This window comes from Homarus americanus, unplaced genomic scaffold (genome assembly GCF_018991925.1).
Source record: "Homarus americanus isolate GMGI-L3 unplaced genomic scaffold, GMGI_Hamer_2.0 scaffold25753, whole genome shotgun sequence".
Lineage (NCBI taxonomy): Eukaryota > Metazoa > Arthropoda > Malacostraca > Decapoda > Nephropidae > Homarus > Homarus americanus.
In genome coordinates, this window is record NW_024753693.1 from 42,864 (window position 1) to 114,952 (window position 72,089).

Below are 72,089 nucleotides of genomic sequence, written 5' to 3' on the forward strand. Positions count from 1 at the left end.
GGTAAATACTGTACAGTATTGTCGATATTATCACCTTGATCTATAATTTGGGTCCAAATATCCATTACCCTGAGTAATTGTGTCAAGTAGGAGCGTCCCGGCATAAAACCGTGTTGGCAATAATTTACGAGGTTGTTTTGTTGTAGATGTTCCATCATGGAATCTCTTATAATGCTCTCAAGTACTTTACACATTAAGCTTGTTTGGCTTACTGGTCTATAGTTAATCGTGGAGTGACGATTTCCCTTCTTGAAGATAGGACTCACATAAACCATTATCCAATCGCTAGGGACTTTTTGTTCATCCAGGCATTTGCTGAACAGGATCTTCAGGGGCTCGGCAAGCTTGTTACACAACTCCCTCAGCACTCTGGGATGCACCAAGTCCGGTCCGGGACTCTTTATGAACCTTTAGCTTCGACAGTCTATTTCTTATAATTTCTTCTGTGAACACAATGTGAGTCAGTGCTGTGTCGTACAGCCTATCCTCAAACACAGGAAGATTGTTCGCATCCTCTCTTGTGAACACCGAGGAAAAGAAACTGTTCAATGTCTCGGCTTTGTCCTGGTCAGACTTTGCGTACCTACCATCATCAAGTCTCAGATCCGATACTCCTACTTGTGTTTTTAATGTTGACTCTGCGTAGCGGTAAAATGCCTTAGGGTTTGTCCGGACCTCGCCATGGCGACATGGACTGGAAAAATGAAATCACGCCAAATGACCTAAATAACCCCGCTATAAGTTTGTATGAACTTTGAGATAATTTTATATTCCAACATGCTAAAGATCCGACTCACTACAGAGGCGGAACAATCACCCAAACCGCTGGACCTCATCATAGCTAACGAGGAGGGTATGGTGGCCAAGCTGGAGCACCTAGCCCCCGTTGGCACCAGTCACCACGTAACATTGTCCTTCAAATTTAACTGTAAATTGGTTCATGATAAAACCAGGCCAAGGTTCAAATACAACAAAAGTAATTACGACAGGATGAGGGAGGAGTTGAGGGCTATCCACTGGCCCGACGCTAAATATCATAGCCAATAAAGTGAAGTATTTGATTGATAAATATATTCCCAAGACCAAACCCAGTGGGTTAGGACAAACGCCGAGCAGGACAGGAGGATGTATGCCAGATACAGGAACCAAGCATAGTCAGAAGGCCTGAAAAAAAGAGTTCCAGAGTCGGATAGAAAGCGAGGTGAAGTCAAACTCATTACGCAAATTCGAAATTCAAAAAGCGAGTCGGACCTGAGGCTTGAAGATGGTAGCTATACAGATTCTGACCAGGACAAAGTGGGGGCATTGAACAGCTTCTTTTCCAGGTGTTCACGAGAGAGGGTGCAAACATTCTTCCTACGCATGAGGAAAGATGGTTTGATACAGCGCTGACCCACATTGTGTTCTCAGAAGAGGGTGTAAGAACCAAATTGTTAAAGCTAAAGGTTCAGAAGAGTCCCGGCTTTAACAGCCCAATGAGCGACTGTGGGATAATGAGACCCTTGCACATAGGACTCGAATGTTCTTTATTCGGTCAAAACCAGCAGAGTAAAAATTACATAAGTTACGTATGAGATAATTAATTCAATCGTATGTTCCATCACTATTAACGACTACATATAATATATCTGAGTCGAGTGTGGTGTTAAACCATATAAAACTTACGTGTTTCGGGTCTAATGTAGGACTTATTAACTCCCTGACTTGGTGGCTCACTGGACAGCTAGAGACTGATCGAGCTAGTCAGCCGGAGGCGAGGGGCCAACTTTTTCTCACTTAACACATCAGCAAAGCTCGTTCTCAACTCTCTCTCTCTCTCTCTCTTCTAGTTTATTCTACTGTGGAGGTAACACCGGCCCTGACATGTTACATCCCAGAGTGCTAAGAGAGTTGTGCATCGAGCTTGCTGAGCCCCTGAAGATCCTGTTCTGTAGATGCCTGGATGAGGAAAAGGTCCCCAGTGAATAAAAAATGGCTTGTCATTCTTATATTCAAGAAGGGCGATCGTAACTCCACGAATAATTATAGACCAATGAGCCTGACCAGCATTATAAGATATGCCATGATGAAACTTCTACTATAAAACAGCATTGTAAAGGACTGCTAACACGGTTTTATGCCGGGACGCTCCTGCTTGACAAAATTACTCAGGGTGCTGAATGTTTGGACTCACATTATAGAACAAGGCGGAAATATCGACAATATATACCTAGATTTTGCCAAGGCTTTCAACAGTGTGCCCCATGAAAGGCTGAGAATTAAATTGGAAGGGTACGGGATTCGGGGAAGTGGCCGAGCGTGGATCGGAGACTTATTGCATGATTGCAAGCTGTGGTGATTAATGATACTAAATCGCCATGTGTACCCGTGACAAGCGGGTTACCACAGGGCAGTGTATTGGGACCGGTGTTATTTGTTTGCTTCATAAATGACATGCCAGAAACTATACACTCCTCCTTACAAATGTTTGCGGACGATGCCGAGTTGTTTAGGGAAATCAAGAACCAAGCAGACTGTGAAGAGCTGCAGAAGGACCTCTGTGAGCTTCAAGAATGGTCGATAAAATGGCTGCTGAGATTCAATGTCACGAAGTGTAAGAGGATGCACCTGGGACGTACCAACAGTAAGGAGGTGTATCATATGTCCCAACAGAATGAAGAAGCTGCATTAACAGAGACGAATGTGAAAAGAACGTGCGTGTGTGTTTGTGTGCGTGTATTGCTAACCAACTGAATTTCTCGGGCTATTGTGAGAAGGTGAATAAAGCAACTAAACGTGTATGCCTTATAAGAAGGTCGTTCAGATATCTGGACGGTCCGTCCTTCGTAACGATCATCAAGAGTGAAGTGCTTCCCCGTCTGGAGTACTGTCACCCCGTCTGATCCCCGAGGTATGCTAGGGAATGTCAGTTAATTTAAAATTTCCAAGGGGGGGCAACCAGACTGGTGCCTGTGCTACTGCATCTCAGTTATCTAAAGAGATTAAAATGCCTGCAATTGCTTAGCTCATACCATAGGTAGGCAAGGGGTGACCAAATTGAAGTTTATAAACATCTCAGAGGGCACTATTCAGTCGAGTGTTCATACCTGGAGCTGGAGGACGCTCGCTCCACAAGGGGTCACAGCTCAAGGTTGAAGAAGCCACAAGTTCGGAAAACTGTAAGGGGTAACTTCTTAGGAGTGAGAGTTGTGAACTCCAGGAACAATCTACCAGAGAGTGTTGAGACGGCACCGAGTGTGAACTCTTTCAAGGCCAGACTTTACCAATACTGGAGCAGGTTCAGATATATTCAGGAGCCAGTGCATGCCAACAGTGCGTAACAGAGACGTGACCGATCGCCCAAGCGGCTAAGGAGCTGATCAGTGGTGAAGAGGATAAAGAAGAATAGAAAAAAGGCTACTTCAGGAGAGCTAGGGCTAGTTAGCATGCTAACCAGCCTCTTTTGATATATTTGTCAATAAATGTTTTGAATTTGAATTTGAATTTGAATTTGACATGGCAAGAGAAGACAAATTATCAAATAGTACACAGTAAAAACGGCTACTTGGTGAAAGAAGAGTGGTGAGAGTTCATAAATTGTCTTACATTTTATCCTGAGAAGCACTGGAGCACTGACGACTCTGGCCAGCGGGTTGGCGGCACCACAGCGGTACTGACCCGCCTGTTGCCGCCTCACACTCTGCAGCACCAGGGAGTCACCGCTCACCACCACACCCTCGCTCACGTTGTGCGTCTTCACACGACCCTGCCATCATATGTCACACGTTGTATATGAGACGAAAACTGTTACAAGAAGCAGACAGGAAAATAGAAACAAATTTAACTGCAATAAAGTACAACAGCTTAAATATTTCACTAGAACGGGAAGAGTTACTGGGAAGTCTTAGTTATGGAATCCTGGAGGAGACTTAGAAAACAGGAAGAACATAAGAATGGAGGAAACTGCAGCGGGCCTATTGGCCCATACTGGGCAGTCCCATTTACACCCAACCCCTATTGCTCATATATCCATGCAACCAATGTTTGAAGCTATCTAGCGTATTCGAGTTAAGGATGATGTTTGGTAACTTGTTCCATTCATCCACTACTCTATTTCTAAACCAATGTTTACCTATTTCGCACCTAAATCTAAATTTCTCGAATTTATAGCCATTGTTACGAGTTCGCTCCTGGTTGGATAGTTTGAGTACCTTTGTTATGTCACCTTTGTTTAGCCCTGACTTTCTTTATGAACCTCTATCATATCGCCCATCACTCTACGTCTCTCGAGGGAGTGCAAATTAAGATGCTTTAACCTGTCTGTGCACTCGAGGTTCCTAATGCCCGGAATTAGTCGTGTCATTATCCTTTGATTTCTTTCTAGGGGTTCTATATCCATTCTGTAATACGGTGACCAGAATTGAACTGCGTTATCCAAGTCAGGTCTCACAAGCGCAAGATATAGTTTTAGGATGACCTCTCTAGTCTTGTAACTAACACTCCTTTGTATGAACCCAAGTACTTTATTAGCCATGTTTTGAGCAAATACACATTGTTTAATTGGTTTAAGATTCCTACTTATCATTACTCCTAAACCTGTCTCACATTCGGATTTCTCTATAACATCGTTGTTCATCTGATATCTGGTCTCTCTGTTTACATCTCATTGATGAAATACTTTACATTTGTCGACATGGAATTTCATCTGCATTTTTTTCAGACCATTCGAAATATTTGTTTAGATCTTCCTGCAGTTTTGCGGAGTCTTCGTCAGATTTAATTACTCGCCCTATTTTAGTGTCATCAACAAATTTACTTATGTTACTGTCTACGCCGATATCTATGTCGTTTATGTATATTATAAATAATAATGGTCCAAGTGCTGAGCCTTGGACAACTCCACTAGTGACGTTACTCCAATCGAATTTAGTGCCGTTAATCCTCACTCGCTGTTCCCTGTCCTGTAACCACACACTAATCCATTTTAAAATATCTCCTCCAATGCCATGGGCTTCCACTCTTCTTATTAGTCTTTCCTGTGGGACTCTGTCGAAACCTTTACTAAAGTCAAGATATACCACATCATAGTCGTGCCCCTCGTCTACTAATTCGAAAACAAATGAAAAGAATGTTAATAGACGAGTTGGACATGAACGCCCGCTTGTGAAGCCATGTTGGAAATCATTGATCAACTTGTGCTTCTCCAGGTGATTTCGAATAGTTTTAAATTATTGCTTCCAGTAATTTGCCTGCAATTGATGTTAAGCTGATTGGACGGTAGTTAGAGGATAGTGATCTATCTCTCTTCTTGAAAATCGGTCTTACATTCGCTATCCTCTAGGATTCTGGTACTACACCCGTTTTTAAGGACATGTTAAACAATTTTTCTAAGGGCATACTAAGCTCTTCCTTACATTCCTTAAATACTCTGGCAAATATCTCATCGGTACCTGGCGACTTATTTGGCCTCAACTTGTCTATTTGCTCACTAACGTCGTTACTCGTCACTACTATCTCTCTTAATCTATTTACTTCATTTTCTCTGTATTTAGTCGGTGCCTCGTGTATCATCTTTAAATTTTCGGTGGTGAAAACTATTGAAAAATATTTATTCAGATTATTGCTCATTTCTCTGTCGTTATCAGTTAGCTCACCGGTAACTGACTGTATTGGTCCAATCTTTTCTCGTGTTTTAGTTTGATTCATTTGAAAGAATCCCTTGGGTTTTGACTTCGCCTCCCTTGCTACCTTCATTTCATTATTCCTCTTTCCTTTTCTTATCTCGATCTTAACCCTACTGGCCAATACCTTATAATAATCTCGGAGGTAAACTACACCACGATTAATTCTCCTACCTATAGCCTTCTTTTGTCTAATAATATTCTTTAAATTATTATTTATCCATTTAGGGTCATTATTGTCTGATCTGCGTTTTCTGTATGGTATGTTCTGCCTTAAGTAACTCATTATTTAAATAGTTGTGGAACTCGTCAACCTTAGATCTCGCGATCAGGTTATCTTCAACCGTCATATTTTGTGAGGCTATCGTTGTCAGGTAAAGTGAGGCCGCCCTCTATGGCTACATTGTGTGAGGTCATGTACTAATGAGGTTTTCTCTGTTTGACAGAACTAAATCGAGTATATTATTACGCCAGGTAGGTTCGGTTATATGTTGACTTAGGAAACAGTCCTGGATTGTTTCAAGAAAATACTCTGATTCTGAGTTACCTGTAAGATCGATCCAATCTATTTGGCTAAAGTTAAAGTCACCTACAATACAGACTTTGCTATCTCTGGAAGCCCTCCGCATTTCATACCAAATTAGTCGCTCATTAACTTTATCAAGATGAGGAGGTCTATATATTACCCCTGCGATTAATTTTTCTCCACCATCGATTAATTTTATCTAAATTGTTTCTGTATTCAGTTCAGTTTTTTATTTCCTTATTTATTTTACACTTCAGATTATCCCTGAATTAGATTGCTACTCCGCCTCCTTTCCTAATCCGCCTATCGGTATGGAATAATTTGTAACCTGCAATTTGGTATTCGACAGGTAACTCACGTGAGTAAGTTTATCCACGTTTCAGTGAATGCTATCATATCGATTTTTTCGGTACATACCAACGCCCTGATTTCATCCATTTTGTTTCTCATACTTCTACTGTTTGCGGAGTAGACATTTAAGTTAGTCGTGTTCCGAGTCCTCTCTTTGACGCTTTAGGTTTTAACTCCCTGCCTAATTTAGTTTGTCATCATTCCTCGCCCTATTTCCCTGTAACCTTTCACTTTGTTTGCCCGCTCCCACTGCAGTCTCCTCCTCCTCCGTGCCCATATGTTCCCCTCGCAGTTTCAAGACTTCGACATCTTTTGAACTGCCCTCTCGAGAGAGCTAGCCAGGGTTGCCACCCCATCCCCTGACAGATGAACCCCATCCCTCGCATATAGGTCCCTTCTGCCGTAAAATTTGTCCCAGTTGTCAATGAATGGGACTGATATTGACTTGCAATATCTGTCAAGACGGCCGATGACACCAACTACCCTTGACAACCATTTATTGCCATCTCTCCTTCTAGGCAGGACACCACTAATACGTTTTATAGCTCTCTTGAACTTTCAAGAAGATCCTTACTCCTTCACCGGCCAATATCATTGCCTCCTGCACAAAGGCAGATAATGGGATTGTTCCCATTACCAGACTAGATATTGTCTATCCAGACAAGATATTGTCCATGCAGACAAGATATTGTCCATCCAGACAAAATATTGTTCACCAGACAAGATATTGTCCATCTAGACAAGATATTGTCCATTAGATTTAAGAGAACAAGGAAAGATTCAAGAAAAATATAGAGAAAGAAAAGAGAAGACATTAAAGAACGAGTAGTTGATGAGAGAACATAGAAAACGGGACAAAGACTGGGAGGCTAAGAAGAGCATTGGAAGGTCTTAGGCCTTGACGTGTTGATGATGACCGGAAGTTATGATACAGAGCTGAAGTTAAGCTAATTTGAGGACTAAAGTTATGGTGAGTGTAGTCAGACACATGCTGACTCTAGCTCAGCTGTTTTATTGTTGTTATTGTCGTACAACGTGCCTAACACATTCTTGATTACACAGGCCTAAACACATTCTCACTTTGGTAAGAAGTAGCATAATATATAATGTATATATAATAAAAAAGGCAGCATATAAACGTACACATATATAACACTATTTCTTTCTTTAAAAAAGAAAGCATGGCTGCTACAAGTCCTAAATAAACAAAACTTACAGAATTACATATGGCAGGGAAGAAGAGAATATAACACAAGAAATATAACTTCCTAACTACACAGTTTTGAAAGGCCTGTTCACAATTCAGATAATCAGAGGTCTAATTTCATTACAGGTCTCCTAACTCTGTTAGATCTTCTAGGACTATTCCCTCCATCAAGTTTTACAGGAGTTTTACTTGCACTCTGTGCATTATCAGTGACAGACGTATCATCACTACAGTCAGTTGACACAGTGAGTGGATGCTGGGAAACATCATCTTTGACCTCATCACCATGATGATCATCTGTAACTGTGTCGAGTTTATCATCATGTCCTGGTGCTACATTCATCTCGTCATGTGCCTGAATGATGTGATCCACATGAACATATCTCAAAGAGTTACCACATTTCACTAAATATGTCCTAGATCCACATACCTTGTCAATGACACCAGTTATCCACTTTGCATGTACAGTACCATAACCTTTAGCCATGTTCCTAACTCTCACCCTATCATTTACCTTGAACACTCTTTCACTGGAACACTTATCATGATACATCTTTTGTTGAGCTTGTTTCCTCTCTACAACTTCAAACAGACTTGGCTTAACTAAACTTAATCTTGTTCTCAACTGTCTCTTCACCATTAACTCTGCAGGAGTACATCCTGTCACACTATGTGGCGTGGCTCTGTATCTGAGTAAGAAATTTGCTAGTCTGTGTTTCATTGATTTTCCTACAGTTCCTTGAATTACCTGCTTGGAAAGTGCTTCCTTTACAATTCTAACTGATCTCTCAGCTGCACCATTAGAGGCAGGATGATAGGGTGGGGTCAGTACATGCTTTACACCGTTGAGTCTCATGAAGTTTTTAAACTGTAATGATTGGAATGGAGGACCATTGTCAGGTACTACCTCTTCTGGGATTCCATGTTCAGCAAATATTAATCTTAATTCATCAATGGTGCTACCAGCATTAGTACTGTACATGTGCTTAACATCAATCCACTTTGAATGACTGTCAATTAATACAAGAAATTTGTCTGTTCCCTTATCACAGGAGTCAATGTGTACTCTTTGGAAGGGACGGGTAGGCCATTTCCAGGTTTTCAAGGGTGTGCTGGGTGGCATACTCCTAACATTCTGACAAATAGAGCACTCACGTACCATCATTTCTATTTCACCATCCATTTTAGGCCACCATACAAAACTTCTGGCCAATGCCTTCATGGCACATATACCTGGATGTTCAAAATGCAGTTCATTCAAAAATTTTCCTCTAAAACATTGTGGAATTAACACTCTCATACCCCACAACACACATCCCTGTTCTAATGATAATTGATATCTCCTTAAATGATACGGTTGAAAGTCTAAGGATTGACAAATCGCTGGCCAACTATTTAGTGCATATTCCAGGACTCTTCCTAATACAACATCTTTCCTAGTTTCATGAGCAATCATTCCGGAGGTGACTGGAAAATCTGCTATCATGGTTACAGCATAAACCTTAGGCTCTATTCCATCATTTGATCCACTACATGGCAACCTGGATAAAGCATCTGCATTGGAATGATCCTCTGAACGTCTGTACTGTATCTCATAGTCATATGCAGACAATATCACAGCCCATCTCTGCATTCTTGCTGCAGCAAGTGTAGTAACAGGTGATTTAGGACCCAAAATTGCCAAGAGAGGCTTGTGATCAGTTATTAAAACAAAATTCTTCCCATATAGATACTGGTGAAATTTCTTTACTCCAAATATGATAGACAAAGCCTCTTTCTCTATTTGTGCATAATTTTTCTCGCTTTGGGTAAGAGTTCTCGAGGCATATGCAATGGGTCTGTCTTCACCTTTATCCATTATGTGACTTATGACAGCACCTAATCCATAGCCCGATGCATCACAAATAAGCTTTAGTGTTCTACTGGTATCATAGTGGACCAAAACATCAGTACTAGTCAGAGCAGCTTTACAATCTTCAAATGACTTCTGAGTTACACTGTTCTATTTCTATGGAATCCCTTTCTTTAACAATTCATGCAGAGGGGCTAAAACTGATGAAAGTCCACTCAAGAACTTTGAATAATACTGTATCATACCCAGGAAAGCTTTCAATTCACTGACATTTTTTCGAGCAGGTAAATTTACTATGGTTCTTACTTTATCTTCGACAGGTCTCAGCCCTTCTGCATTCACTTTGTAGCCAAGATAAGTTACTTCTTTAGCTAGGAATGAACATTTGCTCTTGTTGAGCCTGACATTGTGTGCCAACAATCTTTCGAATACTGTGGCTAGGGTTTTGACATGATTTTGGATGTCACTGTCAACAATAAGGACATCATCCTGAAAACATAACACATTGGGAAGACCTACAAGAATTTTGTCCATAATGCACTGAAAAAACTTTGGTGCACTTTTAACTCCACAAGGCAACCTTTTGAACTTATACAATCCTTTATGAGTGTTGATGGTAAGGTACTGTTAACTTTCAGCATCAACAAAGACCTGAGCATATGCTTGGGACAAGTCTAACTTGGTGAAAATGGTTCCACCTGTTAGTGCACCAAACACATCTTGAGACGTGGGTAAGGGATATTGCTCGTCCTCAACAGCTTGATTAGTGGTAACTATATAATCACCACATAGTCTAACAGATTTATCAGCTTTAGGTACAATTACTATAAGAACAGCCCAATTGCTCTTGGCGGTTTTCACAATAATTCCCTCACTCACAAGCCTGTCTAATTCCTTCTCAACCTCAACTTTGTCAATGGTGATATGAGCTTCATAACCCTTTATACCATCCTGTCCCTTTACAAATAAAATCTTGTATTTTTCAAGCAATTTCTCAAGATCTGGAACACTGTTACACATTCTAACACTAAATATCTCCTTCCAGTCCATCTCAAGTTCACACAACCAGTTCTTACCTAACAAAGTTGGCCTATTCACATAGCTAGCTATAGTTAATGGCAACTTTGAATTCTGATTTTTGTATTCTACCTCACACTCTAATTTACCTTCTGTGCTCAAAATCTCTCCAGTATAGGTTCTCAACTTGACACCTGAGTCTTCTAAAGGCACATGTGCAAATAGCTTCTCATACATATCTCTACTCATTATAGAGAAATCAGATACAGTATCCACTTCCATGGTTACAGTTGTGTTATTAATGCACAAGTCCACATTATACCTATGTTTAACTTTCTCTTCACGACTGGTGTAAATAGTAAACACATGGGCACTCTCATCATTATCAGGATCAAAATTACTAACACTCTCATGAATACTGTTTTTCATTTCCTTCTCATCACCTTCAACGACATATACTCTACCTTTATCACTTCTGGCAGGGGCTGTAATTTCTTTCTCACAGGCAGGAGCAATATGTCCAATACGTTCACAATTGTAACATCTTGAACTTTTGAACTTATAGTGAAAGCTTTCATGTTTCCCTAGGCATCGCTTACATTTTAAATCAACATGTGTTCCTTGTTTTGTGGCATAATTCTTCCTTTTAGCTGTTTCACTACCGGCATTGAGAACAAATTCTCTGGTGTTTTTCTCTGCTAATTCCTTGCTTGTAGCTATCTGACATGCTTTTTCAAAAGTTGAGTTAGTGGTGTTCATTAACTTATTCTGTATTTTTTCATAATTCAGACCTATCACAAACCTGTCCCTTAGAGCTCGGTTCAAGAACTGTCCAAAGTTACAGTGAATGGATAACTTCTTCAATGCTACTATATAATCACTTACTGATTCATCTTTCCTTCTATCTCTTGTGCCAAATTTGTAACTTTCAGCAATCTCAAGTGGAGCAGAATCAAAATGTTGCTTCATAATCTTGGTAATCTGAATCAGTGAGGAGTCTTTGGGTTTGTCTGGAGCAAGCAGATTGACCAGAGTAGAATAAACATTAGCTCCTACCTCTGTCAAAAAGATTGCTTTCCTTTTCTCTTCAAGGGCCTTCTTCTTCTGAGCATCACCACTGTCGTCCAGTAATTCATTTGCCAGGAAGAAGAAGTCCATTCTCTCACAATGTGATGTGAAGTTCTCCTTGTCTGCTTCATACTCCCCCACTCGTCCGATGTATCCACTGACTCCAGCCATGGTTGCTCTCTTCACTCAAATTCTCCAGGTTCAGAGTAGCCTTCCCTTCAGTGGTCACTATCCTCTCTTCAAGGACTTCACCAACACTTTGTGAATCCCATCCTCGTCGCCATGATTTAATGGGAGAAGGAGAAGCCACATGCTGACTCTAGCTCAGCTGGTTTATTGTTGTTATTGTCGTACAACGAGCCTAACGCATTCGTGATTACACAGGCCTAAACACATTCTAACTTTGGTAAGAAGTAACAAAATATATAATGTCTATATAATCAATAAAGGCAGCATATAAACATACACATATATAACAGTGAGAACCTGAAGTTATGATGTAGATCTAAAGTTAAATACAATATATGGATCTTGTAATTATTAAAGCACACGCATAGGGTTCACAGGGACAAATAGATAGGTGGTACCAAAATAAATACAAGGTCAGGGAAACCTACTTGATGGAACCAAGTGATGGCAGAGGCGGGCGGGCTGGCGGAGACTGTGCAGGTAAAATACACGTCATCCCCTTCCTTCAGTGACTCCGGCTGCAGGGAGCGACCCAGCGAGATTGACACCGAAGGCGGATCTGACACACACACACACACACACACACACGCACACAGGAATACACATATAAGTCTTACAACAAAGCAAAGTTGATCTTACTGTACAGAGATCGATGAAAACATATGATTACAAAGTACAAAGGTGTAAACTATCACCAAGAAATGAAGTACAATTGTACCATTAGAGAACTCTGAATGATTTTTTTGTCTGTTTAATAAGAACTTAGAGTGAACTATTATAAGTTCAGATGAAAAGTGAAATCTTTAAGCAAAAACAACTGTAATAGTGAACAGGAAGACTGCATAGAGCATCACTTGAGATAATATGTGAGTGAGGAGGAGATGTTAGCATGAAGACTTACAGTAAACGATGAGACTGGTGGTGTTGGCGAGGTGGTGGCCGTGGAGGGCGGGGTTGGTGGCGGTGCAGGTGACATTCACGCCGTTGTGGGAACGAGTGACGTTCACCACCAGCCTGGACCACGCCACAGTTCCCTCCACCGTACTCTGAAGCACGGAAAGAGGTGGTGTAGTTATAACCCAGTGGACAGCAGGACTACACACAAACTGCAAGCTTCATAATATAGTACGTTATATGGTTGTAATACTTTATCATTGCTTCTGTACCTAACGAGCGGGTTTAGGAACTTTTTGTATAAAGGAAAAGTTAATCATTACCTCGAAAATGACCAGGAATTTAAATATTTTGTCAATGTATTTATCTATTTATCTACTGCGGACCTACACTTCTTTTGAAACAGTCAAACTATCCAGTCAAATCAAATCAGACCAACATATTAGTCTTATTAAACTAAAAATTGCTCTAAGATCGCCATATTAGGTTAGGTAACTTAGGCTAGTTTGGTTCATATCTCTCACAAATAGCTTAATACTACATAGTCTCATAACCGCCATTGTAGTCAGGCAATCGATGCCGCTCTTCGTGTGGAAACCAATACTAGAAACTAAGTACAGCGCTGTACAGGTGTATGGATGTAAGTCGGGCTGTGCAGATTAGCAGTGCCCGGACTAGTGATTTTTCATGCCCATGTGCCCGGCACTGGCCCGGCTGACAAGCTAAAGTTTTGAGAAAAAATACAATACCTAGACAGAATTTGGCAGGTGCTGAGTGATCCCACACCACCGCACATTTTTTAACCAGGGAGGTCCGGCACCGGGCCTCTTGTCGGCAGTGTACCAGGGTTAGTGACATATTTTAGGTGCAGGTAATTTATCTCAACATTTAGTAGCCAACAAGTCAATCTGTGTCAATTTGTCAACATTTCAAAGGAACCACCAAACCAGAGGCTGTAGACGTGATGTGACAGGAGTTATGACCTCACATGACAAAGGTTACCGCTACTGACACCATTTAGTAATCTGTGAATTGATACACACAATAAATTTGAAAGTTTTTTTTTTTTAGATATTTAATTAACTTTTCCCATAAAAAATCAGGGACAGTAAAAAAGACATCCAGGCAAGTGAATATCGGAAGTCTTTTGCCCGAGACATGTATATGTTCTACATAATCTGCACAGCCTTTAGGTACGTATACTTATATTATATGTATAGGTACCTAAAGGCTGTGTATCACCTCATACTGTACTTATATTAAGTACAGCATGAGTGCATACAAAAACTCGGGATCGTGTTCTCAAAGTTTCATACCGTTATCTTTTCCCCTGACAGCGGTGAGGGCCAGGACGTGTGTGGGAGGTGCACAGGGTGATAGTGGGTCCCATAGGCTTGACGACCCATAAGAACCAGTGCTGTAAAGGTAGGTATTGCTGGCTAGCCTGGTGTGTCTTGGGAGTGAATCATAAACTATTAATAAATGACGTGGATGTAGGAGTGGAGAGAGGAGTGTAGGAGAGAGATAAGAACATAAGACTGGAGGAAACTACAGCAGGCCTATTGGCCCATACTGGGCAGTCCCATTTACACCCAACCCTTATCGCTCATAAGAACATAAGGAGTCTGCAATAGGCCGGTTGGCCTGTGCGTGGCAGTTCCTGTCGAGAGTTACTACCACTCTCTATCACCCATGAATCTATTTAGCCTCCTTTTAAAACTTTCCAGCGTTCCAGCACTTACTACAAAGTTGCTAAGCTTGTTCCACTCGTCCACCACCCTATTTATGAACCAGTTAATTCCTATCTCTCTCCTAAACCTAAACTTATCCAACTTAAATCCGTTGCTACGAGTCCTATCCTCATATATCCATCCAACCTATGTTTGAAGCTATTTAGCGTATTCGAGTTAATGATGGCGTTTGGTAACTTGTTCCATTCATTCCACTACTCTTTCCAAACCAATGTTTATCTATCTCGCGCCTAAATCTAAATTTGTCTAATTTAAAGCCATTGTTACGAGTTCGCTCCTGGTTGGATAGTTTGAGTACCTTTGTGATATCACCTTTGTTTAGCTCTGACTTCCATTGATAAACCTCTATAATATCGCGCCTCACTCTCTCTCGAGAGTGCAAATTAAGATGCTTTAACGGTTTAACCTGTCTCTGTACTCAAAGTTCCTAATGCCCGGGATTAGTCTTGTCATTCTCCTCTGAATTTTTTCTAGGGATTCTATATCTATTCTGTAATACGGTGACCAGAATTAAACTGCGTAATCCAAGTGAGGTCCCACAAGCTCAAGATATAGTTTTAGAATGACCTCTCTAGTCTTATAACTAACACTCCTTTGTATGAACCCAATACTTTATTAGCCTTGTTTCGAGCAAATACACATTGATTACTTGGCTTAAGATTCCAATTTATCATTACTCCTAAATCTTTGTCACATTCGGATTTCTCTCTAACATCGATGTTCATCTGATGTCTGGTTTCTTTGTTTACATCTCCTAGACTAAGCACTTTACCCTTTGTCCACATTGAATTTCATCTGCCATTTCTCAGACCATTCGAATTTTTTTTTTAGATCTTCTTGTAGTTTTGCGGAATCCTCGTCAGATTTAATTATACGCCCTATTTTAGTGTCATCAGAAAATTTACTAATGTTGCTGTCTACGCCGATATCTATGTCGTTTATGTATATAATAAATAATAATGGTCCAATTTACCCCCACCCGTCCGAGCAAAGACTACGCTCCCTTCCTTTAAATCATCTCTTAAAAATTATCTTTTGACTAAGTATTAATATTTCTTGTAACAACTACTATATTTACAGTACCTGCTTTTATTGTACCATCAAAACCGTTTTATCGGAAATTATCATGTAAATAGGTAAGAAATTACCATTAAAAAAAATATATTTGCCAACTAGACATAATCCTGACAGCTCTGTCCTCTTGTTCAACCTTATTACTGTACAACCCATGTTGTACTGCTTCCCCATTATATTTATGTTTTCAATTCCACTGTAATTTATGTATATACTTATAATAATAATAAAAACAATAATAATAAATAAATAAAATAAATAAATATTGAAGTGATAACCGTGGTAACATTATGAGATGTTCATATTACCTCCATGCTATTGTACTATTCCAGATGATACTAAATGCTACATAATACTTCCTTGAGATAAATGTATAGTATATATCAGGTGCCTACAGGAGAGCTCAGGCTCTCAACTGGCTTAGCCATGTTAATATTGTTATTATTATCCACTCTGCATCTGTGTTTTTCTGGCTAAATAAACTGTTTCAATTCAATTCAATTCAATTCAATTCAATTCAATTCAATTCAAAGTACCGAGCCTTGGGGTACCCCACTAGTGACGTTACTCCAATCGGATTTAGTACCGTTAATGCTCACTCGCTGTTTTCTGTCCTGTAACCACTCACTAATCCATTTTAGAATATCTCCTCCAATGCCATGGGCCTCCACTCTTCTTATTAGTCTTTCTTGTGGGACTCTGTCGAAGGCTTTACTAAAGTCAAGATATAACAAATCAAAGTCGTGCCCCTCGTCCACTGATTCGAAAGCAGCTGAAAAGAATGTTAATAGATTAGTTGGACATGAACGCCCGCTTGTGAAGCCACGTTGGGAATCAGTGGGAAGAGGGATGTAGGAGTGGGGAGATAGATGTGGGAGTGGGGACAGAGGTGTGAGAGTGGGGAGAGAGGTGTAGGAGTGAAAAGAGGAATGTAGGAGTAGGATGTGGGAGTGGGGAGAGAGACGTTGGAGTGGGGAGAGAGATGTGGGAGTGGGGAGAGCAGTGTGGGAGAGGAGAGAGGAGTGAAGGAGAGAATGAGGAGAGGGAAAAGGAGTAAGGTTAACACGCGCACACACACACACACACACTGCTAGGAGAATATATGAGCACAGGGGTGGAGGAGACTGCAGTGGGGGCGGGTAAGCAAAGTGAAGGTTACAGGGTAATAGTGCTAGGAATGATGACAAAACTAAATTAGGAAGGGAGTTAAAACCTAAACGCGACAAAGAGAGGACTCAGAAAACGATTAACTTAAATATCTACTACGCAAACAGTAGAAGTATGAGAAACAAAATGAATGAAATTAGGGAGTTGGTACGTACCGAAAAAATCAATATAATAGCATTCACCGAAACATGGATAAACCTAGACTCACGTGAGTTACCTGTCGAATACCAAATTGCAGGTTACAAATTATTCCATACCGGTAGGCAGATTAGGAAAGGAGGCGGAGTAGCAATCTATGCCAGGGATAATCTGAAGTGTGAAATAAATAAGGAAATAAAAACTGAACAGAATACAGAAACAAATTGGTTAGAATTAATTGATGGTAGGGAAAAACTAATCACAGGGGTAATATATAGACCTCCTAATCTTGATAGAGTTAATGAGCGACTTATTTGGGATAAATGCACAGGGCTTCCCTATATATCGAAGTCTGTATAGTAGCGACTTTAACTTTTGCCAAATAGATTGGATTGACCTTATGGGTAACTCAGAATCAGAGGATTTTCTTGAAACAATCAGGACTGTTTCCTAAGCCAACATATATCTGAACCCACCTGGGGTAATAATATACTCGATTTAGTTCTGTCAAACAGAGAAAACCTCATTAGTAATGTCGAGGTAGGGAACATAAGAACATAAGAACATAAGAATGGAGGAAACTGCAGCGGGCCTATTGGCCCATACTGGGCAGCCCCGTTTACACCCAACCCCTATTGCTCATATAAGCATCCAACCTGTGTTTGAAGCTATTCAGCATATTCGAGTTAATGATGATATTTGGTAACTTGTTCCATTCATCCACTACTCTGTTTCCAAACCAGTGTTTACCTATTTCCCGCCTAAATCTAAATTTGTCCAATTTAAAACCATTGTTACGAGTTCGCTCCTGGTTGGATAGTTTGAGTACCTTTGTAATGTCCTCGGTTTAGCCCGCCTTCCACTTATACACTTATCAGTAATACCGTTTTACGTCTCTTTTGAGGAGTGCAAATTAAGATGCTTTTAACCTGTCTCTATACTCATATTCCTAATACCCGATTAGTCTTTGCTATTCTCCTCTGAATTCTTTCCAAGGATTCTATATCTATTCTTGTAATACGGTGATCAGAACTGAACTGCGTAATCCAGGTGGTCTCACAAGAGCAAGATACAGTTTTAGGATAATCTCGCTAGTATATGAACCCAAGTACTTTATTAGCCTTGTTACGAGCAAAAACACATTGTTTACTTGGCTTAAGGTTCCTACTTATCATTACTCCTAAATCTCTCTCGCAGTCGGATTTCTCTATGGCATCGTTCTTCATCTGGTATCTGGTTTCCTGTTTACATCTCCTATACTGAGTACTTTACATTTGTCGACGTTGAATTTCATCTGCCATTTTTCAGACCATTCGAAAAATTTGTTTAGATCTTCCTGTAGTTTTGCCGAGTCCTCGTCACATTTAATAACACGTCCTATTTTAGTATCATCAGCAAATTTGCTTATGTTGCTGTCTATGCTGATATCTATGTCGTTTATGTATATAATAAATAATAATGGTCCTAGTACCGAGCCTTGGGGAACTCCACTTGTGACGTTGCTCCAATGGGACTTAGTGCCATTAATGCTCGCTCTCTGTTTCCTGTCCTGTAACCACGCCCTTATCCATTTAAGGATGTCACCTTTGATGCCATGCGCTTCTACCTTTCTAATTAGTCTTTCGTGGAGGACTCTGTCGAAGGCTTTGCTAAAGTCGAGATATACCACATCATAATTGTGCCCCTCGTCCACCTATTCGAAAACTGATGAAAAGAATGTTAATAGCTTAGTTAGACATGAACGTCCGCTTGTGAAGCCATGTTGGGAATCATTGATCAACTTGTGCTTCTCCAGGTGGTTTCGAATAGAGTTTGAAATAATTGATTCTAGTAATTTACCTACTATTGATGTTAGACTGATTGGGCAGTAGTTAGAGGATAGTGATCTATCCCCCTTCTTGAAAATCGGTATTACATTCGCTATCCTCCAGGATTCTGGTACTACACCTGTTTTTAAGGACATGTTAAATAACTTTGCTAAGGGCATACTAAGCTTTTCCTTACATTCCTTTAATACTCTGGCAAATATCTCATCGGGACCAGGTGACTTATTAGGCTTTAGTTTGTCTATTTGCTTACTAACATCGTTACTAGTCACTACTATCTCACTTAATTTGTTTTCTTCACTATCTCTGAATAGAGTCGGTGCCTCGGGTATCATGTTTAAATTTTCGGTGGTGAAAACTGTTGAAAAATATTTATTCAAATTATTGCTCATTTCTCTGTCGTTATCAGTGAGCTCGCCGGTGTCTGACCGTATTGGTCCAATCTTTTCTCGTGTTTTAGTTTGGTACGTTTGGTAGAATCCTTTGGAGTTTGTCTTCGCCTCCCCTCCTATCCTTACCTCATTATTCCTCTTTGCTTTCCTTATCTCGGTTTTAACCCTACTCGCCAATACCCTATAATAGTCCCGGAGGTGAATTTCGCCACGATTTATCCTTCTACCTATAGCCTTCCTTTGGCCAATGATGTTCTTTAAATAGTTATTTATCCATTTAGGGTCATTGTTGTCTGATCTTAGTTTTTTGTATGGTATGTTCTGCCTTTGTGCATTAAGTAACTCACTATTTAAATTGTCGTGGAGGCAGATATTACTATTGGCCGAGGGTACGAATCCGGAATTGCCAGTGACTGAAATATCGCTAAATGTTCATTGGTTTTCTCTAAGTGTTTTTTTATCGTCTCAACTAGTCCGCAACTGTCAACAACTGTGAAAATTTGTTGAAAAAGACAAGCTTAGATATGAAGCTTGTTTTCAAGTATTGTCCTATATTATATTTCAGACAGTCACTGCCAATTCCTGATTCGTACACTCGGCCAATAGTGATATCGGCCTTCACATCCAGACCGCCAGTTGTTGGCAACTTGTAATAGCCACAGTTATCAAATGCCACCCGAGCATCATATTAACATGAGCACGTTTTTCAAACCTCAATAATTGAATAGTCCCAAACAGTATTAAGTCTGAAGCAGCAGTTTTTTGTAGACTGTTAATTCGTAATCGCCCTTATAGTTGTGTATATTGGTATTTCGTTTGATACATATACAGTACACAGTGTATAAAGTACATTCTTTCCCCGTTTGGAGTTCCTACCCTGACTGAAATTCCTCCCCTGGCTAAAATTCCTCCCCTTGGATTTGAAATTCCTCCCCTGGGAGCCAAGTGCCTCCCGTTTGAGAATCACTGGCTGCCGAACATCAATTGTAGGCAAATTACTGGAAGCAATCATTTCAAACTCCATTCGAAATCACCTGGAGAAGCACAAGTTGATCAATGATTTCCAACATGGCTTCACAAGCGGGCGTTCATGTCTAACTAATCTATTAACATTCTTTTCATCTGTTTTCGAATCAGTGAACGAGGGACACAATTATGATGTGGCATATCTCGACTTTAGCAAAGCCTTCGACAGACTCCCCCATGAAAGACTCATAAGAAAAGTGGAGGCTCATGGAATTAAAGGAGATATTCTAAAATGGATTAGGGCATGGTTACAGGACAGGAAACAGGGAGTGAGCATTAACGGCACTAGATCCGATTAGAGCAACGTCAACGACATAGATATCGGCGTAGACAGCAACGTAAGTAAATTTGCTGATGGCACTAAAATATAGCGTGTAATTAAATCTGACGAGGACTCCGCAAAATTACAGGAAGATCTAAACAAATTTTTCGAATGGTCTGAAAAATGGCAGATGAAATTCAATGTGGACAAATGTAAAGTACTCAGTATAGAAGATGCAAAGAGGGAAACCAGATACCAGATGAACACCGATGTTATTAAGAAATCCGACTGCGAGAAAGATTTACGAGTAATGATAAGTAGGAATCTTAAGCCAAGTAAACAATGTCTATTTGCTCGAAACAAGGCTAATAAAGTACTTGGGTTCATACAAAGGAGTGTTAGATACAAGACTAGCGAGGTCACCCTAAAACCATATCTTGCGCTTGTGAGACCTCACTTGGATTATGCAGTTCAATTCTATTCACAGTATTACAGAATGGATATAGAATCCTTGGAAAGAAGTCAGAGGAGAACGACAAGACTAATCCTAGGCATTAGGAACCTTGAGTACAGAGACTGGTTAAAGCATCTTACAACAGGTACCTATTTTACTTCTAGGTGAACAGGGACTATTGAGGGGCTAGGAAGTATGTCCAAACAACTTCCAACGGCCCGGGAATCGGCAAGAGCGATACCGCTTCTACCACCGGTCCCCGTTTCCCCCATTCTTATGTTCTAATGCCTTTAGTATTTATAGGGTGAGGACGTCGGCGCTGCCCGCTGACGCGACCATGGTCTCTTGACCCTGCAGAGAGCTGCCAGTCTGGTTTGTTGGGCTTTCCCTTTCCCCATCTTTTCTTCCACATCTGGATTTATCAACATTCTCCCACCAACAGTACAGTGCAAAGATTGACAATCAACCCACAACTGATATACGAAAGTGACAATTTCAATTCGAAATATAGAAACTACTGTTACAGCGACAATCGTAATTTGCGGTCAATGTTGACCTGACCGGACCAGACACACCCTGTCCGCGGTACACTCGCCACCACCAACGCTGGATGAAAAGCCAAGAAAGACTCCAAACTACATCAGGAGAGAAATGAGGACTCCCTACTCCACCCTGGTGAGGAATTTTGTATTCCTAACTTCATCACATGAGGAACAAGAACCATCTCCAACACCCTGTGTGAGCTAAAGGACCTCCCCGGACCACATGGTGCATCTGCAGCTATAGTGAGGTAGCGGATTAGCAACCAGGTATGACGCAACGGCCATCAAGACAGTGGGCGCCAACATCAGGTCACAAGAATGCTTACAAGTCCAGCTGAAACAAAACCAGATCTATAGTTAATCTATATGTTGACTCTTTGTTTTATATTTTCGTTTTGAAAACTTGTGTCATTCAAGTGACCCACTCCCCACTTCCATCATATGCAACCTATCATCTCTGTTCATTGTATATTTTCAGCCTTCGGGCCGCCTGGTTATCTTAATAAACCGCTAATTATTATTATTATTTTTACACACACACACACACACACACACACACGCGGGGAGGTCATAGATCGGCTTCAGTCAATTACATAGTCAATAATTCAGTGAGTGATATGCGAGAGGCACTGTCGCGCCTCCCCCACCCCTCACCTGTTGGAGATGGTTTCTGATCTTGTGGTTAGTGCAGTTAACCCTCCCCCCGGCCCAAGACAGCCCTGGCAGTCGGTGGTGGGCGGTGTGACTCACTTGATGGGCGGTGTTATTCAATTGATGGGCGGCGTGACTCAATTGACGGGCGGCGTGACTCACTTGACGGGCGGCGTGGTACCTGGTGGGCGGAGTTTCTTACCTGGCGGGCGGGGGATGCTGTGCCATTGATGCTCCAAGAGAGTGTTGGGGCGGGCTGTGCTCCGGAGGCCTGGCAGCGCAGTTCAGCCTGGCGACCCTCCACCACTGGTCCCGGGTTCTCCACCTTCACGCTGGACGGCATCACTGTCATCACACATAATCATCATCTCAAGCATCATTCTGGTGACTCAGCAGATAGGAATAACAGCAGATATATAGTCACTCAATAAAACCATCTCTATTTGGAGGGGTCGATGAATTTCAGAATGAACACAGCGACTCCTGTTTCAGTAGGGTTGTCAAAATCCTTCATCCGCTGTATCATATTTTTTAGCACAATGTTGCATAGTTAGTTTTGTGAGTGACTACAACCAGGGTTCACAGGTTCTGCTGATAAAGGTGTTGCATCAGTCTGTATAAACATCACTACCTTTAATTAAACTTATCGAATTAAGAGTATTTATTAAAAACTACGGTGTACTTGCGAGGTTATGTATAGCCAACTGTACTGTTAAGAGCAGAAGGTCGACCCAAAACAAGCTGCATGATATGAGGCAGGTGATCTGGTAACACTGTATGGTGAAGAGTGGCTAGTTACCTAAGATTTATTATCGGAGGTTACCTAATGTGTCATTAAGCATGAAAACACTAGTTGGCATCAATAGTACAAATAATCAGATACGTCTGGATCTACAGTTATGAATGCAGCAATGTCATATTCTCAAGAACATTATTTTACGGCATTTTACAGAGTGATAACAAGAAACTGATATACAAGAAACACATTCTTTAGCAATCTCTGGTCATAAACCTTAAACAACTCTTCCCTGTACAGTGTTACCAGATCACCTGCCTGGTTTCGCCAGTAGAGAGAGGTCGGGGAAAGTGGGAGTCAAAAAACAAGCAGGTCCTGGGAAGTAAAATTAGTTGCTCAGGACAAGGGGTAAAACAGGACCAGGGAAGGGTAGATTTAAATGTATACTATGCAAACAGTAGGAGCGTTAGAAATAAAATAGACTTGCTGAGAGCGGTTGTATGTACCGAGAATGTAGACGTCATAGCAATCACCGAAACTTGGATGAGTCTAGCGAGCAAAATTTTTTTATCAGAGTACCACATAGAAGGGTACAACCTTTTTCACAAGGACAGGGATGGTAGGAAGGGGGGAGGGGTCGCACTCTTCGTCAAGGATTCATTAAAATGTTGTATTAATAATTCAATAAGGGGTGAAATAGGAACCGAGTCTGTGTGGGTAGAAATCACGGAAGGAAGAGAAAAACTAATTATGGGAGTGATTTACAGGCCCCCAAGTCTTGGCAAAGAAGCAGCTCAGCCCATATGGCAGGAAATGAGTAGGGCAGGCAAAATATAACAATCTATGCATTATGGGGGATTTCAACTTCAGAACTATTGACTGGGACAACATTGTAGGCGACTATGAATCTGAAGACTTCCTAGACGCAGTACAGGACAATTTTTTGAAACAACTAATTACAGAACCTACTAGAGGTGACAATATATTAGACCTAGTATTAACAAATAAAGAAAATATTATCAGAGATATCACAGTAGGGGAAGAACTAGGTAACAGTGATCACAGAGAAATCAGGTTCACCCTAAATTGGGAAACGAAAAACAATGACAATATGGTCAGAGTCCCAAACTTTCGGTTGGCGGATTATCAGGGTTAAGAAGGTACCTAGGTGAGGTCACCTGGGAACAGTAACGTCAGTTCCCAGTAGGAAGGGGTGAGGTCATAGATGACACAACAATTGATCATGACTATAATATATTCACTAGTATACTACATAAAGCACAAGAACAAATATACCATACAGAAAAATTAGGTCAAATAAGAATGAGCCAAGGTGGATGACCAGAAAACTTAAACATGACATAGGAATAAAGAAAGGAATATATAAGAAATTAAAGGGAGGGGAGGAGCAGCTCAGAAACAGGTATAATGAACTATCTAGGAATGTTAAGAAAAATGTAAGGAAAGCAAAGAGAGACTATGAAATCAAAATAGCAAGAGAATCCAAGGCGAATCCCAAGGGATTTTTCCAGGTATATAGGACAAAGGTCAAGGACAAAGTTGGGCCTTTAAAGTCAGGGAGGGGAGAAGTGATAAATGGCAGTGCAGAAATAAGCAAAGCATTGAACAGCTACTTCTTATCAGTTTTCACAGAAGAAATTTGCGATGAAATTCCAGAGGTGGAACTGATATTTAAGGGAAAGGAAGAAGAGAAATTAAAGAATATCACTATCAGAAAAGAGGATGTTCTTAAGAAGATAAATAAACTAAAGAAAACAAAATCCCCAGGGCCGGATGAAATTTTCCCTCGAGTCTTGAAAGAGTGTAGGGAACAGATTAGCGGACCCCTCGTAAACTTATTTACAAAATCATTAGACACTGGAGTTGTGCCAGACTTGTGGAAACAGGCAAATGTAGTACCCATATTCAAAAAGGGAGACAGAGCATCAGCGTCAAATTACCGGCCGATCAGTTTGACGTCAGTAGTGGGGAAATTTCTTGAATCAATTATAGCAGATAGCATCCGATCGCATCTAGAGAAAAGCAAATTAATCTACGACTCTCAACATGCGTTTACAAAGGGAAAATCTTGTCTAACAAATCTGCTAACGTTTTTTAGAAAAGTCTTCGAGGTAGTAGATAATGACGAAAATTACGATGTTATTTACTTAGACTTTAGCAAAGCATTTGACAGAGTACCGCATCAGAGGCTTCTGAGTAAAATTAAGGCTCATGGTATCGAGGGGAAAGTCTTAAATTGGATAAAATCATGGCTCACCGATAGAACGCAGAGGGTCAGCGTAGATGGTGTTAAATCTGAATGGGGCCGTGTAACCAGTGGGGTTCCCCAGGGGTCAGTACTAGGCCCTCTTGTTCATAATCTACATAAACGATCTAGATACTGGGATCAGCAGTGACATAAGCAAGTTTGCGGATGACACCAAAATAAGGCGGCAAATTAATTCAGGGCAGGATGCAAATGCATTACAGGAGGATCAAGTAAACTGCAGGGGTGGTCTGAAAAATGGCAAATGAAATTCAACACCAGCAAGTGCAGCGTACTTAATATTGGAAGAACACATACTTATATTGTATACAGCCTTAACAACATCAACCTAGAGAAGTCGACTTGTGAAAGAGACCTAGGGGTACTTGTAAGCCCGGACCTACGCCTAGAAAACAGTGCGTTAATGTTCGAAATAAGGCTAACAAAGTATTGGGTTTTATATCTTGAAGTGTAAGTAACACGAGTGCAGAGGTCTTATTGCAACTATATCTTGCGCTAGTCAGGCCGCACCTCGATTATGCGGTTCAGTTCTGGTGCCTCTATTATAGAATGGATATAAATTCACTAGAGTCGGTGCAGCGAAGAATGACAAAAATGATTCCGGGACTTAGAAACCTTCCATATCAGGATAGGTTAAAGAAACTTAACTTGCATTCCCTAGAAAGACGAAGAGTGCGGGGAGATATGATAGAAGTATTTAAGTGGGTGAAAGGAATCAATAAAAGGGATATAGATAAAGTTCTTATATTATCCGAGCAGGATAGGACTCGGAGCAACGGATTCAAGTTGGATAAGTTTAGGTTTAGGAGGGAGATAGGAAGGAACTGGTTCACAAATAGGGTGGTGGACGAGTGGAACAAGCATAGCAACTTTGTAGTAAGTGCGGGAACTCTGGAAAGTTTCAAAAGGAGGCTAGATAGATTCATGGATGATGGAGAGTGGTAGTAACTCTCGACAAGGAGCTGCCATGCACAGGCCAACCGGCCTATTGCAGACTCCTTATTTTCTTATGTTCTTATGTTCTTATATCATGCAGCTTGTTTTGGGTTGACCTTCTGCTGTTTGTTGATTGTACCTATTATAATGTAACACACACACACACACACACACACACACACACACACACACACACACACACACACACACATGTAACCAGTATAATTTTTTGTATAATTTGGGGTAAGTAATTAAAAACTTGCAACCATGGATGTATAATTATGAACATTCATTATTCAATGACTTGTAGAAGGCAGACGTTCATAGGTTATAGCGGGAATAAACATCCTGCGGATGTTTTGTCTAGTCCGAGTGTCACAGTATGATGTCACTCTCTCTCTCTCAGTAGTTGGTATTTCTTTAAACACTGAATAGATTGCTCATATGTGGTAATTGGATACCTTGCTTCACACTTGCAATGCGTCAAATATGTTAGATAGTTAGTTAAGTAATATATAGATAATGGCACCGCCAGTTAAGAGTGATTCATGGGTCAAAGGGATCATTTACCAGCCGGTTGTTTATACACGTAATGTAAACACCGCTGACTGTTGTTCTGCTTGACATTCCACGGAGGTGACTACTTCCTCCTTCGAGAACCTTCTTGAAGCTTGAATCATAGATCGCTCTGGTGGAGAGTGCAGGAATTACTCTCCACGGGCGTGGCTTAGCCAAGCCCATTAGTAGTCTTGAGCTGGACCCCTTAGAGTAGAGATCTACACCTGGACCACCTCATTATGAGCTCGCCTAACACTAGAGCCTGCCTTAGTACTAGCGCAACTCACGAGAACTTTTCTGTAATACAGAGAGTCCATAAATGATTACCCTAAAACAGTATGTTCTCATGTTTTAATCAGTTGAATGAATGAATGAATGAGGGTGCGCCAAGTCCGTAGACTTGCTATTGATAGAATCATTTATGGACACCCTGTAGATCACGGGGCCAGTCTACTGTAATTAACTGCACAGTATTTAGACTCATAAATATCACACTGTACATACACACCAGTTTTGTGTCTGATTAACCCCCCTTTTGTAGAAGACGTGGACATCCAATTGGACTACGATTATCGACAGTCTCAGGCATCCTACTGATATCAACGGGACTCTAAATAACCACAAGTAAATTACTTTTAAGTGGGACTGTATACTGACAAGTCCAACTCCTTACACAGGTCTTACAAGTAACACACACGTACACACAATGCGTGAATTTTTCAATTCCCCTAAAACAATGTATATCTCAACTATTCATGCTATTCATGACGCAGCCCCCCTCTGCTCATCCTACGGTAGCTCCCTAATTAAAGACGAAGAAGACATTTTTCAGCACTGGAATAGAGCATCATAGCTATTTCCTGTTCAACCGAAACACAGATGTGGATATCCTGACTACCCAGAACTACCTTTTACCACCTAGAGCTGACCTACCTCAGCTATCCTCCATCCAGTGATGAGGTAACTTCTGCCATCAAGCAGATGAAAAATAACAAAGCCACAAGGCCTGATGAAATCCCAGTCGAGGTGTATAAAGTAGGAGGACCTCTGCTTACCAACCGTAACCACTATCTCCTGGAGGTTAAATGGGAGAAGGAAGAAATCCCCAAAGATGTTAAAGATGCTTTCATCCTCAACATTTATAAGAACAAGGGAGACCGGTCAGACTGTGACAACTACTGCGGGATCTCACTTCTCTCCATTGTTGGCAAAGTTACCGGCCGAGTCCTCCTAAACAAACTTTCCTGAGGCGGAAAACTTCCTCCCAGAATCTCAATGTGGCTTAAAGCCAACACGTGGCACCACTGACATGATCTTTGCTGCCCGCCAGATACAGGAAAATTGCAGATAACAGCAGCGTGACTTGTACATGCCCTTCATCAACTTTACTAATGACTTTGACTCAGTCAACAGGGAAGCCCTATGGTTGCCCACTAAAATTAATTGCAATTGTGAGGCAACTCCACGATAGCATGAACGGCAGTGTCCTGCACAATGATACCCAGTCTGAGTTCTTCCCCATCCAAACAGGAGTAAAACAAGGATATGTAATGGCACTAACTCTCTTTTCCATTTTCTTGGCTGCCTTCCTTACTCGTGCCAGTGCCAACTTAGCCAGTGGTGTGAACATCCAGTACAGGAAGAAGGGATTTTTCAACATAAGACGACACCAAACAGGAACAAAGGTGTCGGCAGCTTCCATTACTGAACCTCTGTACACAAGTAGCCTCACCCTCGTTGCTCACACTGAACGCAACCTACAGGAGATCCTGAACACCTACGCAGATGCGTATGCAAACTTCGGCCTTGAGGTGAATGTACGCAAGGCTCAGATTCTCTTTCAGCCAGCCCCTGGTTCAGCCACACATCCACCATCCATCCAGGTTAACGTTACTACCCTCTTTAATGCTACCCACTTTCAGTATCTCGGCTCCCACCTGTCCACCACAGAGGACGTCGATGAAGAGATTCAACATCGGATCGGATGTGCATCTCAAGCAGACTCCGAACCAGTGTCTTCAGCTGAAGGAAGCCGAAATTATCTACAAAGCTGCACTAATATCGATCAGTGGTCCTTCTCACCCTGTTATATGGCAGCAAGATATAGGTCACATATAGGAGGCACTTCAAGGCACTTGAAAACTTTCATCAACGCTGGGAAAACAAATGCCAGTATTCTCGCTGATCATCAACTGTAAGATCATCAAAGCTACCATTATCCATGAATAATTACGTTTGACTGGCTATGTTACCCGCATGGACGACAGTAGACTGCCAATGCAGCTACTTTACAGTCACTTAACGAATGGTAAACGTAACGCTGGCGGGCAACGGAAAAGGAATAAGGTTAGTGTTAATACAAACCTGAAAAAGTGCCAAATCGACCCCTCACCAGGGAGACGATCACTCCACACCGCAACGCTTGGAGGGGCATCACACGAAAATGTGTGAATACTTTCGAGTTAGCCCGACTGCATACCGAGGCAGAGAAGTGCCAGTCCCATATTGGCCTCTCAAGTCACCTCACAGTTCTCCAACGAAGATGGCATCTTTAATAACTCATATCATTGTATCATAGATGGATGATCGTAATACTCGATTCCAAGTGATAGCAAAGTAGTAGTATTGTGTGTGTGTGTGTGTGTGTGTCATTAACTCACAGAACATTTGTACGAGGACGGAGGATTTAGCGGGTGCTGCCAGACGCGTGTTGCTAGCGGTGCAGGTGAGGGTGTTGTTGTTCCAGCTGCGCGAGATGTTCTCTATCACCAGGTCGTTCTGCACACGTCCAGGGGCTGTCACCTCTCGAGAGCTTTTGAGGATTTTGTCTCCCCGCCACCACGTCAACACTGGTGGCGGCCATCCTGGACAAGTAAACAGAGTTAATACCAGAGGAAAGCCTGAGGGATGCTGATGGTGGTCATCCTGGAATCGAAAAAAAGATAAATTAGGAAAGACGAGAGTGAGTGAGGGAATGGACCAGTAGACAGCAGCGGTGTGTGTGAATGAGTGGACAGAATGGCATCGAGGGGTTTAAAGGGTGGTCGTAAGGCTGGATTGTGGGAAGGAAGTGACAGAGATAAACCTGACAGTCTATCATGAGGAGACGATATGGTGATGAGTGACAAGAAATGAACATGGGGGAATTATGTTGGTTCTTGTTCCTGCCAGTACTGCAGTTTAGTGGGAAAGGCTTGTACGAGTACAAATATACATATTTTTAATTACTATATTATTATTATTATTATTATTATTATTATTATTATTATTAGCCTGAGTCCACCATATAAACTTTTCAGCCTTGAAAAACAAACTACTCATAATGCTTTATACACCAAGAATTTTAGGCATATCTTGTGCAAAAATATGGAATTTTGTAAAATAAACTGAATTTTTCAGGATAGGTTCTAATAGGCTCTATGACAATACACTAAAACTCCACAAAAATCCTCCTTGCGCTGAACTGTAAACTCAAAATGGCGTCCAAGATGGCTGCCGTAGAATATTTAGCACTAACCCGGGAACCAGTCGAGATAGAAGCATGGTCTTGGTACACTACCTGGGTGGGGCTTATCAACCATGATCTATTCAGTGATTAATTATAGACGCTGTACATTATCAATATTGTGTCTTGACTGACTGGCGGGACCCTCATCCTGCTGGAGAGGTATTATAAGACAACATACTCTTTCAGATAATATTTTTCTCCAAAAATCTATGGCTTAAGGGTTTCACCGGGTCGTATTTTGCCTGAACTTGGCTCGATTGGTAACATGAGGTATGTGGCAGGTCATCATGCCCACGCCCTCTGCTAAGGGCTCGTTTACACGATCAGTCTCGGAGCATGTTTTCGAAGCATGGTAACGAAGCCTTGCTCGGACAGTGATCGTGTAGACGGCAACACTGAACCACCAACCCTTCCCGGGCAGTTACGTGTCGGAGCCTAATAGTTGCGTTGCCACCTACGTGGCACACCACACACGCGAAAGTTAAAAGCAAGGATGGATGTTGTTCCGTCGCCTACACCTGCCACCAGTGACCCTCAGTGTCATGATCGTAATGACGGCTAGCCTGTTAAAACCTAATAATTCATATCAGGCTACACGCCCAAAAAACCTGAGTCTCCCATTGGAAACGTCCTCCGTTTCTCTTTATCTTTGACGACGTCATACAGATGCTGTATTTTGGGTTGACCGATTTGTAAACTCTTTTCCACCTACCGAGATCTTGTAGCTCTTATTCACCAATGAATATCAGAGACCCTGATACTCATAGTGAAATTGTTGTAAGGATGTTAACTAAGGAATTAGTTAATTTACCTGAAAAGAACCGTTAGACCAGCTTCTTTGTGAATGTAGTCGGACGCTACTTGCTTAGGCTCCGCCTACCGGGATTCCCATCCAGGACCTTTTGAAATCAATTATTTCTTGCCTTCAATAGCTCCGTCAGAGCATATGTTTGTAGAGAGAATATTAGGGAATGAAACTGAGTTCGTAGTCTCAGTTTCAAACGTGAAAGTATACAGTAACGTAATGTAGTGAAATAGTTGAGTAAGTGGAATGTGTGACTTAGAGTGGGTGGAAGAGGGCGCCGGGCATTTGAAAACCGTTAGTAAGCCCACGATCATCAACCCACAGGTTCCCGTAGGAGTCTAAGCCGTGTCTGTAGCTTGGGGACGCCTCCACTAGTTTGGGAGATGGATGAAGACCATTAGACTCGGGTAACTCCGTGAATTCCGAGCGTCAAGATCCCACTACCACCTATGGGCCCCATAGCTGGCCAGCCTTCACCGGACGCGTTCCCGCCCACTTGGTGGCACAGGAACATCAGGCCCAACAAACAACTGCCAGCCCCCATCATTGGTGGATGAGTCCATGACTCAGTAGGGCTATTTGGTGTTTGTTATTTCACCGGAATTATCGGAGTTCGTTGGAAGGTGCCACGTGGTGGGAACACTACCATGGCGGGTGCCGCTTGAGTATTACTCCTGGTGCTGTTGAGTATTGTGTCTGGTGCTGCTTGAGCAGTCAAGTGTGGTAACTGGCGTCATTGCCACGGATTTTAATGGTGCTAAGGTGCTGCGAGAGAGTTTATGTGTGTTATTGGGTATGTACAGTTGTGGTGTAAGTGGAAATTGTACCTAAAGGCCACAGTACAAAGTGAGTTCCTGTTTGTTCTTGAAGCCTAACGTCATTTAATAACCATTTTGTGTTTATAATAAACCATTGTATTTGTATGTTGGGTCTATTATTCACCTGCAGTTGTTCACAGTTATTCTTTCCTATTACTTGATACCATAATTACATGTACCCATGGGCCTAACCCTCGAGTCACGCTACCACAGGTCAGAGGTTGAAGTACTAAAGTTAAAGTAATGTAGATAAGAGTCCACGCTCTTATATCAGGAGTCAAGGCCACCATTTGAGTGGAAAAAGACGTTAACGTTACAACTTATTGAACTGTATAGGGACCGGCCATGTCTATGACAGGTTAGAAGTGATGGATACATAAATATAAACGAAAAATGTAAAGCCTATGGGGACTATAATTAAGTGAAAATGTAAATCGTACGTGCACAGTTGATATTGTCAAGAAAAAGATAAACACATTATGCAGTCAGTACAGAAAGGAGCTGAAAATGATAGCCGCATCGAAGAAGTCTGGGGCTAGTGCAGACGACGTATATGTACCCAAGTTATGGTGCTTTAACCAGCTCGGTTTCCTGCATGATGGAAAAACGCAGAGGGAGGCCACGATGTCATCCATGGATCCTCTGAACGTGGTGAGTATCCGTTTCCCTGTTTTTTCCATCATTCCTTAGCATTTAGTAAATGGCATACCAGGTTTCGGGAATAATATTTGTGAGAACTCTTGGAGATTCGCGACGTGAACTGCAGGCTTCCGTAGCTTGCTCTGGTTGCCAAATACCTGAGGGTCACCTCCAGTCGTGCTCCTGCACGTATAGAGTCCCTCATATTTGTATCCATCCTGGAAATATGTGGACGTACCTTATCCAAGAGTGTGTTGTACATTTCAGGGGTCATGCGAATGTATTGTTGTACGTCCTGTGTGTCCTCACGCTGCATTGCAGCAAAGATTTGGTTATAAGCACCACACGATTTGTTCCTTTATCAGTTTTTCACCCACACGGTCCGTTTTCTTGTTTTTTCTTCAGTATCATCCCAGCGGCCAGAACACACAAAAGTGCGGCCGTCCATCGCCGACTCGTCTGTCTAGGAGCCATGAACCTCTTGCCCAGCAGTCTACCACACACTGACCGGTAACTACGGTGTGGCAGTTCCGTGTCCACTAAACAGTGGTCAGTACCCTGCTCCGACCCCATGGCGGCCCATGCTTCGCCACTGATCCGAAGTGTGCTCGACCACCATACATGGTAATTGATTGTGTAAACGAGCCCTTACTGTTTTCGCCACCAACTCGGTCGTGTACACGGTGATAGGTATGGCATGTGGAATTTAGTAATGTGGTATATTCATAATTATTAATGCGAGTCGAAACTGGCAGTCTACCCCATGGCCTCCTGCCTAGTCTCTAAAGTAAGTACAGGTACAGTCTGTGACGTATGATGCTATATTTGTAGTGCTAAAAATATGTGGGTAATATCTCCGGTAAATTATCAGTTCTTAGGGCATACATACGCATATCTGTATCAGTACACCTAATGGCCACAGCAGCCTTGATGTATACTATGCTGAGGGCACCAGCTACTATGGATGGCGTGACACTAATTACTTGAATATGGCGCTCAGTTCTCTGCTGAAGTCAAGAGTCAATGTATTGTACATAATAGTGAAGGCCTTTAAAGCCTTCAATATAGCACCATTCAGTTCTTGTGTACTGTCCTTAATAATGGTATTGAAGCATTCATTCCTCTTGTTCACCTGCTTCCGTCTCTTCCCCCCGTGACTGGATGTTGATGCTGCTGTTGCTGGTGGTGGCACAGGTGATCCTGATGTTGAATCAGTTGATCCAAGTATTCCTGCTGGTGCAGACGCTGGCATAATTGGTAGTGGTGGCTGCCTTTTCCCTTGAAGACGAACTTTTATCTCCACAACTCCTGTTTCTGCTTCAATTTTGGAGCGCAGATCGAGCTGGTTTGTTTACATTTATCTTGGATAAGGTGTACCAACCCTCTCGAGTTGCGGCGTTCGTGTTACTAAATAGTAACCCGATATTTGAGATTGATATTCGAGTTTGACGAATCCATTTGACAGGTTACTAAACAGTAACCTGTAATAGTAACTATTATATATATTTAATTATTTTTGTATTATTTTTTCTTCATCATATTTTCGCCCCCCAGGCCCTGATGTGGGTCAGTGACCTATACCCGGATGGGCTAATCCCCGTAAATATGAAAAAGTCGTTCACAGACATAAATAGCATGACCTTCAGATACGGTCTACGCTTATCCCTTGTAGTACACTAGTCCGTATCAATTGGACCTTCCCAATCATCGTATAGACACTTTGCGTTCTCCTTAATACTGTAAGTACATAAACTTAATATTATATGACCGTACATTGGTACAATTCGTATAAAACAACATACAGCAGGCGAGTTATCCCTTATAAACGTTATTTCTAACGTTTTCTGTGACTACAAGCGCAGTGGATTAGAATGTTATGTAGCGTAATATGAATTAAAGATACATTAAGGATGACAATAATGTGCGCAGTACAGTGGGTCACTCACACTACCCATGGGGCGTTCTGCTGCCTCTGGCAGTCCAGAGCGCTCGTGGAGGATGTCTGGTTTCGCTGTGCCCTACTAGGGGCGATCAGGCTTGGAGTGTTGTAACGGCACCGAGTGTGAGCTCTTTCAAGACCAGACTTGACCAACACTGGAGCAGGTCCAGGTACATTCAGGAGCCGGTACATGCCTAGTACTTGCGAACAGAGCATAACAGAGACTTGACCGCTCTCCCAAGCGGTTAACGAGCCGATCAGTGGTGAAGAGGATAAAAGTAAAAAAGTAAAAGTTCTTGACTTGACTTGACGTCTGTAGATAAGGTAGAGGGCTTTTGCTTGTAATGCTGAGTGGGAGGGCAGGGATTAGGATTGGAAGTTCTTTGGTGGCGATTTGGGGAAGGGGGGGATTGGTTTAGGATCAAGGAAAAGAGGGAATTGAAGGAAAGTAAGAGATTGACAGTATCCAGCCTCAACCAGATATGCTGAGGTTATAGTAATTATATTTGAACTTACATCTTGCGTGATTAGGTTCTAGCTCTCAAGCCTTTTTCATTTAGTTAAAAATATGTATATTTTTGCAGTAGCCATTGTTCCAAGGAAGGGGTTGTTCGTGTTCTGGGTAATAAGTTCAATATACAGGAGCGAACACAAACACCTGTATAGATTTTGTAGGTTCGATTTACTGGATAAGAGATATGTACACAAGGGGAGTAGCGCTCTTCAACCTGTCCGCTGGTCAACTGCTCTATAGACGACGTATGGCAAGTGATACATTAGCAGCTTTCATACGTCGCCAGGCACATTAATTAAGCATGTGGGACATTGATAAATACATTGCCACACGCTACTAGCTAGGCTAAATAAATAATACATAAATGGAGCACATACATAATATACATAGCATAATATAAATACAGCATACAGAATATACATACACCTCCCTCCCCCCTATACGCTCATAGCAAAGTCTTGAGCGGACCTTTTCTTTTGGATCCGTTCTGAGCGTCGAGGGACTAGATCACTGGGAAGGGTATGGGACTCAACACTGGTGGCGGGGTCAGCAGAAGGCATTGTTATGGGGCGGAGAAAACGGCGGTTCCTCCACCACACACGACCACTGGGTAACCGCACCTGGTAGTCCCGTGACCTACCGAGACCCATGACTACGCCTACTTTGTCCCAACGTATGGAGGTCGGGTCCTGAACACGGACTTGGGTGCCGACACTCAACCTGGGGAGAGAACGGGCGTGGTCGTTGTAGCGGGCGACGACGTCCTGAACACGTTCGGCGGCTCGGCGATCACAATCCTCTGTCTTGGCCTGCCACTCCTTGGAGAAGGATTGAGGGTGAGCAGGGACACAAGAACGAAGGGGGCGTCCATACAAAACCTGGGCAGGGGAGCGTCCGGTGTAGTTAGGTGTGTTGCGGAGTTCAAGAAGACCCCGGTCGAAGGCCTCGCAGTCAATGTTCCCAGAAGGGGCCACCTTAAGGATGAGGTGCTTCAGGGATTTGACAGCAGCCTCAGCGTGGCCGTTGGACTGCGGGTAATGGGGCGATGACAACACATGCCGGACTCCCCATCGGTCAAGGAACACAGCAAAGTCCCGGCTTGTGAACTGAGGCCCTCCGTCGGTTCGCAGGCGTACAGGAACGCCCACGTCACGGAAGTAGTGGCGGAACTTGCTGATGGTGGCGGCAGACGTCGTGTCATTACCGCACTTGATGACAACCGGCCAACCAGAGAGACGGTCGATGATAACAAGGAAGGACTTTCCTGACACAGAGAAAAAGTCGGCTGACACAGACTCAAAGGGGCGGGTGGGGTTGTCGTCACTCATGAAGGGTTCCTGCTGCTGGCTGGGTTGTAATACTTGGCAGGGCTCACACGCACGGACAACATTGGAGATGTCGGAGTTGATGCCAGGCCGGAACACAGTCTGTCTTGCACGCCGTTTGGTGGCCTCGGCTCCACAGTGACTGTCGTGGAGGCGAGCCAAGGGATGGAGACTTGAAGCAGCAGGGATAACTACCGAAGGAGAGGTGTCACTGGCCAGAGGTAGGGGTAGGGCGGCAGCAGGGTAGTTGCTGCTCCCTTCGTGCACCCTGTTGGCGTATTTTACCTCCAGAATCGGTGTTGGGAAGTCCTGGGAGATGATGGCCAACTCTTGGCAATGTCTGTAGGACAGCAAAGGAGTCGGGACACCATTATGCACGTCAATCCAGGCCTGACACGACCTGTTGCCAAAGGTGACATGTGCATAGAGTGAACCTAGGCCTGGGGCCATCTGTGAACCATCTGCCGTGACGCAGAGGTCCTTGGGAGGCGGTCCTAGATCGCTTGGAGAGAGCCCCAAGCATTGCAAATGCTGGGGACCGATGACCGTAGCCTCAGCGCCGGTGTCGGGCAGCATCTCGAGACAGGATGACACATTGCCGTAGGTCACGATGACGCTGACGTGCTGGGGGACTTTGGTCATGGGACGTGAGGAGTACACCCTCCTAATATGGGTCGGGCTTTGTCCAGGGTCGTCGTGCCTCTGATTGGAAGACTGTGGGCGGCCCTTACTGGTAGAAGGGCGCTGAAGCTTCCGCCGACGCTGTCCCTTGGGTTTGTGGGTAGGGCAACACTTGTCATAGTGGCCCAGACGACCGCACACATTGCACTGTACGTACTTAGCTGGGCACCGCACTGTGAGCGACCAGTGGCCCTTACGGTCACAACTGTTGCAGGTAGACTGAGCAGCTGGACACACCTGTGTTCCGAGCTGCTTACCACAGTTGTTGCAAAATGAACCGGGCGTGGACGTGGTGGGCGAAGGGGTAGGAGCAGACTTCTTGTCCTTCTTGTGCCGGGACACAGTGCGTACAGCTGTAGGGGGAGCTCGGATGGCAGAGGTGGCACACCTGGCAGCCTCATAGGAGCGACATATCGTCAACATATCCTGAAGAGAAGAGGAAGAGTCGAGGGAGGTGAGGCGTTGGACAAGTTCCTCGTCCTTAACACCCATCAGGATCACCTGCTTCAACTGGGTCTCCTCGCACTGCTGGTGGTGGCCTAGACATATATCTACCTCTTCCGAGGCTCTCTTAAGTCGTACATAAAAGGCGTCAAAAGTCTCGCCCTCCATCTGTCTGCAGCTAAACAATTCCCTCCTGCGCAGAGCTTCATTCTGCTGTCCTTTGATGTGCCGTTGTAGAATGTCCAGTACATCCTCTACAGACAACGAAGAGGTCGGAGGTACCTGCAACGTATGTTCTAAGACACGCTGAATTTCCAAGGACAGGCACATACGCAGCTGGATGAGTTGTTTAGGCTGTGACAAACTCTGGAGATCCACCATTGTAGAATAATCAGTCCACCGTCGCCGCCATTCACGAAAAGTCTGGAAAGTCACATCAGGCTTCAAGATGGGCGGTGTTTGAGCAGCTGCTTTAGGTGGGGCTGGGGGGCGTGAAGGAAGCATTGATGAGGTATCTGAACCAGTCAGTACCGAGGCAGTGTTAGAGCCAGGGGCTTGGTTAACAGTGAGGCGAGATATCAAAGCTTCAAACCGTGCACTGTCTTCCAATCTCCGTTGGTGGTCTCTCTCTGCCTCTGCTTGCCTTCTGTGTTCATCCGCCACACGTCTGTTAGCTTCATCCTCGCGCCTTTCATCTCTCATAAACTTCATTAAAGCAATTATCTCTGGAGACAACGCTGAATATCGAGGTGAAGGGCTGCGCAATGTTGTGGGAGCTGGAGCGTCGTGGTCAGCCTGGTCATCCATCTCTGCGGGGCTATCATCCGACTGACTCATCCGGGCGCTGGGTCCACGGCTACGTAAGGCATGAGACATAACTACTTCATCTGTGTACTGTGTCTTAAATCAGTGTTGACCGGTCAGCCCGTCGTATCAACAAGATTTCAGACAGAAAATTTAATTAAATACACAGATAAGTAGATTATATATATAAAATATATATAAGGCAATCGCCGATGTCAGTGAGTGTGTGTGTGCCGGGCGGGCTAGAGCGTCTCTCCATGAGGGGCCTCGAGCTCTGAGGGAGGGTGGAGACGACTAGGAGCATCAGTTACCCTCAAGGAATGATGAGAGGAGGATGTGAAAAACGTTATTCCTTACAAATGCCCAGAACATGCCGTGTACCTTGGGAATCCTTTATAACAAGGTCACACATGTATGGCACGAAACACACAATGCACTAAACACTTCACAGAAAATCACTGTCACTGACACTGCTCAAAGTTGCTAAATTCTTCGAGGAGGGTTGGCGGGCGGCGGTTGACACAGGGCAAGGGGTCCATAAGCCGGCTTTCCACAAACTTTGCACTGTCACTCGTAATTATCCAGTAAAACCGGTTCACTGCGCCATGTTCGTGTTCTGGGTAATAAGTTCAATATACAGGAGCGAACACAAACACCTGTATAGATTTTGTAGGTTCGATTTACTGGATAAGAGATATGTACACAAGGGGAGTAGCGCTCTTCAACCTGTCCGCTGGTCAACTGCTCTATAGACGACGTATGGCAAGTGATACATTAGCAGCTTCCATACGTCGCCAGGCACATTAATTAAGCATGTGGGACATTGATAAATACATTGCCACACGCTACTAGCTAGGCTAAATAAATAATACATAAATGGAGCACATACATAATATACATAGCATAATATAAATACAGCATACAGAATATACATACAGGGGTGACAACCTCTAGCCAGGTTCTTGTGGAGCTGGCTGAGCAACGTATCTTTTGTTTTAATAAGAGTGGAAGGAAAGGGCAAGAAGACAAGTTCATGGATGGTATTGGGGGATTACTGGCCTCTTCGCCGTTAGGCTATTTCGGCCGAAGCTGATTGGTTGTACTTCTTCCTTTTCTTGTTTCTTCTTTTGCTTTTCAGTTTCCATTCTTCTTCGTGGTCTTCTTCTGGGATATTCTCATACACTTCTATAAACGATGTTAAAGATAGTGTAATGAAATCGGGTTTAATTGTTGTGATCTTGTTCTGGTCTTGCTTGTTCTTTTCTTGATTTTTCACTACAAGGAGGGCTTCCTTGTAGCTCAGTCTTTCGTTAGTCCGCAGCTTGGCCACCCTGCACTCCTCCCTCCACTTGGGACACTCCCGGTCGGAGGAGGAGTGAGGGCCACCACAAGCTGCGCACTTCTTGGCGGCCGCCAAGCAGTTGGCGTCCTGGTGCCCGGGTGTCCCGCAGCTTGAACACACCTCCCGAGCACGACACTTCCGCGCCAGATGGCCGTACTTCTGGCATTTGTAGCAACGAGTGGGTCTTCGCTGGTACGGTTTTACTGGGATCTTCTCCCATCCCAGCAAAACGGAGCTAGGAAGTTTCTTTGGGAAGCTAACCAGGGCAGCTGTACTGGTCAGCTTCCGAACTATTGAGAGCTGATCTCCGATCAGCTCGGCAAGTTCTTGTTTTTCGAGATGTTCGATTTCTGTGTGGGAGATGACTCCCAAAACCAAGTTGTCCTGTAGGCAGGCTTCAACTTGGATCTCGATTCCATTGATTTGTCTTATGTTTTCTAATTGCTGGGCCTCTCCCCATTCCGCGAAGGTGACGATAAGGTCACCGCTGTCACTGCGGACGACCCCTGTCACCCCCGTGATTCCCGAGGAGTCAAAAAACTTCCTCAGGACAAGGAGGTTGAGTTGCTTGCGCGAAGGGCGCTTGACTGGATACAGTCTAACGACCTTCGCCTGGTTGCAGGTGAACATGGTCACGCGGTACCTCGGGAGCAGAGAGAACCTACCTCGCCGAGGTTCAGTTCTCAAGTCAAGTTCATGGCGAGGCATGGGGTATTTATATCATTCTGCCGGATCAGGAATCGAAATGCAAAGATGAGAAATGCTACTGATTGGCCAAGATAAAGGCGGGAACTGACCAATCACCGCCCAGTTCGAACGTGAGGGATGATTTGTGGAACTCGCCGCTGGTTGGCTGGTAAGCGGACGGCAAGTGACCATTCAGCAGTTGCAGGGAATAGTATCCACTTTAAGATCTCGGCTCACCCCAGAACTGTGCTGGAGACGATATCCGACCTTATTGACGTTCATCCATCTCCAAATACTAGTGTGACGTCATCACGACCAGCTTGGCTTACAGGTACCTCTATCTCTGTACGGATGGAATTCGTGGCTTAGAGTGAGTAAGACGAATGTCGTAACATTACTAGGCTGAAGGCGCTTAAACACTACTTAAACACATCAAAACTATGTTAATTGATTACTGCATATTCAAACAACAAATAACCAAGTCAAAAACACTCGATATAACGAGATGGAACATGACTACTAGATGTTACCTGTGTACAGATGGAATTCGTGGCTTAGATTGAGGTCAGGTCAGGGGCCCTCTGACCGTCCTCACAGCCAGCGTTTCACAACCGAGAGCCAGTCATGGTGTGACCACATAAGGGGACAGACGTGCCCATAGGCGCTCTTGATTTCCCAATCGTCCCACAAAGGTCCCCTCAGCTGGCAAGTTTTTGCCAGCATGGGGGGTCGACATAAACGTCCCACAAGAGGCTCTCTCATGGACGCAGACATCTCTCATACGGATGCCATCGCCAACTCGCCTGGTCATACTGAATCCAACACCCTTCGAGAGTCAGACCCCAGTGATTATGACAGTGACGGTAATGTTTCTATGGGAAACTCTAGCCTGAGTGGAAACACTAATGCCACGGACCCTATCACCCTGCCCTCTGCCAACCATAAGCTTAATCTACACTTCCCCAAGGACTCTCTGAAAACTGTAGAGGGACGCTTTAATTGGATGAAGTACTGCAGACAGCACGGTCTCAACATTAAATTCAGGGTAAGCAATAACTTTATCAAGTGTCAGACTCCTGAGGTCTATAAAACACTTAGCACTGTTGGCTTTGACGGGTTGTCCTCCCAGTAGACGCTGATGAATGTTGCCACATCCTAGTGAAACGTTTCCCCCTATACTCTGATATCGAAGATGAGCGTGACTTTAATTCTAGTATACTCAGTATACGTCGACATTATCAGGGGAAAGTTCCACAAGCTGCTGTCATTGTCAAGTGGAAGGGAAGGGAGTGCCCAACGACTGTAGATGCCCACTCAGTCCTCCCCCCACTGTATGCAGAAGCTTATCATCCTGGGCTTGCATTTTGTGTTTTCTGTTCTCATTGGGGTCACACCTTCACTGCCTGCTGCCGACGTGATCGTCCCAGATGTCCCTCCTGTTCACGAAACCATAACTCCGCCGCCTGTGCCCAGAAAATCAAAGACCACCTTAATAGGGGTGGTGTGGGCTATGTAGTTGATCCCAGTTGTTGTAACTGTGGCGGCTGGCACAATGCTGACTCACGGCAATGCCCCAATCGCCCGTCTGTCCCAGGGGAAAAGCCTCACCGAAGGCCGCGTCTACCACAACCCCCAGAGTTCAGGCCACATCCTCTGCGTGCCCTCTGTCTCCAGCAACGCCTTCTTCAACAACAACTGCCCTGCCTGGCCTCACCTGGCTGGAAATACAGCAGTCCCAGCTGTCTCCCTAACTCCAACTACCTAGGCCTCCTCCCCGTCCTGTACTCTGAAGCTGTCAGGCCTTGTGCTCCCACCGGTGCCCCCCACAGCCCACCTCCATTGACATAACACAGATCATATCCCTCTTCCAAGAATTTACCAACTGTATTGAAAAACTCTTCGCTACACTCTGTACCACCATCTCCCACCTACTCTTGCCCTCTGTTGCCACCCAGTCACTCCTCTCTTCTGGTTTGACACTAGCTGGTAGTCCCCCTGTGAGCCCCCCCTGCTCACGGCCTACTCCACAGCCGGCGGCCTTCAGTACTGGTGTAGTGCCTACCGGGCTTGCCCTGTTGTCTTCTGCTGCCCCCGAGCGAAGTCCTGCCTCATCTTAACGACACGTGGTGCCTCAACTTGTCCTCCACCCACCGCAAGCCGCGCCCGCTACTGTGTCTGTGCTGTCTCCACCAGGGCTACCTATTGGACCCGAGGACACCACCCCCGGCTACCCGTACCCCACCGGCATGTCGACTCACACACCATCCCACTAAAAGGTATGTCCCTCAATATTGTCAATGCCTATGTGCCTCCCTCCACCCCTACTGTACCTGTCCCACCACACCATAGCACCTCTACCCCCACTGTACTTCGCCACGCCTAGTACATTGGGAACCCTGAGCCTGGCCGCACTGTTTGTAAACTTTGTGGTCAACCGACTCTCACACCCTCTCTCACTACATCCTCACTTGCCCTATGACTTCCTCCTACAGGTCTCCAGCCATTACCAACACCTCTTCCCTCCATGACCAGATATCCCTCCTCCTAGTGACAGGCCTGGCACTTGACATTATTAGGGATCTGCCACGCTTTGCCAAAACATAAATTGTACCGGGAATTTTCCCCCCACACACTCATCATTCTGTCACTTTATGTAACTTGCTGACAAAACCCACGACCCTTCAGGCTTTTACGCCCTTAATGCATGAGTCATAAAGGCAAGCATGAACTCCGCATGCTTCCCCGAAGGGTACTGTAAACGCGTCTGCGCGTCACCTTACACAGGATGTAAGGGGGTGCTCAATAAACTAGCCCCCTCGTGGGCAATCCAAAAAAATCTAAAATCTAACAACCGAGAATTGCCAAGTCACTTACAGAAAGTAAATTGACAGATTAAATTACTCTCCACAGCGATGTATGAAAATGAGGCTACGAACTCATTTCAATCTTGTAAAGTTTCCCTTCTCAAACTAAGTAGTGACTGAGCTCTCAAAAACAAGAACAAAACTGACGATAAATACTCAGAACGTCAGTGTGCGGGGTGAAGCAGATAACCGAGACTTTCCGTTAAACTCGAGCGATAAATACGTTTTGTGTTTACATTTCAGGCAATTATCTATCTTTTATAATACAAGACCGACAACACTTTCTATGTTTCCATCGGATTCTCTGATGTTGATATATCATAACAATATGACTTCAATTACGAACGGCCGCCGCGTAAGAATAAACGAAACATAAGATTTACAGCTGGTAAAGAGAGTACTCAACACATAATATCTTAACACAAAATACTCTACATGTAAGACACAAGATGCCTTCAACATATACTCAATACATCTACAGTCTTTCCTCTCACGGTGGGTGTACCCAATTGACTGTACAATAAATTCATTCACTTATAATTTTAAATTCCCTGAATACCTTAAGTTAATTAAAAAAAAAAAAAACCTGAGTCCCTGAGCGAGTACACAATAGGAAATCGGAGGACTAAAACATCCTAAAATGGATAGAGAACGGACGTCTCAACTGGGGACTCAAACGTTTCACATGTTGTGTGGGCGCTGTAGCATAATGTGAATAATTAAGTGTTGAACGGACTAGCTGCACAAACGTGACCATGACATCATTACCCCAATACCCAGCTTAATCTGCGAAAGTTTCGTTTTTGACTGGGCGTATGCTGACATTGCAGGCTTCATAGATCCTCAGCAATTTAGCAATATGAAAACTTACTCCACCAATCACTGTCTTGTCAGCTTTCTCGACTGCAAGTCCAGAAAACTGTGAGCGCAAACTTTTTCGAAGTGAAGGTTGTAAACTCTTGGAACAATCTACCAGAAAGTGTTGTGACGGCACCGAGTCTGAGCTCTTTCAAGACAAGACTTGACCAACACTGGAGCGGGTTCAGGTACATTCAGGAGCCGGTGCATGCCCAGTACTTGCCAAAGTGCGTGACAGAGACGTGGCCGATCTCCCGGGCGGCTAGCGAGCCGATCTTTTGGTGAAGAGGATAAAAGAAAAGGAAAAGTAATGAGAGACATTGACATTACCAAGGCATTTGACCTAGTCGACCACAATTTAATCATCAACAAAGATATCGACCTCGGGTTTCGGGGAGGTCTTATACCATGGCTTACAGACTTCCTCAGTGACTGACGCCAAGCGGTCTCCACTTTTCAGTCACTGACCTGTGGCGTCCCTCAGGGCACCAAGATAGGACCGCTCTGCTTTCTCATGCTTATCAATGATGCCCTAAGAGAAACCTCTGCTCGCTGGAAATATGTCGACGACTCCACCATTGGAATTAGTGTGAACAACTCGGCTCCCGATTACAGCGCCCTCCAGAATATATTGAACAGTCTCCAAAATTGGGCCTTCAACAACCATGTCACCATCAACCATACTAAGAACATGGTTATGCACATCAACCTCTCTTCTGACCTTGCCCCACCTCTTTCCATTACTTTGGGCCCCAACACACTCCAGGTTGTGGACTCCACCAAGCTCCTCGGCGTCACCATAGATAACAAACTAGATTGGAAAACACACGCCAATACAATTGTCAAATCCTCCAGTTTTCGTCTCCACCTCCTCCGCCGACTCAAGTCCCGCAGAGTTCCCTCGCCCGAGCTCCTCAGTACTTAACATTCACACATTCCAAGTTCACCAATGCGTTCCCTGCCTGGTCTTTCTCCCTGTCACGTGCCTGTAGCGCTCGGGAACTCGCATAGCGTGAGGCATATGTTCACGCCTCCATTTCACACAAGCTATTAATAATTTGTTAATTGTACTTATTATATTATTATTGTTCTTAGTTACTTAGGTTAATTGTATATTTATGTATGTTATTAATATGCATCATTGTCTTACTCTGTTAAGTTCAAATCAAGAGAGTATTAATTAATTATATAAAATATCCAGCAAATGTCCTGGATCACGTGAGATGAGAGGTTTTTAAGCAATCTCTAGTAGCTAGAAGGACGGTCCATTCTGGGTTCCTTCATTTTGACCCCTGTCTAGTGCTTTATCCAGCCTCTCCTATGGGTATCAGGGCATTAGTTAGAATGTGTTTAGTTAGCCTAGGAAGGATCCTGTGTAAGAACTCCGTTTGGTATTAATCCATTTTGTAAGTGAAGATTGTTGTATATATATATTTCAGTAAGGTCTGTGTATATATAATGTTAAGCAATATTTTATTTTAGTATATTTTCGCCCTTCCAAGCATCACCTCCTTATTTTATTATACACCACTATTCCCTTAAATCACATGTTTTCCATTTGCTAATCATTACTCCCTTTAAAACATAAATTGAATTAATTAATTATCTTCCATTTTGTAATTCACTTATTTCAACTGTTCTTACTTTTTCAAGTACATTTAGTTGAGTAGGTATTCGGTGGAGATAATTATTGCCGTGTTCCCTGTTTGTACCTTTATTTGTTAATAACTTGGGGTAGGATTCACTCCCCAAGTATAAAGAGTAGTGGGATCGCGACAAGTGGGGGCCTGTCGGGGATGCTAACCGCCATTGTTGCGTCATATCAAGTGTTGTTACTCGCCAGGTGTTGTTTCATCGTTAAGTATTTTTGGATGCAAGTTGCTGTGTTCACAGTGTTCATTTATATTGCTCCTGTTATTGCTTAAGCTACTGGTGAGTTAACCCTTATCTTGTGTACCAGGTGTTTGGTTAATCCCTTGCTGTGTTTCACAGTTGATTGCATTTTGATATTATTAATTAGCTAGCTAGTTAGCTTAGTTGCCACGGTTACTTTTTTTTCGCTACTCGATTTTGAATTCAACATGTTTGACCTGGAAAGCTTTTTGGCTTCACCTTCAGCTGAAGTACTGAAGGGGCTTACTAAGGCAGAGTGGCAATCCCTCGCTGCTTATTATGAAGTAGAAGGCCGCTCTTCCATGAATAAGTCTAGGTTAGAAGAGGCTGTCCTCAACTACCTTATTGACAATGAAATCATAGCCCAACCGTCGGGAAATTCAGAGGAAATTGTTACACCAAGTAATTTGGCCTTACAAGTTGAACTCAAAAGACTCGAGGTGGAGCTGGAAACCCTCAAACAACGAAGTTTGGCTCAAGGTAGTAATACTTCAACATTCAGTGTAGACAAATGTCTCAACAGTGTTCCTAAATTTAATGAGGAAGAACCAGACAAGTTCTTCTCTCTTTTTGAGAAAATTGCCCGACTTAACAAGTGGCCTGTTTCTCAATGGTCTCAACTTATTTATAGATCTTTCACTGGTAAAGCATTAGATGTGTTTTCTGCCCTCTCTGAGGATCAATGTCGAGACTATGCCCTTGTTAAGTCCGCGGTTTTGAGTGCTTATAAACTTGTTCCTGAAGCCTACCGGCAACAGTTCCGTAACTGCCGGAATACTGACAAACAAACATTTGTGGAGTTCTTCAGGCAGAAACAGGTCCTTTGTCGGAGGTGGATTGAAAGTGAGTCTGCCCATGTAGAACATAACAAGCTTGTTGAACTAATCCTGCTAGAGGAGGTTAGAAAGTGTATCCCAGGCGACATTCGAGCACACTTGGATCAGAGAGGTATCTGTACCCTGGCTGATGCTGGTCCAGTGGCTGACCATTATTCCTTAACTAATAGAAATGTAAATTCCAGGTCTTATGCTCCCATGTCCCAGTCCTTCACTTCCTTCAAGCGGCCCACACCAACATCTACATCGGGGTCCCTGCCTCTTGTCATACCGACCCGACCCTCAGGTTCTGCATCATCTACCCCGGGTGAGCCCATAGTCCATGGGACAGGTGGATCCACTCCTACTGGTGAGAGAAACTCTAGTTGCAGATACTGTAAGAAGCCAGGACATGTCATCAGCGACTGTCTCAAGTTAAAGAAAAGAAATTCCTCTCACCAAGGATCCCCCGCTCTTTTGGTCAGGGTGGCCGAGCAATCGGAGAAATTATTGGAGCCCTGTGTCACTGCCCACAGTCAGACTGTTGCCCTGAATGCTTCCCCCTCTTCTATGATATCAACCTTTGAACCATTTTGTTCTCCTGGTTCTTTAGCTTTGGATCAATTCAGTCAACCCATTTCTGTTAAACTCTTGAGAGACACAGGCTCAGCCTTATCTCTTGTTACTAAAGAAGCTGCTCCATTCCTGGATTCATGCTATACTGGTAGCTGGGTGCTTGTGAACGGTTTGACCGGTGGGTCGCGTATTCCCCTTTGTCAAGTGTACCTGCGGTCATCCATAAAGTCAGGCTATGTCACGTTAGGAGTAGTAGATAGCTTACCTGTAGAAGGGGTCTCTCTATTGATAGGAAATGACCTCGTTGGCGACATGATGTTCCCTAATGTTGTGATCTCATCTTGTCCCACTGCCGAGAATAATACTGTGCAGTTAGAAGTAGACTTTCCAGGGTTGTTCCCTGCGTGTGCTGTGACCTGTAGCATGAGCTGCAGTACAGAGGTAGAAGAGACTAGTGAAGTTGATGAAGTTTCCCTCCAGGACTGTGAGAAGTCCGAGGATAATCTTATCCAGCCGGACCATACTGATCTTAGTCTCAGTGAATTTTTTGAGGATTCCCCACAACCAGATAACCTCCAGATTAGTTCTGATGGAGATAGGAACCCAGATGTCACTAGTTTTGGTTCCTCTCCCATCACTAGGAGTAAGTTTATTGAGCTACAAGCAGGGGATCCTGAGCTAGTAGGTTTTCTCAATAGGTCAGTTACTGAGACAGAAGCTGAGCAAGAATCAAATTGCTACTACACTAGGTCTGGTGTATTAATGCGGAAGTTCCGTCCCTCCAATTCTCCTGCCAATCACCCTTGGTTAGTTCATCATCAAGTTGTTATTCCCAAACCTTTGTGGCAGGACATACTTAGTATCGCTCATGATGGGGTGGGTGGTCATTTAGGAGTTAGGAAGACTTATGCAAAAATTTTATCCCAGTTCTTTTGGCCTAGGATGAAGAAAGACGTCAGCTCTTACTGTCGCACTTGCCATGATTGTCAGGTGGCGGGGAAACCGAACCCCAGTGTTAAACCATTCCCTCTGCAGCCTATCCCAGTCATTGAAGAGCCCTTTAGTAAGGTGGTCATAGATTGTGTCGGCCCCTTACCTAAGATCCCTCGTGGTCATCAGTTCTTGCTAACCATTATTGATTGTGCAACCCGTTATCCTGAAGCCATTCCCTTGCGCCGCATCACAGCGAAGAATGTTATCAAAGCCTTAACCCACTTCTTCACTCAAGTAGGCCTTCCTACAGTGGTACAGTCAGATCAGGGTTCCAATTTTACTTCCCGGTTGTTTAATCAGGTAATGCAAACCCTGGGAGTCCGGCAGTTGAGGTCTTCGGCCTATCACCCTCAGTCACAGGGGGTGGTAGAGAGATTTCACCAGACACTAAAACTCATGTTGCGCACCTTCTGTCTGGAGACTGGGAAGGATTGGGACGAGGGAGTTGACCTGCTTTTGTTTGCTGTTCGGGACAGTAAACAAGAGTCGCTAGGATTCTCGCCCTTCCAGCTCGTCTATGGACATGAGGCGCGAGGGCCTCTTAAGGTGTTAAAAGAGTGTTGGTGAGTGATCAGAGCGCGACGCCCTTAGCTTCATATGTGGTCCAATTCAAGGAGAAGTTGTGTCTGGCTGTAGAACTTGCCCAGTCCAACTTAAGGTGTGCTCAGGTGAAAATGAAACTGCATTTTGATAAGGCCCATCAGGCAAACCTAGAGAATTCCAAGTGGGGGAGCAGGTGTTGGCCTTCCTGCCCTTACATGATCACCCTTTTAAATCCAAATACAGTGGTCCATATGAAGTACTAGAAAAACAGGGGTCAGTGAATTATGTGATTAGCACCCCTGAACGGCGTAAGAAAAAACGCCTTATCCATGTCAATCTTTTAAAGTCATATCATGTTCGTAACGAAACCCTGGGAAAAGCAGTTGCTTGTGTTGATCAATCCTTGCCAAATTGTATCATTGTGCCAGAGTGTAAGGATGATAAAGATCAGTGTTTTTCTGAAATAATGAATGGGTCTAGTGTAAAAGTTGAAAACTCTACTATCTTGGAGGACCCCAGTGCTAAGTTGTGTCATCTCTCTAGTGACCAAGCCAATAATATAAAGTCTCTATTACAGGAGTATCTTATTATAGTTGGTGATTACCCACTCTCTTGTTCAGTGCTGGAGCATGACGTTGAGACCAGGGGAGCCAAGCCAATCCGACAGCGTCCCTACCGTCTTAATGCCTTCAAGCGGGAGTGTGTGCGAGCCGAGGTACAGCGTCTTCAAGAGCTAGGCCTCGTCGAACCCAGCATCAGTCCATGGGCATCCCCTGTTGTTCTAGTTCCAAAGCCGAATGGGTCAATGCGGCTGTGTGTGGATTATCGCAAGGTGAATGCTGTCACTGAACCCGATGGTTATCCCTTGCCACGCATCGACGACGTGATCGACGATCTTGGACAGGCAAGGTACGTGACCAAGTTGGATCTCCTCCAGGGCTACTACCAGATAAGACTGACTGAACGCTCCAGGGCCATCTCTGCTTTTGTCACTCCTGAGGGGTTGTACCAATTCACAGTCCTTCCGTTTGGTATGCGGAACGCCCCTGCAACCTTTCAACGCCTCATGAATTTCATCACGTCTGGTCTGGAAGGTGTCCGCTGTTACCTAGACGACCTCATCGTCTTCAGCAGTTCCTGGGAAGATCACATGAGTCGTCTACAAGCCCTCTTCTCCGTACTGGCTGCAAGCAAGCTGACGGTGAACCTCGTCAAAACTGAGTTCGGCCATGCCCACGTCACTTTCTTGGGGCATGTGGTCGGACAAGGGGAAGTCCAGCCTATAGCAGCCAAAATTGAGGCAATTCAACAGTATCCAGTGCCAGGCGATAAGAAGAGTGTGATGAGGTTGCTGGGTATGGCGGGGTACTACCGCCGTTTTTGTCCAAACTTCTCCTCCGTTGCCTCTCCCATGACTGACCTGCTGAGTGGCAAGAAAACCTTCAAGTGGACTACGGCTTGCCAGGAATCTTTTGAGAATCTTAAATCCCTGCTGGCAAATGCTCCTGTACTACTTGCACCTGACCTCCAGAAACAGTTCACTCTCCATGTCGACGCCAGTGAAATTGGCGCCGGTGCTGTGCTTCTGCAAAAGGGTGAGAGTGATCAAGTGCTTCATCCGTTGTGCTATTTTTCTAGAAAATTTAACAAATATCAAAGAAACTATGCCACCATTGAAAAGGAGGCTTTATCACTGATCATGGCACTAGAAAACTTCAAAGTATATATTGGCAGCACTGCTTATCCCGTTCAAGTGTTCACTGATCATAACCCACTTACTTTTGTTGACAAGATGAAACATACCAACCAAAGACTTTTGAGGTGGGCTCTATCACTTCAGCCCTATAACTTGAACATTTCCCATATCCGCGGAAAAGAGAACGTGTTGGCTGATGCACTTTCTCGAGTCTGATTATTTAGTAACTATGTCTATATGCAAATTATTTTTTGTTTTATTGTCATTGAGTACCTTGTGTTTATATTATGAATTATTTTGCTTCATATTGATTTAAACCAATTGTGTTAGTTATTACTTTCACTGTGTAGCTGTATATCCATTTTCGCTTCCAGTTAGTTGTAAGCTCACTTTTTTGGGGGAGGTGTCACGTGCCTGTAGCGCTCGGGAACTCGCATAGCGTGAGGCATATGTTCACGCCTCCATTTCACACAAGCTATTAATAATTTGTTAATTGTACTTATTATATTATTATTGTTCTTAGTTACTTAGGTTAATTGTATATTTATGTATGTTATTAATATGCATCATTGTCTTACTCTGTTAAGTTCAAATCAAGAGAGTATTAATTAATTATATAAAATATCTAGCAAATGTCTGGATCACGTGAGATGAGACGCGCTGCTCGGCGTGCCCACGCTCCCCAGTAGCGAAAATCCGTGGCATAGGTTAGACGTGTCCATTCGTTCTCTAGCCTTGACCCTTGTCTAGTGCTTTATCCAGCCTTCTGCAATGCCCTAGGGGTATCAGGTATTAGTGACACGTTTAGTTAGGCCTAGGAAGGGATCCTGGTGGTAAGGAATCTCCTGTTTGGTAGGGATAATCATTTTGTAGTGATTGTTGTATATATATATTTCGTATGTCTTGTGTAATATAGTAATGTTAAGTAATATTTGTTTGGTCTAACTCCTTACAGTATATTTTCGCCCTTCCGGCATCACTCTTATTTTATTATACAATTACTTATTCCCTTAAATTCATGTTTGCTAATCATTACTCCCTTTAAAACATAAATTGAATTAATTAATTATCTTCCCTTTTGTGATTCACTTATTTCAACTGTTCTTACTTTTTCAAGTACATTTAGTTGAGTAGGTTTTTGGTGAGGATAATTATTGCCGTGTTCCCTATTTGTTCCTTTATTTGTTAATAACTTGGGGTAGGATTCACTCCCCAAGTATAAAGGGTAGTGGGATCGCGACACTCCTAAATGACACACATCGGAAACACCCAGAAAAAGTGTAGAAGAGGGCATGCAAGATTAATCTCTCCCCTCCTATTCCACATACCAAGAAGCGCTCAACACACTGACCCTCTCGGCTCTCTCTGATCATGAGAAGCTTCTGCACCATCCTCGAAACCGGCTCCTACTTCCACCCGCGATTCCTCGTCCGCGAATTGCTGTTTCATACCACAACTCGTAGTTAACCAGTGTGTTCACTCCCAGCCAATCTTACCTTTTTGCACTGTTACTAAGGTGAAATGCCCTGTAGTATGACCTTCTCCCCACCTTGTTATTATATATCATATTTGTATCACTTATGTTACTTGTATATTATTTGTCAATTAAGGGATCCATGCCCCATTGCCCCAATTATATAACTGTATATTTTCAGCCTTCTGGGTGCAATGTTCTTTCAATAAACCGTTAATTATTATTATCACACACACACACACACACACACACACACACACACACACACACACCCAGGTATACATAAACACTTAGCTGCACTACAGATTAACCTGCCGTTGTCAGTAGTGTAGCAGCATGGCAGTCAGTACCTTGGTGAGAAACACAGGTGAGGTTGAGGGTGTGTCCAGGGTAGAAGGGTCCCAGACTACTCCCGCCTGTCACCCCAGCCTCGCTCCCTATGATCTCCACCTTCCTCACCGGCTCTGTCAACAACAAAAACAGGTGACTAACACAACATTATTCACGTACACATACACACTGTAAAGGGATCAAAGTATGGTTAGAAATTATGTTTAATTATTCATAGACTGACAAAATGAGTAAATCTTCTTGTTCTAAAACACAAACAATTTAGAAATTATTCAATACTATTTGTGATATTTAAGCACCAGCATGTAGGGTAGGTCATCGTCCACCACACCCAGGGTAGGTCATCATCCACCATACCCAGGGTAGGTCACCATCCACCACACCCAGGGTAGGTCACCATCCACCACACCCAGGGTAGGTCACCATCCACCACACCCAGGCACCAGCATCAAACAGACAGCTTACCTTCTAGACTGAGACAACTTATGTACTAGATTGCGAGGACTTACCCACGACGGTAAGGTTGACGAGACTGGTGTGTGCCGGTGATCTGTAGAAGTCAACACGACACTCGTAGACGCCAGAGTGTCGTGTAGTGAGGTTGTGGTAGGTGAGGGTGGCGGTGCTTACACCCACCACCAGGTCCCCCCCAGCCTGTGTGAGGTCAGCCTGCACTTGCGGCACCCGGGAGTCGTGGCTGTCGGGGAGTAGGATAATACAATACATTACACCGATAAATTACTGTAGTCACGGGGAATATAAAGCCATTATTTTATATCTTGACTGTCCGAATGAGGATGAAGAACGTGACATACATACTCTACTGCATATAGGAAAATGTTTCTTCATTGTCACTTAACACGCTGTAACAACACACACGCCTCTGAGGAAACACATCAATTCTTGGTAAGGTGCTGATCATTAAGGTTTACTCTGAAATAATGCTAAGTAACCCATCACACTTCATTCTACTCCTGGGCTCCTGCGGCTGGCTCATACCGCATAATGTAGACACACAGCGGCTGGTGGAGATGTATTTTATAAAGTATCATGGCGGGAAGGTTGTACGTACACTAAGGCAAGTTTCATTTATTTTGTTTTATAGTTTGTTAACTGTACACTGGCGATCATCTCAGTCAGTAGTGGTGTGACCAGAGAAGGAAATCTCGGATCACATGAATAATCTCCACCTGAACTTATTTCACCTAAAGATTAACCATCCTAATACCATTTAAGGGGATGAGGTTAGGTTAGGTTAGTTTTGTGTTAAGGTGGCTACTATTTAGGTGAAATAAGCTGGTGTGGAGATTCTTCAGGTGATCCGAAATCTCCGACCTGTTTAAGTCTCCTCATTGTTCCTGATTATTATCATGCTATTCTCAAGTGTCTCAATTGTTGTCGTGTCCAAAGCGTCAGAAGGTAAACTGTTCCACACTGAGTGGAGTTCTTCCTGGTCTATGTAATGCTTGATATAACTTGGCCACCTTACTGTACATTCAACAAAGATTATTATAAGTGTAGAACAATATACTGTATGCAGAAATGTTGTATTACTCTGAGCTGGCTGCTTTAAGAATGATAAGTTTAAAGTTTAAGAATGAGGCGACACAACTGAGTCATATTAAGAGACTGGATCCTGTGATTCCTGTCCCACTTGACTAAAACATTACTAGTATACCACCAGCAGGAACACATAAGTGCATTATTCTCACAACAATTCCCAAGAGAGATAAGAGAGGCGGAAGAGCGTTATATGTGTCCAGGTGACGGTACAGGAACAGGTTACTACTTCACCAAGTAACAGGTGTGGCCGTCATGGTGCTGTGCCTAGTGAAGGTGACGATGGGTCCTATAGTTAGGAGCAATGTTGATACAGCACACTACAGTATACACCTAGCCTTAGGTGCGGAAGAAGGCAGCGTGGTCAATACAGCACTGGAGCCAGGGTTGTTGATTTTTTTAATATAACATCTGATTTGTTTGATATAAATTGTTTTCTTTATTTCAATTAAATTTGTAAAAATTTAAATAAGATTCTTTCCCTCGTTGACGACAACTGTTCCCAGTCTTCTCCTCCGATGGACTTGTTCATTCATGACTGACAGCAAAACTTGTGTTTCTTTTTATATCTTTGATGGCAGACACTGGTGATGGTTACGAAGAGCCTTAATTAAATCAGAACTTGTTGTTTACAATGTGTGCTGTAGCAAAGACCCTTTAGTTTAATTTATGTACATATTAAACGTCATGTTGTATCCAAAGTGTTGTGATTTAGTTGGTTTTATTTTGTTTTACTATTTACAACTCTGAAGTAAGCCTGAGGCAAGTTATCAGTGCCTTTAATACTTAACTACAGCCCCTACATGTTTGAAGTACAATACAGTACAGTACAGTACACTACAGTACAGTACAGTACAGTACAGTACATGCAAGGTAAGTAGAGTGAAGTTACTTATATTAAGCTTGTTTGTTGTTTCAATTAGAAAACAAATATTATAATTTCTGTTGTGAGAAAACTGAATAGTGAACATTACAAAGGTAAAGGTTTCTTGTGTTTAATTATGTAGGCGACTGTGATAAAGCCATAAGATGCTTTGTTTCTTTATAATAATACTGTACAGCATATAAGCAATTGTTTAATTTTTACTTATTTCCTTTTACATTTAGCATATAAAAACAAACCTCAATTTAAAATATATATTTTTATTTAAATTATGATTTAAATCAAACAACCCTGACTCGATCGTCTCCACTGTGGTAACTGTTAAGCACTCTTTCACAGCCGGGTGAACGAGTGCTCTTGGATCGAACCAGTGACTCCTAGAACAGGAGGTGAGCGCTATATTCACTTGGCCTCCATACTCCTTACTGTGTGTAATATTAATAGCCAAATAAACGACTACTATAGTATACATAACCTGATTATTGTGGTTAATAAAAATCTTCACTGTATATCTTATCCAAATATTAGTATATTTTAATGTTGATTTTTAGACATCTTTAAAAACGAAATGGAAAACAAACTTGAAAGTAACTTGTTGTGTTCTGTAGCTGTAATGATAACTTATTAGGTTTAATCTCTCTCTCATACACACCACATAATTCCGGTCGGTTGGTCTCACCTGAAAAGTGGTCTGCTGACGCCGGTCTTGTACCAGAGGACCAACTTGGGTCTGTCTCCCGGGGTGCGCGGCTGGAAGCGACACGGCAGCTGAGCCCTCATGCCCACCAGCCCGGTCACCCCCAACGCTGTCAACAACAACTCTTATCAGTATACAGACGCAGGGAACCAGGACACAAGCTATACTTCACTAATAGTTCTACTGTATAGGCCCAGGACACAAGCTATACTTCACTAATAGTTCTACTGTATAGGCCCAGGACACAAGCTATACTTCACTAATAGTTCTACTGTATAGGCCCAGGACACAAGCTATACTTCACTAATAGTTCTACTGTATAGGCCCAGGACACAAGCTATACTTCACTAATAGTTCTACTGTATAGGCCCAGGACACTAGCTACACTTCACTAATAGTTCTACTGTATAGGCCCAGGACACTAGCTATACTTCACTAATAGTTCTACTGTATAGGCCCAGGACACAAGCTATACTTCACTAATAGTTCTACTGTATAGGCCCAGGACACAAGCTATACTTCACTAATAGTCTACTGTATAGGCCCAGGACACAAGCTATACTTCACTAATAGTCTACTTCACCTTCACTAATACTACTCAATATTTTATATTTCTCATTATTTTTTCTCATGACTGGAGGGAGACCTGTGGCTCACTGCCAGCTGGAGGAGAGAGCAACACTCCTCAGGTACTTAAGTGTGGCCGCTCACTAGAAGATTTGAACGTACCAGAATTTAGAAGATAAATTAAATCCCTAAACACACACTTAGGCTCTTTGTCCAGCAAAGTGTTGTAGTGTGAGGTCCTCTGAGCACTGAGGTACTCCACAATGTGTCTCATTGACCTGTCTTGCATCACTCTAGCAAGGTAACCTCTTTTTTGGCACACAGACGGTCAGACCTCTTAGTAGCGTTATAAGGTTTATAAGGCCATAAATTACGTCAAGTTAACTTCCTTGTCACTCATCTAATATACTATAGCGCTAGCCGTGCGTGTATCTGGTCTGGGCAGGCGAAACGGCACAATCGTTTTTCATCAAACTTCGTGGAAAAATCGCAAAAAATTCGTACAGTGAAAAAAATCTGGTCCCTTGTCGATGGTTACTTTAGGAACGCATTAGTTAAGGATTTTATTTACGCTGGCCACAGATGTCGCTGTACCCTGTCTGCCGGCCCGACGACTGCAGTTACCGTGCGGCTGCCTCCTCCTCCCCCCACTTTTTCTCTTAGCCTACTTTTTTTTTTAATGTTGTTTGGATTAGTAAAGGAAGGAAGATGTAAATAGAAGAAAGAAAGGGAAACAAACAATAGTTAGAGATAAAGGTGGGGGGATCAGGTTTCATCATGCGTCTGGATGCTCAGTTTAACTTTACCAGAGCATTTTCGGACCTTCCGAGGCTACAGTGTGTACTTATTTCTCCCTTATGGCGAATATTTCTTTAATAATTATTCTAACCTTTATTCTATTCCCGTAACGCCAGTATATTAGATACTGTAAGTATCACGAACACGACCATGATTATAACAACCACGACCATGATCATAACCGACCATGATTATAACAACCACGACTATGATTATGTAAACACGACCATGATTATAACAACCACGACTATGATTATAACAGCCACGAGTATGATTATAACAAACACGACCATGATTATAACAACCCAGCCATGATTATAACAACCACGACCATGATAATAACAACCACGACCATGATTATAACACCAACGACCATGATTATAACAACCACGACCATGATTATAACAACTACGACCATGATTATAACAACCACGACCATGATTGTAACAACTACGACCATGATTATAACAACCACGACCATGATTATAACAACCAAGACCATGATTATAACAACCACGACCATGATAATAACAACCACGACCATGATTATAACACCAACGACCATGATTATAGCAACCACGACTATGATTATAACAACCACGACCATGATTATAATAACCACGAACATGGTTATAACAACCACGACTATGATAATAACAACCACGACCATGATTATAATAACCACGACCATGATTCTAACAACCACGACCATGATTATAACAACCACGACCATGAATATCTAATCTCTCATGTACTATAGGAAATTATTTGTATTAGACCGATATAGTTACAGAAAAAATAAAATATTTACATGTTGTTGTGTATTCTTATTACTGTTTGACTGCTGTTCCCAGGTAACCGATTCATTAACAAGTGTTCTTTGCAAGCGCACCGACGTTAAATACAGGTGCCGGAGCACTTCTCCAAATATTCCCTCCATTACTGTTTTGTCGAACTATATAGCGAACTGGACACGAAGGGCCCACTATCATTTGTCTAATATACTATAGGACTATCCGTCTGTATATCTGTCTGTCTGTTTGTCTGTCTGTGCAGCCGAAACGGCACAATCATTTTTCATCACACTTGGTGGAAAAAGCGCAAAAAATTCGTAGAGTGGAACAAACCTGGTCCCATGTCGATGGTTTCTTTAGGAAGGCATTAGTTAACAATTATATTTACGATGGAAAACGATACAAGTCTACGGACCTGGCGCACCCTCATTCGCTGTACTCTGTCAGCCCACGATTGCAGTTATCGTACGGCTCCCTCCTCCTCCCCTCACTTTTTTTCTTAGCCTACTTTTGTTAATGTTGTTTGGATGAGTAAAGGAAGGAAGATGAGTAAATAGAAGAATAAAAAAGGGAAAACAGAAAATAGTTAGAGATAACAGGTTGGGGGAGCTGAGTTTAATCATGCGTCTGGATGCACAGTTTTAATGTTACCAGACGACCTTACAGCTACAGTGTATACTTATTCCTGTGGGTGACTGTACATGGAAAAGAGATAATAACAGGAATGCATGGAGAAGATGACCACAATAGACACACTGTGAATATAGACAGTGAAACAGACAGGAGGTTGACAAAACTAGACAGATTCATACATGCACAAATAGACAATTTGGCAAGTAACATGACAGACAGACAGCTGACTGACTGGTTCGCATTACACAAACAGGCAGACACACACATACACCAACAACGGATAAGACAGACAGATTTGACGACACAAATAGTACTGACGGGCTTACATTCAAACACCACGCAGACGAACAGACAGTTGGGATGGCAATAGACAGGAAGGATAGACTTGAGACAGATTAGAAGGCATTTATAAACAAGAATAACAACAAATTGACCATAGCTACGTCAGTGAGGGTAGGAGGTCTTACATCCACCAGCGTAAATAATAAGACGCATTGAAAACTAACACCCTCGGGCGGAAAAAACATCGATGATCGGTCAGTCATGCGAGATGGGCCTAAAACTGACTAACGTAGATGATGACTATGATGACTTAACACAGGTGATGACTTAAGCAGATGGTGACTAATATAACCAGACTCAAGGACACTTCTCTTCATAATATAATTTATCTCGGAATGATCATCGGTGATTCATAATCATTTTTTTTTATGATTTTAACCTCTCCTTATGGCGAATATTTCTTTAATTAATTGTTCTAACGTTTATTCTAGTCCTTCTTATAGTATATTAGATACTGTAAGTATCACGACCACGACCATGATTATAACAACCACGACCATGATCATAACCACGACCATGAATATAACAACCACGACCATGATCATAACCACGACCATGATTATAACAACCACGACCATGATCATAACCACGACCATGATTATAACAACCACGACCATGGTTATAACAACCACGACCATGATTATAACAACCACGACTTCGCCATTATAACAACCACGACTATGATTATTTCAACGGCGACTATGATTATAACAACCCGACCATGATTATAACAACCGACCGCCGATTATAACAACCACGATATGATTATTTCCAGCGGCGACTATGATTATAACAACCACGACCATGATTATAACAACCACGACCATGATTATAACAACCACGACTATGATTATTTCAACGACGACTATGATTATAACAACCACGACCATGATTATAACAACCACAACCATGATTATAACACCTACGACCATGATTATAACAACGACGACTATGATTATAACAACCACGATTATGTTTGTAACAACCAAGACCATGATTATAGCAACCACGACCATGATTATAACAACCACGACCATGATTATAACAACGACGACTATGATTATAACAACCACGACTATGATTATAACAACCACGACCATGATTATAACACCCACGACCATGATTATAACAACCACAACCATGATTATAACACCTACGACCATGATTATAACAACCACGACTATGATTATAACAACGAAGACTATGATTATAACAACCACGACTATGATTATAACACCCACGACCATGATTATAACAACTACGACCATGGTCATAACCACGACCATGATTATAACAACCACGACCATGATTATAATAACGACGACTATGATTATAACAACCACGACTATGATTACAACACCCACGACCATGATTATAACAACTACGACCATGGTCATAACCACGACCATGATTATAACAACCACGATTATGATTGTAACAACCAAGACCATGCTTATAGCAACCACGACCATGATTATAACAAACACGACCATGATTATAACAGCTACGACCATGGTCATAACCACGACCATGATTATAACAACCACGACTATGATTGTAACAACCACGATCATGATTATAACAACCACGACCATGATTATAACAACCACAACCATGATTATAACACCTACGACCATGATTATAACAACCACGACTATGATTATAACACCCACGACCATGATTATAACAACTACGACCATGGTCATAACCACGACCATGATTATAACAACCACGATTATGATTGTAACAGCCAAGACCATGCTTATAGCAACAACGACCATGATTATAACAAACACGACCATGATTATAACAGCTACGACCATGGTTATAACCACGACCATGATTATAACAACAACGACTATGATTGTAACAACCACGATCATGATTATAACAACCACGACCATGATTATAGCAACCACACCATGATTATAACAACCACGACCATGGTTATAACAACCACGACTATGATTAACACCCACGACCATGATTATAACAACTACGACCATGGTCATAACCACGACCATGATTATAGCAACCACGATTATGATTGTAACAACCAAGACCATGATTATAATCAACCACGACCATGATTATAACAAACACGACTATGACTATAGCAACCACGACCATGATTATAACAACCACGACCATGATTATAACAACGACGACCATGATTATAACAACCACAACCATGATTATAACACCAACGACCATGATTATAACAACCACGACTATGATTATAACAACCACGACTATGATTATAACAACCACGACTATGATTATAACACCCACGACCATGATTATAACAACTACGACCATGGTCATAACCACGACCATGATTATAACAACCACGACCATGATTATAACAACGACGACTATGATTATAGCAACCACGACTATGATTATAACACCCACGACCATGATTATAACAACTACGACCATGGTCATAACCACGACCATGATTATAACAACCACGATTATGATTGTAACAACCAAGACCATGCTTATAGCAACCACGACCATGATTATATCAAACACGACCATGATTATAACAGCTACGACCATGGTCATAACCACGACCATGATTGTAACAACCACAATCATGATTATAATCAACCACGACCATGATTATAACAACCACAACCCGCCAGTTATAGCACCTACGACCATGATTATAACAACCACGACTATGATTATAACACCCACGACCATGATTATAACAACCACGACTATGATTATAACAACCAAGCCTGATTATAGCTTAGCCACGACTATGATTATAAAACCGACCATGATTATAACAACCACGACTATGATTATAGTACCACGACTATGATTATAACATACAGCCATGATTATAACATCACGACCATGATTTATAACAATATATACGATGATTATAACAACACGACCATGATTATAACAACCCGACTATGATTATAACAACCACGACCATGATTATAACAACCACGACCACGATTATAACTATGATTATAACAACCACGACCATGATTATAACAACCACGACCATGATTATAACACCCCACGACCACGATTATAACAACCACGATCATGATTATAACAACCACCACCATGATTATAACACCCCACGACCACGATTATCTCATATACTATAGGAATAACCGTGTGTCTGTGTGTGTGTCTGCTCTGGGCAGCCGAAACGAAACAATCGTGTTTCATCAAACTTGGTGGAAAAATCGCTAAAAATTCGTAGAGTGGAACAAACCTGGTCCCATGTCGAAGGTTTCTTTAGGAAGGCATTAATTAACCATTTTATTTACGTTGGAAAACGATGTCGCTGTAGCGTCCTTCCGGTGGTTGCGAGCTAGCCAAGCACGAGCGTTCGAACTTTCATGCTTTGGTAAACTGCACCACCGGACTCGCCACCAGGCACGAAGTGCCCACGATCACTTGTTACAGCCTGTAACACAGGCCTCCCACCACTTTGCCTTAGTTATAACGCGGCTTTATTATTTTTCACCTACTGAAGGGCTTAATATGGGTCTGGACATAAAGATTTTAATGACTAATTTGGTTTATATCTCACATGTTAGGAAGCGCTGCCTCATGACGTTAGAAATACGGAACGAAAAACCTCTCAAGAAATAATATGCGGCTGTCGAGATGAGCAGGGAGCTAGTTTTAAGGAGGGGAGCGATGGATGACTCAGGGTAAACATCGGTTGTGTGGTAGCAAAAGACTCGGAGACAACTTTGCTCCCCACGTTTCGTCAAGAAGGAGTTTGATAATGTCCTTCGTGAGGAAACGTCGGGAGTAACGTTGTCTGTTTTCCTTTTCTACCATACTACCATTTGTTCGAATGTATCATTCAAAACAGACATGCGAGTCATCACTCAAGAGCAAACTTTAGAAAAAGTTAAGAAAAAAGTTAAAAGGAGTGAGTGGAACGGTTCTGTGGTGTTTGATATTAACCGGTAACAAAATACGCGTATAGGACCTTGCCATTTTAACACAATACAAAAGTCTTCAAAGGACATTCAACTGCTCTTCGATTCAGAGGTAGTTCTCGTGAAACTTCCCAGCAGCCGTTTCATAATGAACTGCAATAGTTTCAGACTACAGTTCACTGCTTGCGTCCGTAGTGATGTGCTTAAAGAAGTCACTTTGTTACGTCACCTCATTGTTTTAACGAATCTCTCATGAAACAAAAAGCGAATAGGAAGCTATAACGTTCCCATAGGCTGAGACAACTATTCTGAACATGTTGACAACCTATAAGATGAAATGACTCTCAGGTCAACAAAAGAACAAAAGCATTGTCCTCAGTGACTTTTTGGAGAACACAAATCCTTTTTTTTAATTCTTCTAGTCTCTCCTAGATGAGAAATGTGACTGCCATCTTCTTTTCATGGTGGTGGGCATCATAGCATCTGTGAACAAACCAACTGGGACCGCCTCTTGTGTTAGACACTACCCATGACTGGTCTTGTTGAGAGGTTCACCACCCACCTCGCTCTCATTCTGCTGGTACTGCAACATATCGTGAGTCAGCTGTAGGTGAATCTGTTGTCAGTGTAATAAGCAGATCGGCACTAGGAGACTGCTGGTCCCCCTGGAGCTTGTTTTAGGTCTCGGCGTTGTACACAATCTCCTGCACGATAATGAAGTCCACTCGCGGTAGTTTGGTGAGGTCTTGGTTGGAGAAAATGTCATTCAGCAATTTGTTGGTCTACTTTCTCTCCTGATAACTGGTTCTTTCTCTGGTCCTCCTAAGTTAATTTCTACCATCATTTCCCTTAATTCCTCCAATCATAAGTTGTCAGGTATCTCTGCTCTCCAATCAGCTGCTCCCATACTGCCCCAGTGATGAGTTCCAACACATGATGACGATAGGCCAGGCAGAACACCTTTCCACGTGACTTCTCTCATAGTTTGGTAGCTTCTCTGTGGACGCCGCTGCCACTAACGGTGGTGCTGAATACCAAAGTCACTTTCAAGTAAGTCCCATACTGTAAGAGGCTAAGTCGCTGCGTCAATTTGTTGTACACTTGGACACAAAAGTTCGATTCCCGTGATGAAACGGAGTCACGAAAATAAGTCTCTGAACTGACTTACCCTGACTGCTTCAACTCATTTGGGGACAAATGCTCCTTCATTTTAGGCGGGGACGAACTTTTGACCCAGACTGTACATCCACAGAGTAATTACTGGTAGGAGTACTCGGTAGATCAACCCCTAAAACTATGGAGAATCAGAGATGACTCTGGTCTGTTTACATTGTGACTCACTGCGGCAACCATTACTACCTCCCCATCTCGGAGTTCAATACCAAATCGAAGTTCTTTATAAATTTCTCCTGAGTTCGTAATGTGTCCTTTGATGACAACATGTCAAAGCAAATCAAATCAAATGACCGTCTTATTCCGGCGAGTTGTAAATGTAGAGAAAACAAAACAAATGATGCCTCAATCATTTGATTGAAAATAATTATTTCCAGTTCCGGAATAATCAGGGATACAACTTATGAAGCCCAGAGCTCCTCTCAGTCCCAGACCTCCATTAAATATCATGGTGTGAAGGTGTGGAACAACTTACCCTCATCCATCCGAGCAAAGACTACTCTCCCTTCCTTTAAAATAATCATCTCTAAAACTATCTCTCGTCTCAGTATTAATATTTTTGTCATACCTACTTTATATTTATATTTTATTGTACCACCAAAACCATTATATCATAAATTGTCATGTAGATAGATAGAAATTACCATTGCAATAATAAATTATATTTACCGACAAGACATGATACTGACAGCTTCTGTCCTCTTGTTTAACCTTTATTCAACCCATGTTGTATTGCTTCCCCACCTAATCATATTAATGTATATCAACTCCCCTGTAAAATATGTATATACTTATAATATAAATGCAAAAAAATAAATAAATAACGAAGTAATGATTGTGGAAACATTCTAAGGTGTTCTTACCAACAGTGTGTTTACTATTCCAGATGATACTAAATATCAGGTGCCATTAAGAAAGCTCAGGCTCTCAACTGGCTCAGCCAAATCTATATTGTTATTATTATGGACTCTGTATCTGTATTTTTCTGACTAAATAAACTGCATTAATATCAATACTTATATAATATCTATGATATATATACCGCTTAAGTAGTCTTTCACAGTTTGGAGTTGCAGAGAAAAAAATCATTATTCTCTCCTGATTACTTGATTCACCAACATGTTATTTCAAAAATTGGAAATATTTCTTTCGGCCAATTTTACGTCAAATGTATTCTGAGACTGTAGCGAATTATATTTTTACAACTCACGATAAAAACCACGAGATTTATTCAGTAGGATATAAAATGAAGTATTTTCACCAAGCCTTGGTTACAGAGTTAGTGGCTGGTGTCCACCCAGGCGTTGTAATAATAATAATAATAATTAACGGTTTATTGAGAAAGTTCTGCAGCCCGAAGGCTAAAAATATACATAAGACAAAAATGACTTAATACATACAAAGACATGGGGTGGGTGGGTCGTTTAACAAAAGCTTTCATTATTGAAAGAAGAAGTAACATGAATTGAACATACAAATTATTATAGTTTGCAGCTGATGGCCCGGGCTGGTCTCTTGCCATACTGTGTGAGGTCACATGGCCTCGTGGCTCAGTAACTCGTCCATAGGTGTTGATATGAAGGACCTCACGAGGTCATGGAGACACCGAGTGGTGTGGTGTTCACATGGTGCAGTAACTTGTCCGTAGGTGTTGACAGGAAGGACCTCACGTGGTCATGGAGACACCGGATGGTGTGGTGTTCACTTGGTGCAGTAAGTCGTCCGTTGGTGTTGATATGAAGGACCTTACGTGGTCATGGGGACATCTTGTGGTGTGGGGTGGTGACACAGTACCTCACTCTGCTGGGTGGTGTTGTTGTGTTATCTCGCAGTCAGGTGTGAAGCCGACCCCACTGTTGTTCCCATGGTGGACTGAATAGCTCCTCCTTGTCAGAAGATGGTGGTCAGTTCCCAGGGGTGCTTATTTCAGTGGTGGGACACTGCTCTCACTGGTACTGTCTGGTGCAGAATTCACTGGCTTAAACACTGTTCATCACTGTTCAACACTGATCCTACTTCTTTCCAAAACAAAATTGTCACTTTTGATTATATTGATACCCCGGTGGTGAGGATGGGTCGGGGAGAGGCCGAACATGGCCAAGGGAGGCTACTGCTCAGCAGCACCTGGTAGGTCTTGATCCTCGGGCGGCAGTGTTGGTGTGGGATCCTCGTCACACTGCATCATTACCCCAGTATGTCCGACTATGAGATGATCTTGTGATGTAAGAGTGAAGCCTGGCTGTTGATGGAGCTGAGGTGACACTAAGCTGTTAGGTAGGAGAGCGCGAGGACCCAGCAGGCACTTGAACCCAGGTTTTACAGCTGGAAAGGTCACGACACATCACCGCTAGTCATGATATAGATTCATAAACTTGAATTATTGGTAACTGTAATAAAGATGTTGGGTACTAGTTTGTGAAGACTCCGTCCACTGTCACTATTTCTTGAAATAAAACTGAGAAAAACTTACGTTCAATAGAAAAATAGTAGTTAAATAATCTTAAGCCTTCCCCTATCCTCTATATATAATGAGAGATATCCAGTGTATCATTATAAACACCTGTATTTAACAAAGAGTGGCTCCCTTTCGCTGAGGTTTATGGCAGGTAATATAGATGGCCTGCACAAGGTGTATGCCTCGTCACGCCTGGCCACCACGTAATATTATACTGTACGAGTACACCTCGGGAGTTATTGCTGCCTTAATACACTTAGCCTACACTTGACTATGTCTTTACACACGTGATACACTTTATGTTACCACGAATCGAAGTACATCTGAGAGAACATGATTATACATACTAGGGTGTTAATGGTTGCCAGGAGGGAGGTGGCACTGTGGTTCAGGATAGAAGTGGCACTATGGTCCAGGAGGGAGGTGAGACTAGGGTCCAGGAGGGAGGTGGCACTATGGTCCAGGAGGGAGGTGGCACTATGGTCCAGGAGGGAGGTGGTATTATGACCTAAGAGGAAGGTAACACACTCTTCTTGTTGCTGATTGGTTGAGCTGACACGCCAGATATGTAACACCTCGTACGATTGGTCACCATTTATTAGGTGTTGGAAGGCTGTCTGCTGCTTAGTCTATTTTGGACTGTCAGTGACTGACTAAATTGCAGACATGAAAGAGATCACCTGTTGATGATTAATTGATGTTTAACTGATATGAGAAAATGAAAATCTCTCTGTGTGTGTGTATTAAAATAGCAGCATTAAAGAAGTAGGTAAAGGTTAGTGTGCGGGTCACAGTAGGTGAGGAAGGTTAGTGTGGATGGTAACAGTAGGTGAGGAAGGTTAGTGTGGGGTCACAGTAGGTGAGGAAGGTTAGTGGGGGGTCACAGAATGAAAGGTTAGTGTGGGGGTCACAGTAGGGAAGGAAGGTTAGTGTGGGGTCACAGTAGGTGAGGAAGGTTAGTGTGGAGGTCAAAGTAGGTGAGGAAGATTAGTGTGGGGTCACAGGAGGTGAGGAAGGTTAGTGGGGTCACAGTAGGTGAGGAAGGTTAGTGTGGGGGTCACAGTAGGTGAGGCGTTAGTGTGGATGGGCACAGTAGGTGAAAGGTTAGTGTGGGGTAACAGTAGGTGAGGGAGGCAGTGTGGGATCACAGTAGGGAGGTTAGTGTGGTGGTCACAGTAGGTAGGAAGGTTAGTGTGGAAGTTCACAGTAGGTGAGGAGGTTTGTGGGGTCACAGTAGGTGAAAGGTTAGTGTGGGCAAGTAGGTGAGGAAGTGTGGACAGGAGAGTTAGTTGGGGTCACAGTAGGTGAAAGGTTAGTGTGGGGGTCACAGTAGGTGAGGAAGGTTAGTGTGGCTGTCACAGTAGGTGAGGTTGAGTGTGGGGTCACAGTAGGTGAGGAAGGTTAGTGTGGTGGGTTACATTAGGTAGAAAGGTTAGTGTGGGGGTCACAGTAGGTGAGGAAGGTTAGTGTGGCTGTCACAGTAGGTGGGAGAGTTAGTGTGGGAGTCACAGTAGGTGAGGATGAAGTTAGTGTGGTGGGTCACAGTAGGTGATGGCAGTGGGGAGTACAGTAGTTTAGGGTAGTGTGGGGTCAGTAGGTGAGGTTGAGTTGTGGGGGTCACAGTAGGGAGGAATTTAGTGGGGATCACAGGGTGAGGAAGGTTAGTGTGGGAGTCAGAGTAGGTGAGGAAGGTTAGTGTGGCGGTCACAGTAGGTGAGGTTAGTGTGGGGTCACAGTAGGTGAGGATGGTTAGTGTGGTGGGTCACAGTAGGTGATGAAGCTTAGTGTGGGGGTCACAGTAGTTTAAGGAGAGGTGTAGGGGGTCACAGTAGGTGAGGAAGGTTAGTGTGGGGGTCACAGTAGGAGAGGATGTGAGTGTAGGAGGACACAGTAGGTGAGGTTGTCGGGAGTCAAGTAGATGAGGTGCGTGGTGGTCACAGTAGGTGAGAAAGGGTAGTAAGGTGGTCAAGTATGTGAAGCGGTTGGGAGTTCACAGTAGGTGGGAAGGTTAGTGTGGGTCACAGTAGGTGAGAAGGTTAGTGTGGTGGTCACAGTAGGTAAGGAAGGTTAAGGTGTGTGTGGGTTGCAGTAGGTGAGGAAGGTTAGTGTGGGGTGCAGTAGGTGAAAGGTTAGTGTGGAGGTCACAGTAGGTAGGAAGGTTAGTGTGGGTCACATAAGAAGCAGTGGGGTGAGGTGAGAAGCATAGTGTGAAGGTCACAGTAGGTGAGGAAGGTGTAGGGGTCACAGTAGGTGAGGGAAGTTAGTGTAGGATCAGTAGGTGAGAAAGTTAGTAGTCAAGAAAGAGGAAGGTTAGTGGGTACAGTAGGTGAGGAAGTGGTGTGGGGGTCACAGTAGGTGAGGAAGGTTAGTGTGGGGTCACAGTGAAGGGAAGGTTAGTGTGGAAGGTCAGAAGGTGAGGAAGGTTAGTGTGGGGGTAACAGTAGATGAGGAAGGTTAGTGTAAGGTCACAGTAGGTGGGAAGGTTAAGTGTGGTGGTCACAGTAGGTGAGGAAGGTTAGTGTAGGCGACACAGTAAGAGAGGTTAGTGTGGGGGTCACAGTAGGTGAGGTGTGGGAGTCACAGTAGGTGAGGAAGCATTAGTGTGGGAGATTCGAAGTAGGTGAGAAATGAGTAGTAGTGGTGAGTCAGTAGAGTGAAGAATATTGTATGGGGATCACAGTAGGTGAGGAAGGTTAGTGTGGGGTAGTAGGTGAGGGAAGGTTTGTGTGGAAGGTCACAGTAGGTGAGGAAGGTTAGTGTGGGTCAAAGAAGTAGAGTAATAAGGTTAGTGGGGAATCACAGTAGGTGAGGAAGGTTAGTGTGGGGTCACAGTAGGTAGAGGTTAGTGTGAAGTTCACGTAGGTGAGGAAGGTTAGTGTGGGGGTCACAGTAGGTGAGAGTGGTTAGTGTGTGGGTCAAAAGTAGGTAAGAAGTTAATAGTGGGGTCACAATTAGGAGAAGTTAGTGTAAGGGGTCACAGTAGGTGAGGAAGGAGTGTGTGGTGGGTCACAGTAGGTGAGGAAGGTTATGGGTCACAGAGAGGAAGGTTAGTGGGGTCACAGTAGGTGAGGAAGGTTAAAAAATGTAAGAGAAGGTTAGTGTGGTGGTCACAGCAGGGAGGAAGGTTATGTAAATGCAGGTGAGGAAGTTTAGTCTAGGTGATAAGAGTAGGTGAGGAAGGTTAGTCACAGTAGGTGAGAAGGTTAAATGAAACAGTAGAGGAAGGTTAGTGAGGGTCACAGTAGGTGAGGAAGGTTAGTGTGGGGTCACAGTAAGGAGGAAGGTTAGTGTGAACAGTAGGTGAGGAAGGTTAGTAAATACAGGTGAGGAAGGTTAGTGTGGGAGTCACAGTAGGTGAGGAAGGTTAGTGTGTGGCCTCAGTAGGTGAGGAAGGTTAGTGTGTGGTGGGTCACAGTAGGTGAGGAAGGTTAGTGGGGGTCACAGTAGGTGAAGGTTAGTGGGGGGTCAAGCAGAGGAGGAAGCTAGTGTGGGGGAGAGATGAAGGTTGCTTGGTGGAGCTGCAGTGGTGAGGGCTAGTGTGGGGTCACAGAGGTGAGGAAGGTTAGGTAACAAGCAGGAGGAAGGTTAGTGTGGGGTCACAGTAGGTGTTAGTGTAGGGTCAGTAGGAGGAAGGTTAGTGAGGCTCAGGTGAGGTAAAGGAGTGTGATAACAAGAAAAGAGGAATAATAGTGTAAATGCAGGAGGTGAGAAAGGTTAAGGGGACACAGTAGGTGAGGAAGGTTAGTAAATACAGAGGTGAGAAGGTTAGTGTGGGGGTCACAGTAGGTGAGAAGCTAGTATGGGTCACAGCAGGTGATGGGTTAGTGTAAATGCCAGCAGGTGAGGAAGATTAGTGTGGTGTCACAGGTGAGAAGGTTGGAATGGGGGGACACAGAGGAGAGGAAAGTTAGTGTGTAACACAGTAGGAGGACACAGAGGGTCACAGAGAGGAAGGTTAGTGGGGGTCACAGTAGGTGAGGAAGGTTAGTGGGAATAAGACAGGGTGAGGAAGGTTATGTAGGTTAAGTGTCACAGACGGAGGTTAGTGAGCAGTAGGTGGTGAAGGTCGATAAGGTAGGTGAGGAAGGTTAGTGGGCAGTAGGTGAAGGCTGGTGGTGGTCAGTAGGTTAGGTTAGTGTAATGAGAGGTGAGGAAGGTTGCAACAGCAGGTGAGTGAAGGTTAGGTCACAGGTGAGAAGCAGGTCAAGCAGAAAGGAGGAAGGTTAGTGGAAGTTGGCAGGTGAGTGAATAAGTGTGGGGCCAGAGGAAGGGGGGTATCAGAGGAAGGTTAGGCAATGGCACAGGAGGAAGGTTAGGTGGGGCAGGTGAGGAAGGTTAGTGTAGGGGCCAGTAGGAGGAAGGTTAGTGGGGCAGTAGGTGAGGAAGGTTAGTGTGGGGTCACAGGAGGTGAAGGTTAGTAAAGTAGGAAGGTGGGAGTCACAGCAGGTGAGTGAAGAGGGTACAGAGGAGGAAGGTTAGGTGGGGTCACAGTAGGTGAGGAAGGGAAGTTCACAGTAGGTGAGGAAGAAAGTGGGGGTCAAGGAGATGAGAACAAGCTAGGGGAGGAAGTAGGTGAGAAAGTTAGTGGGGTCATCAGGGTGAGAGGAATGATAGTGGGAGCTACAGCAGAGGAAGGTGTGGGGGTCACAGAAGAGAAGGTTAGTGTGTGGGGTCAGTAAGGAGAAGGTTAGTGTGGGGTCACAGTAGGTGAGGAAGGTTAGTGTGGGTTACAGGTGAGGAAGTTTGTGTGAGGTAACAGTAGGTGAGGAAGGTTAGTGGGGGGTCACAGTAGGTGAGGAAGGTTAGTGGGAAGTAGCAGAGGTGAGGAAGGTTAGTGTGGATGGCAACAGTAGGTGAGGAAGGTTAGGAAGTGAGAGGAAGATTCACAGGTGAGTGAATAATAGTGTAAACATGAGCAGGTGATGAATGTTAGTGTAAATACAGAGGTGAGAAAGGTTATGTGGAAGGCACAGAGGTGAGGAAGGTTAGTGTGGGGGTCACAGTAGGTGAGAAGGTTAAACACAGGTGAGAAAGGTTAGTGGGGTCAAGCAGTAGGTGAGTGAAGGTTAGTGTGGGGTCACAGTAGGTGAGGAAGGTTAGTGTGGCGGTCAAGAGGTGAGATAAGGGGGGTCACAGTAGGTGAGGAAGGTTAGTGGAAACAAGCAGTAGGTGAGGAATGTTAGTAAAGGCAGTAGGTGAGGAAGGTTAGTGTGGCGGTCAAATAGCATGTGGAGGAAGGTTAAGTGTGGGGGCTGACATTAGTGAGGAAGGTTAGTGGATGGCAAAGTAGGCAGAGGTAAATACAGTGTAACAAGTAGGCGAGGAATGTTAGTGTAACACAGTAGGTGAGGAAGGTTAGTGTGGGATGTTGCAGGTGAGGAAGAAAATGGGGGTCACAGCATGAGGAAAGTTTAGTGGGGTCACAGTGTGAGGGAAGCTTAGTGTAGGGTCACAGTAGGTGAGGAAGGTTAGTGTGATGGAAACAGTAGGAGAAGGTTAGTGTAACAAGAGAAAGGTAGTGTGGGGGGCGGGTAGTAGGTGAGGAAGGTTATGGGGGTCACAGTAGGTGAGAAGGTTAGTGTAAGTCACAGTAGGTGAGGAAGGTTGTGAAGGGTCACAGAGGTGAGGAAGGTTAGTGTAAATAAGGCAGGTGAGAAAGGGAGGAATACAGTAGGTGAGGAAGGTAGTGTGGGGTCACAGTAGGTGAGGAAGTTAGTGTAATGGTGCATGAGGAAGGTTGTGTGTGGGTCAACAGGTGAGTGAAGTTAAGTGTAAATACAGCAGGTGAGGAAGGTTAGTGGGGTCACAGTAGGTGAGGTTGTTAAATAAGCAGTAGGTGAGGAAGGTTGAATGGGCAGTAGGTGAGTGAAGGTTAGTGTGGATGGTAACAGTAGGTGAGGAAGCAGTGTGGGGGGTCACAGGCAGGTGAGGAAGGTTAGTGGGGGTCACAGGTGAGAAGGTCAGTGGGGGTCACAGTAAGAGAAGGTTAGTGTGGAAAGCAGGTGAGGAAGGTGTATGGTAACAGTAGGTGAGGAAGTAGTGTGGGGGGCAGTAGGTGAGGAAGGTTAGTGGATGGTAACAGGTGAGAAGGTTAGTGGGGGAGGAAGAAGCAGGTGGAGAAGGGA

General features: G+C 43.4%; 1 protein-coding gene across 1 annotated transcript; it reads right to left on the reverse strand.

Annotated features, from left to right (window-relative positions):
* Positions 1-1,439: 1,439 nt before the first annotated feature.
* On the reverse strand, positions 1,440-55,379 carry LOC121855436 (hemicentin-2-like). The gene is made up of 9 exons (XM_042350375.1): positions 55,256-55,379; positions 52,643-52,830; positions 52,133-52,246; positions 29,225-29,428; positions 22,250-22,392; positions 12,772-12,916; positions 12,299-12,429; positions 3,586-3,745; positions 1,440-1,483 (listed from the first exon to the last, which is right to left on the reverse strand). The coding sequence occupies exons 1-9, from the start codon at positions 55,354-55,356 to the stop codon at positions 1,440-1,442; spliced, it is 1,230 nt and encodes a 409-aa protein (XP_042206309.1). The 5' UTR covers positions 55,357-55,379.
* Positions 55,380-72,089: the final 16,710 nt, after the last annotated feature.

Coding starts and splice junctions, on each gene's coding strand:
- LOC121855436 (XM_042350375.1), bottom strand. CDS start 55,356: ATGAGGGCTCAGCTGCCGTGTCGCTTCCAGCCGCGCACCCCGGGAGAC. Junction 22,393..29,224: donor CGTCCTCGTACAAATGTTCT/GTGAGTTAATGA, acceptor GTGTGATGACAG/TGATGCCGTCCAGCGTGAAG. Junction 12,430..12,771: donor CACCAGTCTCATCGTTTACT/GTAAGTCTTCAT, acceptor TGTGTGTGTCAG/ATCCGCCTTCGGTGTCAATC.